This window comes from Canis lupus, chromosome 30 (assembly GCF_011100685.1).
Source record: "Canis lupus familiaris isolate Mischka breed German Shepherd chromosome 30, alternate assembly UU_Cfam_GSD_1.0, whole genome shotgun sequence".
Lineage (NCBI taxonomy): Eukaryota > Metazoa > Chordata > Mammalia > Carnivora > Canidae > Canis > Canis lupus.
Window position 1 is genome coordinate 38271680 of NC_049251.1, and position 60948 is coordinate 38332627.

A 60948-nucleotide genomic window follows, 5' to 3' on the forward strand; every position below is an offset into this window, starting at 1 on the left:
CATGATAGAAGAATCTTTGGGGAGGGTCCTCGAAAAATGGCTGTGCCCCTCCAGCTATCATGACCCCCTGCTTTCTAGGACAGAATCATCCAGCAACACAGGCAGTAGACTGAGTCTCTGCAAAATGTATCCTATTTTCCTATTGCCCTTATCAATGTATTAGAGACACATTCTGTAGAAAAATAGCTCTGAGGGCCCCAGTCCAGAGCGGGATGCAGCCCAGCCCTGGGAATCTCAGGAAACATGGCCTTGCTGGAGGAAAGACACATGGCCTTGTTTTGGGAGCTGTAGTCTGAGGGGGACATGGTCAAAACCTCCATCTGGTGAAGACTCACTGATGCACCCTCATGGCATGTGGAGACCTGGCCAGTCATACTTTGTCAGTCCAGGATTTGGCCAAATCCCAGTTGAGTTTTGGGTCCAGTGGCCACTCAATGGTCATCACTCCGTCCAGCTCCCTGCGGTCAGGAGTTGGCTCGAGCTTCTCACGCACACCTGGCCAATCTTTAACTCACCCAGGCTGGCCCAGGGCTGCCCTCTGGCCAGAGTCAAAGTAGGAGGAATTAGACATAGAGATTTTGCAACCTCCCACCACTGCCACCCATTCCTGCCTCCCCCGCCTCCCCCCCCCCCCCCACCGCAGGCTGGAGGCTGGCTGGAACAATCCTGTCCTGCTGCTTCCTGGACGCACGTCATCCCAGGCTGTTCCCACAGCCCCAGGAGGCAGGTGCCATTACACCCTCTTTGGAGGTAAGGAGCCCAGATCTCAGAAAGCATGCCCTCCGATTGGTGGAGAACTCGGCTGTGTCACTTGTACCACGTGCAGAGCCTCCCGCCCCCCCCCCCCCCCCGCCCCACCCTTTGTTTTCCCCGGTAGCCAGGACTGTCTGGATAGAACAGGGCAGCTTGGAAAGGCAGCTGGAGCAGGAGCTGGAGCCGGGAGGCACGTGGAGAGTTGGAAAGGGTGCTCAGTGGGAGGGCTGGAGCCCTGAGCTCAGGCTCTGGGTGTGGGTGACCTTGGGCAAGGCCACCCCATCTCTGGGCCTCAGACCCCTGTCTTCAGCCCCCTCTGAGGTCTTCTCCGGCACCGTGAACTGGAAGCCCAGGCTAAGAACAATGACCCCCACTCTGCCAGCCTCACTTTAGGCTCTGGCACACTTGGAAGTGCCGTGCACCGGCAGGTGGTCATTCTGGTGGAGATGAAACAGTGGGAACCCCGCCTTGGCCTCAGGGGGAAAATTCAATGACTCCTCTGTCCCCCAGCTGTTCAGTCAGGTTCTCAAGTCCTCTTATCTTAAGTATCATACACCTACTAGGACTTAGTTCACATTCTTGGAGAGGAATGAGATGCGTGCAAGCCATCTTTTGGACAGGCCTTATAGGTGAGCGGTCACAGGTTAGTCAGTGATTGGGTCCCCCTGGGGCAGCGGTCACCTCTGATCCACGTGGCATCCTGGCTGTATTTGCAGGAGTGCCCGGCACACCAGGGACAGGAGAGACGACCAGAGGCTGAAAGCAGCGGAGCCACACAGCAGCTCCTTTGTTTTCTTCCTGCCCTGCCCAGCCCTCCTCACACCCTCGTGCAGAGAAACCTTGTCCTTGTCCTCAACCTTCCTCTGACACTGCAAGACTGAGTCTCCCAACTAATTAGAGGAAGGCACCCGTTCTTACTCCAAGACAGCTCAACCTTCTCTGCATGGCGCTGTGCCACTGAGCCAGGTGGTCCTGCCCTGGTCCCTTTGAGTTCAGGGTGACCCCTCTCCCAGGATCCCCTCAGCCACTATGCAAATGAATCCACATCTGCCCACATAAGCCTCTGTCCTAAGGCAACTTGCTCGTGGGAAAGATTATCCAGGTGACAAACAAATCTGAAGAGGGGACAGATTGAAAGAAGGGTGGCAGATGCACATCTGGGAAGCCAAGCAGAGGCTGGATTTTCCTAGCATGAAGTTTATTGGGTTCGGGTCGGCCCTCCACCTCATCCTTGCCATTGGCTCTTGCCCCTGAATCACCCTTAGCTGAGCTCCCCATCTCTTGATGATCCCCTCCCTCAAAAATAGCCCCCAAACCCTGTGTCCTGCTTGGGTCTCTACCATGACATAACCACACCACGGGTTCATAGGATCCCCACGGACTTCGGGCTGTAACTCAAAGATGTGCAACTATAGCAGTGGGCTCTCAGCTGTGCAAAGGACGGGGAGCTTTGGGGTAAGGAACCTGCCAAGCACAAAGCCCTCAGCTTGCACTAGTGAGGGGGGCCACCTCTGGTTCTCTGGTCACTGTGCTCTCCCCAGAGGCCCCGGGGGCCAGCAGATTTCTCTGGTTTTAGAAGGATAACATGGTGATACTCGATAGCTTTCCCCAGACCGCCCCTTCACCTCTGCACCTCCCATTTCCTCCTGGCAGGTAATCAATGATTGGAGTCCAATCCCCAGCAGGGCCTAGGAAAGGAAAGGAGATAGGGCAGGAGGCTGGCTCCAGAGAGGCCCAAATCCCAGCTCACCCCTGACCCTGGGCCGGTTGCATAACCCTTCCGAGTGTAGCTTTTCTCACGGTGTAACCAGGGATGACAATCTTATCCCACAGGGCTGCTGGGAGGCTTGATGATATATGGTGTGCAAAGTGCCAGGTATTAGGTCAGTGCTTGATACACACACACACCAGGAATGCTGGGAAAAATGGTCTCCGGGCAAGACCAGACTCATGACACGTGTGCTGCATTTGCAGCTGTGCATACACCAGGCGCACATGTGTGAGCCAGCATTCCCGGGACCCGACACCCTCTCACTGGGGTCTTGCCAGGGCCTGGGCTCAGCCCACTTCCTTCCACCGTTCCCCCCACCCAGAAGCTGGGGAGGGCTGGGGGTGCTGGCGTGCCAGGGAACAATAGGCCCCCAACCCCTTCCGGCTAATTGCGTGAGAAGGAGCTGTCGGAAGGAAAGTCACCTCCCGGTGGGACAGGCCTCCCCCCCTCCACGCCTGCCCCAGGGAAGCCCCTGGAGAACCCCACACTGCTCAAGGGGAGGGCTTCCGTGGGCTCCCGGCCTCTCGCTCTGGGTGCATTCTGTCCCCAGACCTGGACTGGCTTCCCGGACTGGCTGGGGGAGCAGCAGGGCCACGAGGCTTCCCGCACCCCTCTGGCAAAGGCACCCTCGCCCGCTCCTCAGGAGCCCAGGAGCCCGGTCTCGTTCTTCTCTGTGTCTCCAGCACTGGCCTGCCTCCAGCGTCTCCAACCAAGGGAGGGACGGACAGCAGGACTCCAGTCCGGGGATGGTCGGTCGGGGCCCAGGGCTGAGCCAGCAAGGCTGAGAGGGAGAAGGGGCCAGCTTGGGCCAAGCTTCCACTGCAGACGGCCAGGAGCTCGGGGCCCCAGAAGTCCCTCCAGAGAGTGCGGGGCCTCTGCTGTGGCTAAAGACATTCTCATTCTCCCTCAACAGTCCTTCCAATGGGGCACCTGGGGGGCTCGGCGGTGGAGCCTTGAGCGTCTGCCTTGGCCCAGGGCATGATCCTGGGGTCCCGGGATCGAGTCCCACATCGGGCTCCCTGCGTGGAGCCTGCTTCTCCCTCTGCCTGTGTCTCTGCCTCTCTCTCTCTCTCTGTCTCATGAATAAATAAATAAAATCTTTAAAAAAATCCTTGCAACACACAGGGTTTCATTTGTAGAGCACCGCCTTCACCTACACCCCACCCCAACTTGCGCACCCACGCATGCACATTACCTCCAAGTGGGTGCAGCACCCCCCCTCCAGGCTAGGGGTTCGCTAAGGACGATGGAGGCTGAGGCTGGGGGTGGGGGCTCTTCTTCCACTATGCCTGTCGGCACCCAGTAGCATGTGTCAGTGGCTTCACGCCAAGTGGGCTAGTGACAGAGGTTCTGGATAGACCACCCCTGTCTCAGCATCAATTTCCCCACCTAGAAGCCGTGCAGCGTGTGTGTGGGGAGGTGGGTGTGTGCGTGCGTGTGTGTGTGTGGGGGGGTACGTGTGTGGGGGGACTGCAGGGGACCATCCCTGGGGCCGGGCACTCCTGGCCTGGTGGGTGGGCGCTGCAGCCCAGAGCACAGCCTTGTCCCGTGTGTGGTGGAAGCTGAGGTCCGGCTGGATCTTGTCCCCGCCACTTGTTTTCCCACCCCTCCCCCAGCTCGGCTCCCCCTGCCCAGGTAGGTGCGCCACCAGGTGCAGGTCTCCAGGTTCTGGGGTGTGACCATGCTGTGGGCAGGAGAAGCAATAACACGGCTCCTTGACCTGCCTAATTACGCAGGCCACCTCCCCGCAGCCACCCCCACTGCAGAGGAAGCACTGATCTGGGGACTGAGAGAGTCCTCCATTCTCACGACTCTCAGCTCCGGGACAAGGACTCTCAGGCACGCAAGCAGGTGGCTCCGGCGGCCCAGAGGGCAGGGAGATAGCAGGCACACCTGCAGACACATGCCGGCTGCAAGCACGCACATACTTGGCCGCTGTGCTGCCGCACCTGAACGCACACCTGGCAAACTCACGCACACGTGTAACACCGGACCGCTCCAGGCCCACACCTGCCCGTGGGCATGTGCCCCCCGAGACTGAGTACCCTCTCACCCTGTCCACAGCCTTCGACCCACACTCCCAGGACTGGCGTTTGAAATGCATGCCCACGCCTACCACTACCCCCCACTGGCCCACTCGTGTACTTGGGCACCCCAGGACCTACATCTGTGCACTCCACACCAGCTCCACCTTGGAGGTTCAGAGGACACTAGGGTTAGAGCAGGCCTTTGGAGGTGAACCCCAGTGATAACAGTGAGGTCTGGTGCCGTGTAGCAAATGATAGAGCAATGAGTTTTTGTTCTTGGCAATGCTACCAAGTCACTCGTTCATTCATTCATTCATTCATGTTCTTACTACAAAGTATCATTTCCAATCAGTGCGGGAAAGGTATATTCTTGAATAAATAATGTTGAAAAAATGCAGATACTTACCTCCCTCCTAAGGCCAAAATAAATTCGAATGCATCAAAAATTTAAATGTTGGTAATAAAACCATAGAAGGAGGAACCTGGGTGGCTCACGGGTTGAGCGTCTGCCTTCGGCTCAGGTCATGATCCAGGGTCCTGGGATAGAGCCCCACATCGGGCTCCCTGCTCAGCGGGGAGTCTGCTTCGCCCTCTCCCTCTGCCTGCTTGTGCTCTCTCTGTCAAATAAATAAATAAATAAATAAATAAATAAATAAATAAATAAATAAAGTACACTGACATTTGCAGAGAACATCCTGCAAAGTTGTATAAGAAAAAATGTCAAAAAAAAAAAGAAAGAAAAAATGTCTCTTGTCTAAAGAAGGTAATGCACATCTAGAGGACATGGGCTTGAGAGAGATTTCATCCTTTTGTGACTTTTGGACTTTGTACCTTGTATAGAGATTTCCTATTTCAAACAAAAGAATTTATGTTACAGATTGAACGCCTATTATGTACTAGGTGCTGTGCTAGCTGGTGGAGAGATGGCAACAAACCAGATTAGGATGGTTATCTTCTGCTTTCGTGGAATTTGCAGTCTACTGGGCAGCCCCAGGTGGCTCAGCGCTTTGGCGCTGCCTTCAGCCCAGGGCGTGATCCTGGAGACCCGGGATCGAGTCCTGCATCAGGCTCCCTGCATGGAGCCTGCTTCTCCCTCTGCCTGTGTCTCTGCCTCTCTCTGTATGTGTGTCTCTCTGTGTCTCTAATAAATAAATTAAAAATCTTAAAAAATAAAATAAGTAAATCTTAAAAAAAGAGTAATAATAAGAAGAAGTAAGGGTGCTATGAAGAGACAGATAGGGATGATGACCTAAGATGGGTTGATGAAGGCAGGCTTGTCAGCAGAGGTCCGTAGAATTGGACAGGAAGAGCTAAGGAGAGCAGTTCCGGGCAGAGGGACCAGTATGTGGTCCTGAGGCAGGAAAGGGTTTATGTGTTCTCATGGACAAGTTATGGTACCCCTCGTCTCTGGGAAGGTAGAGCCCCACCCACTAAATAACCCCTAACCCTGCTTTAGAGATGGAGAGACAGAGGCTCAGGGAAGGGGAAACAGCTTCCCTAGCAAAGCTGGCGAGCAGAACTGGCACCTAGATGTTCTGAGGCCATAACTCAGTGGTATTCAGGCTGCGTATTTCGGGACTGTTTGCAGGATCACGGGGACCAAGGGCAGAGATTTTTTTTTTTAAGAAATTTTTTTTAATGATTTTATTTATTTACTCATGAGAAACACACACACACACAGAGGCAGAGACACAGGCAGAGGGAGAAGCAGGCTCCATGCACCGGGAGCCCGACGTGGGACTCGATCCTAGGTCTCCAGGATCATGCCCTGGGCCAAAGGCAGGTGCCAAACCACTAAGCCACCCAGGGATCCCCCCCCAAGGGCAGAGATGAAGGGGAGAAAAAAGTCTGCCATTCCCTTGCCTCTGCCCTGCCTCCCCCCACCACCCCAGACCACCTCAGGGACTGAGGGAGGGAAAAACAGAGGCGCGTACACACAGGCGTGTACACACGTGCCAGGAGCACCGAGCACAGCTTACAGGCAGCCAAGCTGCTGACCTGCCGTGGTCATCTTGGGCCTGAGTTGGACCCTCTTCCACCTGGTACCGGCCTCCAAAATGTGCCTCTATCAAGATGCTGCCGAGGGGCGCCTGGGGGGCTGTCAGTTGAGCATCTGACTTTTGCTTTCGGCTCAAGTCAGGATCTTACAGGTGGTGGGATCAAGCCCCACATCAGGCTCCGTGCTCAGCAGATGAGTCTGCTTGAGATTGTCTCTCTCCCTCTGCTCCCCCTGTCTCGCACCCACTCTCTCTCTCTCTCTCTCTCTCTCAAAATAAATAAAATTGTCCATAAGAGACGCTTTTAGAAACTATAGGAAACAAACTGAGGGGTACTTGGGGGGGGGGGTGGGCACTAGGAGGGCACGTGATGGAATGAGCACTGGGTGTTCCATGCAACTGATAAATCACTAAATTCTACCCCTGAAACTAATAATACACTCCAAGTTACCTAAATTGACTTTAAATAAAAATTTTTCGAAAAAAATAAATAAAATCTTAAAAGGCTGCCTATTCTGTGTACAAATCTCACTTCCCAGGGCGTATATATGCACATTCCCGGGGTGGAGAGGCCCGTTTATTCTGATCTCTCCCCAAGGACAGCAACGAGGCCCCACTGACCTCATTGCCCGACGGTGCTTTAATCCTCACAGCAATGCCACGAGGCACACACTGTTATTTACCCTTTATCACGATGAGGAAACTGAGGCCCGGGGGACACCACAGAGCTTGCCCAGCAAGTGAAGTGGCGCAGGACAGACTCCAGGCCAGGGATGCAGGAGAGCAGCACCTGGTAAATGTGCAATGGATAAGTTAGTGAGCGGTACTTGGAGCACAGATGAGGAAACTGGGGTGTACACGGGCACCCAGGAAATGGGTGCAGGGGCAGTTTTATTCTCCCCGGGCAGGCCCCTGCCGCGATGCCACCACATGCGGGGCTGCGGCTTGTCCAGCTCCAGCCAGGCCCCCACTGCTCGGCCATCCTGGGCTCTGGCTGGACTCGGCAGCGGCCCTACCCTCCTGCGGCCGCCAAGAAGGTCCTGGGCCTCTGTGCCCTGCACCCAGGGAACCTGGCAAGGTGAACCTGCTGCCTTCTCCCCAAGCTACTCCCCCCGCTAGCCACCCCCCCACACACACTTGCCACCTCCTGCCTCAGGTGCATCAGTGCCCCCTCGCAGGCCCTGCAAGGCCTGCTTCCTCGGGGTGGTGTGCAAACCCAGGATTCTAGAAAGCCAGCAACAGGGCCTGCCCACCCAGAGGATGATGAGAGGCCCTCCAGGGAGGCCCACACCTGGCGCCTGGGTGTGGGCACTGCCCGCGGAGGGGAGTGGGAGGCAGTGTTCAGCTGCCGTGCACCAGGAGCCACACGTTCCCCTCTCCCCCCCACAGGAGGGGTAACGCATTCTGCCTTGAAGCTTGCACAACTGCAGTCTTTTTCATAAACTTTCCAGTAATTTTATAAATTTCACCCAGTGGCAGGGCTCATTGTTCAAAGGAACTATTCCCACCCGCCCACGCAAGGCCCTGCCAAAAAAGTCAGGCTTGTGATCCGTGGGCAGGAGAGCGGCCCTTCCCCGAAGCCACCCCCCCGCCCCCGCCCTGCAGGCCTGGATCCGCCCGCCCCGCCCCGCCCCTGCCCGGCTCCTCCCGGGAGCGGGAGCGGCGACAATGCGGCCTGCGCCGCCCCCTCGTGGCCACCCGGAGAAGCGCAGGCCTCGCAGCCGCCCCGCCCCAAGCCCACGACCTCAGGCAACACACTTACTTCTTTTGTAAATGCAGCTTCAGGACAAGTCTCCCGTCTTTCTCACTCAGAAATTCTGTAGCCGCCACTAGGAGTGGCCAGAGGACATGGATGCGGAGAGCAAGTGGACGCCTGGGGGCTCAGCGGTTGGGCACCTGCCTTTGGGTTGGGTCCCCGGATCGAGTTCCCCATCGAGATGGTTGCATGGAGCCTGCTTCTCCCCTGCCTGTGTCTTGGCCTCTCTCTCTCGCTCTCTCTCTGTGTCTCTCATGAATAAATAAATAAAACCTTAAAAAAAAAAAAAGAATGGCCAGAGAATGCTCTTCCTCCACCCCCACCCCCACCCCCATCATTCCCTGACCTGGTCTCCATAGACCCTCTCAAAGTAGAAACTCTTTGTCCAACTCCCTGCCAGGACTTCAACCCTGTTCTCTTACTTCCACCTTCAAGGAATCATCACCCACCAGGCTGACCCATTACCTTCTCTGTGCCGGGGCCACCAGGAACACCGATGGCGGCCACCCTTCCTGACCTCCGGGGACTCACTCCACTCCTCACCGGAGCAACAGGTGAGCAAATGAGGGTCACAGGTGCACTGACAGGCCCAGAAGGAGAGAGTGGCCCATCCTACAAGGATCTACACCCCTACCTAGCTCTTCTCAGAGATCTTCTTCTCTTTTTTTTTTTTTTTAAGATTTTATTTATTTATTCATGAGACACACACACACACACAGAGGCAGAGACACAGGCAGAGGGAGCAGCAGGCTCCATGCAGGGAGCCCGACATGGGGACTCGATCCCGGGTCTCCAGGATCACACCCTGGGCAGAAGGCAGGTGCTAAACCACTGAGCCACCCAGGCATCTTCTCAGGGGTCTTCTATTTGAAGAAATTAAATGTTGGAATCTGGAAGATGTCTGGAATCCAGATGCTCCCCTGATTCTGCTTGAGAATCTGCCTGAGTTCTCGGAGCCTCTGCTTTCTGCGGGTCCCTCCTGCCACTTTGCCTACGTGGCCCTCAGGACACTCTGTGGGTGAGGATAGCAGACTCATGCCCACTGGGCAGACGGGGACAGGGTGCAGAAGGGGAGGTCCCTCACCAAGGATGACATCACTGGTGCTCTGCAGAGGCAGCTCTTGCAGCTCATGCGGAATTCCCTGCGCCAAAGCGTGACCCCCCGGGCGCTCGCCAGGAAAGCCACAAGTTTGACCCTTGGCGGCCCCGTCACACCCTCCTCCCAGCCCTGCCGCCCACCCTGGGCTCTGAGACCCTGCCCCCGACCCTCCTACCTGGACTGTCTGCCACCCAGGACCACTGCTCTGCAGCTCGCCTTTTCCTCAAGGGAGGACAGGCAGGCGGGCGGCAGACACCCCAGCTCGCGGCCCGTCACCCCACGCACACCTAGGCCCCGGGCCCGCCTGCGGACCCCTGCCTGAGAGCCTCCTGTGGGGCAGGACGGGAAGGCCAGGCTTCGGGATGCTTCCGCAGGCCACCTCTGAGCCTCCGTCCAGCCGTACAGATAAGGCTTAGACACTGCTACGTTTCCCGGAGGACAAGGAGCAAATGAGACCAAGTGACAAACACCCAGCACGCGGGGTGTCCGCAGAGGGTGCCTTCCCGCCCGCCTTCTCTTGTTCCTGTCACTCAGGAGAAGGCCAGCGATGTCAGCGAGGCCGGGCCAGGTGCCCTGCGAGCCGGGGGGCGGGGGGGGGGTGTGTGTGGCTGGAATGAGAGAGAAGCCCGAGGACCCGGAGAATGCGGGCGCCGGGGGCTGACCTGGCTGTCCCCCACTAGCACCCCGCCTGGAAAAAGCCCTCCCAGAGGTGGTCCCAGAGGGGCTGGTTTCTGCCTGCGTGAAGGGATGACCGAGCGGCCCCCGCTCTCCGGAAGCGGCCTTATCTCTGGTTCCCTGCCCTCATCTGCAAGAACGGCCTTGCCCAGAGCACGCTTTGCAGCCCTCCCCACTGGACAGGGTCAGCCCTGGCCCTGCTTGAGGTCGGGCCGGGGTCCCCTCCAGGCTCCCGGCAGCTTCCAGAGAGACACACCTGCTGTCAGGACACGGCTCTGGGGCTGCCGGCCAGGGCCCTGGGGCTTTGCCCTGCCTGCAGCCCGGCTGCCTCCCCTCTGCTCTGGCCACCAAGGGGCGCTGGTCCCCCCCAGGCCTGGCCAGACGCACCCTGCCCGCAGCTCGGTGGAGACCAAGCTCACTCTGAAAGAGAGAGCAGAAGTGAAGTCATCGCGAGGAGTGCAAGGGGAAGAAGATGACCTTTGTCTAATCGCCGTTATGAATCTGACACTTCCCACGCAGGACCTTACCTCATGCTCTTGCCACACGGTGGGTGTGGGGCCAGCGCCACCGGGGAAGCTTCTAAACGACAAGTGGAAACCGACCTTGGACTCACAGAAGCAAAAAATAAACGTACTGTTACCAAAAGCAGAAGACAGAGCCCCGGGCTGGGGAAAGGGCAGCCCCCCAAGGAGGAGGGCCACAGAAGCCAGCTAAGATGAGGCTCCGCTGCGGTTTGCACAGGATGCTGGCCCTGGCCCTCAGCCGCCGCTGCCACTGAACATGATCTCCGAGGGTCGCTGGGCTTGGGGCACTGCATCCCCCTGTCACACACCGTCACCCTAGCTGCACAAAGCCTTGTTCTCCGTACTACAAGCTCAGGGACATGGCTAGCTCCTTCCAAGCTTTGGTCCTGTCACCCCAACCTTAATCCTTCGCTCACCCAACCAAGCAGGAGGCCCTGGGCTCCCAGCCCCTGGCAGGCCTGGCCGGTCTCTGCAGCCGCCCTTCGCCCTGCTGCTTGGCCGGTGGAGTTGCGGGCGAGGTCCAGCTACGGCCCTAGCTGCTGAGGAATCGGAGTTGCAAGGTCCCTGCGGGCGGGGGGGTCCTTAGGGGACAGGGGGCCATCTCTTTGACTAGACCAGCCCTGCCACAGACTCTGTGCCACCCCTCGGACAGACAGAGGAAAAGGAGCCAGGCCCTGTCCTCAGGCCCGTCCAGACACTCATAGCTCGGAACTACACTTTGGGGGGCCTAACAACCAGAGGGAGGGAACACTTCTCCCCAGTACCCCCTCCCCCCCCCCCCCCCCCCCCGCAGCCCACAGAGGAAGCCCTCCAGCCCTCATTCCTGACTCAGGTGGCTTCTGGAACCTCCTTCAGCTCAGGGAGGGTCCCCTCCCTGCCCAGCTCCACTCCACTCCCAACCAAGGGAGGAGTCTTTCCAAAGCTGCCCTAATCTCCCATGGGGACAGGTGTTGGCCACCAGGCTATTCACGGGTACAACACCTGGGCGGGAGGATTTGCATGTGATTTGCAAAGGCTTGACCCGAGACCCACCAAAGCCCAGCTACTCCAGCTTGCACAGCCCAAGCCCCGCAAACCTCCTGCTCCTTTTCCTTGCCAGCCCCCGCCCTGGGGCACACTTCCAACCTTTGCACCTGGGGGCCCCCCAGGACCTCTTTTCTTGCTTTCCCCAAATCAGTTCCCCTGAAGAAGACAAAAGAGCCCTAACGGGGTTTCCAATTTGCAAGGCGGGGCCTGGGCACTTCTGGGTGGAGGTTGGTTCAGCTCGAAGATGACACCTGACAGGTGAGAGTCTCCGGGCAGCACTGAGAGAGGGGTGTCAACCGTAAGAGGGTTTGTGAGCCCAGCACTCCCGGGGAGAACCGAGCACGCTCCGCCCTGCCCAATCCCAGGGGCTCCGGAGCCCGGAGAGTAGTGAACGTGCCCTGGGTATCTGGTGCGTGGCTGGAGGAGGGTTTGAACTGGGCAGCCACGGAACCCACTCAGGGCCGGGCACAGACAGGCCTCAGGCAGCTGTGTCCAGTGCTGAGAGGGCAATGGGGCGGTGCCAGAACCACAGAGGCTGTGGGCACTCAGCGCAAAATCCTCTTCTGCCTGCCAGCGAGCGAGAGCGTGCTTTGTGCCGAAGCGCCGCGCTAAGTGGTTAACTTCACGCGGCCTCCGGTCAGCATCACAAGCACCCCGTGAGGTGGGCCCCTCGTGTCCATTTTAGGGAGGAGGAAACTGAGCCTCGGAAAGGTTCAGTGACTTTTGCTTAAGGTCACACAGCTGGGCAGGAGTGAGGCCGGGACTCTAACCCAGAGCTCTCCCAATAAACTGGGTGATAGGGATGCAGCAGGGTCCTGGGCCCTTCCTCCCCCACCCAGGATCTGGCAACCAAGCTCCCCAACGGGATCCCTCTGAAGGTTCTGTATCTGCAAAATGGAGATAACAATGGTCCTTACCTTGCGAGTATATGGCGAGGCTAAAGTGACCATTAAGACAGGTGAAGTGCTTAGGACAGCGTCCGGCACATTGTCAGCCCCTCAGGAGTGTTACCTAGTTATTATTATTATTGTCAGCGGAAATTCACATTACTCGGTCCTTCAGCCAACCTCTGGGTGCTGCATTTTGCCTCCTAAGGGCATATCAGGAACCCCCCACAAAGGGGTAGTCGGTGCCCCGATGCTGAGGGATCCAGCACAGAGGAGGAATCTAGCCTTGGGATTTGGGACGATCATTGCAGCAGCTTCCTGGAGGACAGAGAGGCAGTCAGTTCTCCACCTGTAGGGAGGAGTAGCTTTAAAACTGCAAATGCACAGCCAGCACTGTGGTAAAAACTTCAAAGAGCAGGGTCCCTCTGCCTGGGGAGGAGGTGCACAGACTCTGCACAGCAAGGGAGGCTCTGCTCCGGGCCTCTGCCCCCCTGCCCTGCCCCTCTCTCCATCCTGGCCTCCCTCCCCATTCCAGCTCCACGGCCTCTGCTCCCCTCTGCCTGCCTCCTAGGCCGGGTCTGAGCACCGAGGTGAGGAGGGCTCCTCTGCTCTGAACCCACAGCACGCCTGCACACCCTCCGGGTGACTCTCATCACCTCATTTAACATCCATGTCCCAGTAGCCAGAACATTCCAAGAAGACAGGGGTGGAGGAGGAGATAAATATATGCCATGAGGGGAGGCACTGAGACACTTTGCAGGAATCACAGGTACCTTGGCCAGTTCATGCCATGGACTTACCTCTGCAGCCTCCCACCTCTGGAAGATTCTAAATCAGCCCGCCCAGGACCCATGACCTTTGAGGTCAGGGGACCGGCCAGTTAACCCCTGTGTGGTAGGGGAGGGCCTGTGTATGGACAGCCTCAGGCCACAAGAGTGGGAGCCACCAGCTCCCCAGTGACCTTGCAGTTGGGTCGCCATCACTAACACCACTAAAGCCACCAAGCCACCACCATCAAGACACCTTTGACCACTGTTGCATCAAAATGAAAGACCAAGTTCCTAGGAAATGTCCCTGGAGCAAACTGGTGCAGTGCAGAGAACGGACCTTAACTTGACACAAAAACATGCTGTGCACAGGGGCGCCTGGGCGGCCCAGCCGTTGAGCATCTGCCTTCCGCTCAGGGTGTGATCCCGGGGTCCTGGGATGGAGGTCTACATCAAGCCCCCGCGGGGAGCCTGCTTCTCCCTCTGCCTGTGTCTCTGCCTCTCTCTCTGTGTCTCTCATTAATAAATAAAATCTAAAAAAAAAAAAATGCGCTCATGCATAGGAAGCGCTCAGTAGATATTAGCCGTCATCATCCATAATAATAATGAGGCGTCTTCAGGAAAAAAAAAAATAATAATGAGGCGTCTGGCACACAGTGGGTGCTCAGCAAATGGCAGCTGCCTGGTCCCGGGAAGTCAGAAGACGGGAGGCAGTCGGCAGCCACCTATGCTTGTGCACAAGGAGCCAGAGCTGCAGGAGATCCTTCACCACACAGGTGTGGAGGCTGAGGCCTAGACGGGGAGGCCTTGCCCAAAGTCAGGAGCAAGGTCTGTTCCCAGAGCCTCAGTTTCCCAGGCCAGCACCTCATCCTCATGATAAACCCCACCAGCCCAAGGAGGGAACTTTTCAATGTGTGACAGCCCTGGATTCCAGGCAGGCACCGCTCCCTCCCGAGGACAGCTTTGTAGGGGTGGGCGTTCAGGCCGAAGCACAAGGGCTTATGTGGAAGGCCAAGGCCGTGCCCCTTCATGGGCCAGTGCGGCCTCTTGACTTGACAGAGCCTGCGGAAGCCTGCTGGCCCGCAGGTCAGGAAGGGACAGAGGTCCCAGGGGAGGCTCATACAGGCCCCTGCTTCCCTGAGATTTTAGCAGCACTGGATTTTATCAGCTTGGCCCTCTAGCTGAGCTGCCCCTGGCTTTGAGATGACAGAGGCCACTGTGGCCTCTTGCTGTTTCCTGGTTCCTGTTTTCCTTAGAGACTCTTGGCCCTTGACATTGGCCTGGTTGCTCTGGTCACCTTCCCCCAAGCCCCTCTTTCCTCTGCTTCCACTCCCCAACACCCCCCACCCCCCAACCCCACCATCCTTGGGTCATTGAGAGCCTGCAGCAGGGCAGTGGCATTCACAGCAGGCTGAGTGACCCAGGAGCCCATGCCCTTTCCACTTGGTCTCACGTCACCCAGTGTCCCCAGGTGCTATTTCCTCTCAGTGCCACTAGCCTCTTTCCCAGTGAGCCCCCCTTCCATCTGCCATAGCCTCTTCCTGGAGGAGGTACCTTCCCCCAGAGCCTAGCAGGAGCTCCCCACTGGGGATGGTGATGGCAAGACCACAGAACAGCTCCCAAGGCAGGCGGCTGAGGTGCTGTCAAGCAAGGGCAGAGACTCACAGCTCAGCCCGAGCACCTGCTCTGCAGGAAGTTAGAAGGGGACTTTGCTGGAAATCTGCCTTTAATCTTGGCTTCCTGTTTTCTGCCCTGGGGGACCGCCCAGAAGGTCTGAGTTTCAAACTATTTCACACCAGCTTCTCTAAACTGTCATCTCAGATGCAAAGAGACTGGGGGAGGGGAGGAGGCAGGATGGAGAGAGGAGAGGTCCTTCCCTTTCCAAGGGGCTGACAACACACCATCCACAAAGGTGCTTGGCCTTGGCCCTGGGCTTCTGGCCACCAGCAACCAATCCAAGCCTAGCTCATGTTGTTAAATGTAGCCAGAATGTCTTTTTTTTTTTTTTTTAAAGATATTTATTTATTAATGAGAGACACAGGCAGAGGGAGAAGCAGGCTCTATGCAGGGAGCCCGACGTGGGACTCGATTCCGGGTCTCCAGGATCACGCCCTGGGCCAAAGGCAGGCACCAAACCACTGAGCCACCCAGGCTGCCCTGTAGCCAGAATGTTAAATGAGCATCATCCTCCACATCCAGGAGTTTCCAGCCTCTCTTTTTTTGACTCCCCCCGGGGTGGAGACAAGTAGCCCAGGCCTGGGAGAGTGAGTGCTGAGCCTACTTGGCCTGGGGGAGGTAGGGTGTGCTCCTCTTAAATTTACTCCCCAGTCCTAAAACCCAAGGACTTTCCTTCTCTGATGATTTTTTTTTTCCCTAAAGTCTTCTGAGTTTTGAGGCTGTTTGGTGCTCTAGGCTTTGGCAGTTCTCAGACTCGAATCCCAGTCCTGGGGGTGGGTCTCTGGGAAAGGTCTTTATATCCAAGCCTCGGTGGCCTGGTCTGTAGAGCTTGGCTGCAAATGCCAACGTGACATCTCCAGGTCTCACAGGTGTCTTAAGCCCAGTTTGTCCAGAATCCAGCTTTTGAGCATTATCCTCCCTCCCAAATCCTCCCCACCTCAGCAAAGAGCACCACCATTTCCCCAGATGCTCCAGCCATACCCAGGGATTAGGCCCACTTCCTCATGTGCCCTTATTCCGCACAAATAGTGCCTAAGCAAGAGCCATCAGGTAACTCACCTTTGTCCCCAGGGGCCCATGGCCATCACCACTGGCTCCCCACTGGCCATATAATAAGCTCCAAACTCGTGTAATAAAATGTCTGGCCCACAAGGACCCCCAGGACCTGGCCCCTTCCTCCAATATCTCTCTCCCTTACTTATGGGCCTTATCACCTTGGCCTTCTGACTGTCCCTCAAGCTGCTGAGCCTCTGTGCCTGGCTCCCCTCGCCTGTTCTACTCCATCTAGCATTCACTGCCTTCCTGCCACAGTGTCTAATCACCCTGTTTGTTTATCCTGCTGGGCAAGGACCATGTGACCTTGCTTTATGCCTTCATCTCTAGCATCCAGGACGGTGGCTGGCACTGAGTAGGTGCTCAGTGTTTGTTGAGTGAGTGCCTAAAAGAGAAGTGACTGGAGAAGTTGGAAATTAGTTAGCTCTCCCACCAGAGGATACCTAGCAGGCCAGGGCACTTTATTGATATGTCCCCTAGGCCTAGGGTTTGGGGAAGTTAAAAAATATATTTCACTCTGCCGTGGAGAGGTGGAGCCAGGCTTCAAACGCAACTTTATTTGACTCCAAAGTTCACTCCTGGCCACAGCAAACCAGGGGAGAAAATAAAGTGTGTTGGGGGAAAAGGAAGATGGGTTGGTGACAAAACTGGAACACAAATTAGAGCATTTCCCCCAAATCCCCACAGTCCTTTCCCATTTCGCCAGCTGAGCCCATCTGGGGAGAAGAGAGGTCAACTTCTCCCTTTCAAAAGCCTTTTGCAAAGCTGCTGCAGTGCTTTCCTGCAGGCTGACATCTGCCCCACATGGCACTACTTTATCATTCCATCTTGACCTCAGAGGAAAGAAAGGGAAACCAACCGAGCTGAGCACCCTCCTCACCCCCACACCCAGGGCTGTTATCTTGCTGAATCTGCAGCATCTCTCATGAGCAGAAGGATATTTTGAGCCTGATCTTACAAAAGAGGAAACTGAGCTCAGAGACCTTAAGTAGCTAGCCCAAGGTCACACAGCTAGTAAGTGGCCCAGCTGAGATTCAACTTTGAGATTTGAGGCCCCAATCCGTGCTCTTTTCCCATTACACCATAGCAATCTCTGAGACTTGATGTCTCCTCAAAGGGCAGAGGTGTGACTACTAATTCCCTCCCTTTCTTGTTTTTAAGTCACTTATTTACTTATTTAGAGAGAGTGAGTGGGTGTGCACATGTGTGGAGGGTGGGGGCAAAGGGAGGGAGAGAATCTTTATTTTTAAGACTTTATTTATTTATTTATTTATTTATTTATTTATTTATGAGAGACAGAGACAGAGAGAGAGAGAGAGAGAGAGGCAGAGACACAGGCAGAGGGAGAAGCGGGCTCCATGCAGGGAGCCCGATGCGGGACTCGATCCCGGGACTCCAGGACCATGCCCCCAGCCAAAGTCAGCGCTAAACCGCTGAGCCCCCCCAGGGATCCCTGGAGAGAGAGGATCTTAGGCAGGCTCCACTGCCCAGTGCAGAGCCCAACTCGGGGCTCGATTTCATGATGCCGAGGTCATAACCTGAACCAAAATCAAGTCGAACACTTAAGGGACTGTGCCACTGAGGGGCCCTTGCTTCCCTCCTCAGAGGGCTAGCCCCTCCCCGGGAAGCTGGCCCAGGGGTACATTGGGTCACAGGGCCGGCCTGTGGTTTGTCCAGGGAGGCACACCCAACTCAGGCTCCTGGCATTTGAGGTTCTTTGCACACTGCAGCCGCACTGTCTCTCCAGCTCACTCTCCCACAGGCCCATTACTGTCCCTCTCAGGCCTTCAGTCTGGGTATACTAGACCTTGCCAGGATACGTCATGTCCCCCACCAGCCTGTGCCCCTCCTCTCTGCCCACCCAACCCTGGCTCTTCCTTCAGGGCCCAGTCCCTAAGAAGTGCCTCGATGCCTCCTACCTACGCCAGAGTCTGGTCTCCCCTCCGTCACTGACCACCTCCCCAACACACACACACACAACCACACACACTGTCTGCTCCTGTCGCTCAGAGCAGACCACGTTCCTGCTCCTCATTGACTAGGACATGTCACGGCGGTGCTTGACCCAGCGCCGATCACGTGCCAACTACTGCACACTAAGCACTTTACATGACTTAACTCATTTCCTCACCACAAAAACCTTAAGAAATGGGTGCTCTTATTTCCCCCATTTTACCAAATGGGAAAAACCGTAGCACAGAGGGTTTAGGTAACTTTCCCAAGGTCCCACAGCTGCCGACCACAACCTCATTGCCTCCAGGCTGAAAATAAAGTCCAAGGAAGTCCCACAAGGTTCCTTGCTTGGATCTCTTGTCCCCGCAGCTTGCAGAGACCTGTCCTGAAGCCCCACTGCCAGCTGCAGCCCTACTGAGCTCTTTAGGCTTCCCGGAGCCCTCGAGGGTTCCCCCCATGCCCTACCCTTGTCCACGCGGTTCCCCCACCTGGGGTCCCAGTTCTATTAAGTCCTCCCATCCGCCGGCCCCTCTTTTCTGCCTTCCCGGACCTCGTCCCCCGGCTCTCGGTGTCTCTGCCCCGGGCTGCCGGCCCGTCCGTTATCCCGCCGAGGCCCGCGACGGGGAGGAGGGCCGGCCGCTCCCGGAGGCTGCACGGCAGGGCCAGGAGCCGGCGAATGAATGAGTGAGCGAACGGATGCCTGCTCGCGGCTGCCAGCGAGGCCCCGTGTCTGCGGCCGGGTCGGGGGAGGGCGGCCGAGGCCCGGCCTCAGTGGCTCCGGCGCGGGGCCCGAGCCGGGAGCCGGCGGGGTTGCCCCGGGAGGGCGCGGGGCGCGGCGGGGGCAGGGCAGGGCAGGGCAGGGCAGGGCAGGGCAGCGCAGCGCAGGGCGCGGACACACCCCCTGCAGTGCCCCCGGCGCCCGGCAGGGGGCGCCGCCCCGCCCCCGCCCCGCCGCCCCGGGCAGGCCCCTCGCGCAGGCGCGCTGCGGCGGGCGGAGGATCCGGGCCGCGCTTCCTCTCGCCAGGCCTGCGAGCTTCCTCCCGGCGGAGCCCCGGGCGAGCCCAGCGTGTCCGCCGCCGCCCCCCGCCCGCGCCCGCCCGCCCGGGGGCCCGCGGGGAGGGGTCCGAGCGGGGCGCCCCCGCCGTCGGGGCCGCGTCCCGGCCAGCCCGCGGCCGCCAGACCCCGCCCGGCCCTGCAGCGCGGGAGCCCGCCGCCCCGACCCCGGCCCCGGCCCCGGCCCCGGCCCCGGCTCCCCGCCCCGGCCCCGGCTCCCCGCCCCGGCCCGGCCGCCACGTCCCCGCCCCGGCCCGGCCCCGGCCCCGGCCCGGCCCGGCCGCGCTCGGAAGCGGAACTCTGCGGGGCCGCGCGGCTACATTGTTTCCTCCCGCCGCCCCCGCCCCCGCCCCCGCCCCCCCGGCCGCCGCCGCCGCCGCCGCCGCTTTGTACCGCGCCCCCGGGGACCCCGCGCCCTCCGCGCCCCGGCCGCGTGCGCCGCCCCGCAGCCCGCTGATGCTGCCCGCCGCGGGGTGGCCGGACCGCAGCGCCCCGAGAGGTGAGTGCGGGCGGGGTCTGGGGGAGGGGGCGGCCGGGGGCCGGGGCAGGTCGCGCCTCCCGCCCGCCCGGCCCGGGGCGCCGCGCTCGCGTCCCCCCGCCCTGACCCCCGCCTTCCCGGTTTGAATTCTCCCGGGAGCCGCTGTCAGCCCGACGGGGGGGGGGGGGGGCCGGAGGTGCTGCCCGGGAGCCCCACGGACCCCTGCCCTCCTGGCCCCGCCTGGCAGGGCCGGCTGGAGCCCCAGGGAGCCCCAGGGAGCCCCGAGGGGGTCGGCGGGAGCCCCCAGGCCCTGGACCTGCCCGGCCCTCCGCGCGGGCCCGGCCTGCCCCCTTCCGAACCCCCTCCCCGCCGGGGCCGAGGCTCAGGAGGCCCAGGGCCCGAGCACCTCCTTGATCTTGCAGGAGGTTCAGCCTGTCCCCCTCCCAGACGGCCAGGCCTCAGCCGAGAGACCTGTGACCCTTGGGTGGAGACACTGGGCAGATCCTCTGTGTGTGGGGATGTGACACCGGGCCCTGGGACGGTGCCCCCCCTCCCTGCAGCCCGGTCATCTCATTCTCCCAGACGCCTCGAGGCCCAGGCCCCGTGTCAGGAAGAGGCGTGTCCGGCCACCAGATCCTTGGTGGTTAACTTAGGGGTTCACCTCCCCTCGGCGTTTTGTGGACCAGGAAACTGAGGCTCAAAGTGGGAAGTTGCCACCCCAGGTCTCCGCCAGGGTCCGGCCGTCCTTCCAGGCTCCGCTCCGCGGAGCAGGACTGCTGTAGATGGAGGGAAGGCAGGCAGGTGCCTTCTCCCACCAAGGACCCAGGCCCCCAGCCTGACCCGGGGGACCTTGTGGGTGAGCACGTGCTTCCCTCCAGAGGGCTTCCGGCCCCAGCGCTGCCCGGCTCTGGGCTCAGGCCGTGTCGCACTGCCCACGGGATTTCCCCTTGGTGCCTGAGGTGGGTGCTGCTGACAGGGGATGTGGCGGGAGGGGGGCACCTTGTCTGGTGTGGCCACGGCACAGAGTGGAAACAGCCTGGCAGTCAGTCCCGACCCAGGCCTCCCACACACTGGGCCCAGCTGCCCCAGGAGCAGCCAAGTCCAGAACACGAATGGGGTCCAGACAGGGAAGGGGAGAGCCCCGCTTCCACAGCCGTGGTGGAGCAGCGTGGCCAGTGGGCACACACAGCGGGCCCGTTCCAAGCTCCCCACGCTTTGGTGGTTCCAGCATCTTTCTTGATGGGGCCCCAGCAGTAACGGGGCAGAGGCAGCACAAGGAAGGCTGGGAGGGTGGCAGGGTCCTCTTGCTCCCTGGAGGGTAGGAGGTTCCCTGGAGGCTGTTGAGCTCTGTCTGGGCCCCCGTGGGGCCGTTGGTAGTTTTGTCCTGCTCCAGACTCTGCCCGTGATGTAGTGTTTTTCCAGTTGCCCCGCCATGCACAGCGAAGGGGACCCAGAAGTGGTGGGCCTGTGAGGCGCCCCACACCCGGCCCTAACTTCCTTTCCGGCCTGAGGGCCTGGGACTGAGGCCTGAAGATCGGGCACTTTTATGCCAACTGTGAGCTATGTGGATGCGGCCCCAGGGTCCCCAGGCCTTGGCAGAAAAGGGTCTGGCGTCCGGCCAGCGCACGTGTGGAGATGTGTTTCTTATCTGGTGAGCTTGTTGCCTTCCCCCCTTGCAGAAGTGGCTGCTCTTCTTTCTGCGTCGGGTCAGGGGCAAGGAAGGACCACATGATAGTCTCCGGGGCTGCTACAGGGGGCACCAGGGCCCAAGAGGTTGAGCCACCGTGAGCAGACCGGGGTACAGGTGGGGCTAAGGCCCAGGGGTCACAGTGCATGATGCAGCCGCCCGAACAAGCTGCCAGCTGGCCTCATGGGGGAGAACGGCCTGGGTCCAGTTCTGGGCTCTATTTTTTGAGGCCTCTTGAAGCCCCGACACAGAGTTCCCAAAGAAAGAGTTTGGTCCAGGAAAGAGAAGGTAGGGAGGGACGGCTGGGTGGCTTAGTGGCTGGACGTCTACCTTCGGCTCAGGTGTGATCCCAGAGTCCCGGGATCGAGTCCCTCCCTGCAGGGAGCCTGCTTCTCTCTCTGCCTGTGTCTCTGCCTCTCTCTCTGTGTCTCTCATGAATAAATAAATATCTTTAAAAAAATAGAGAATGTAAGGAGGGCCCTGCAGGTGCCCAAGGGGCTGTTCCAAATCAGAAAGGCCGTCCCTCCGTGGAAGACGTCCCGGACGTCAGGGCCAGATCTGGGGGGGGCAGTCAGGTCCCAGGGGAAGCAAGTCTGAGCTCAGGAGAAAACTATGTGATGCTTTCTTTTTTTCCTTTTTTTTTTTTTTAAAGATTTTATTTATTAATGAGAGACACAGAGAGAGAGGCAGAGGGTGAAGCAGGCTCCATGCAGGGAGCCTGATGCGGGACTCGATCCCGGGTCTCCAGGATGGCACCCTGGGCCTAAGGCAGCACTAAACCGGTAGGGCCACCCGGGCTGCCCTATATGCTTGTTTGTTTGTTTCTTTCTTTCTTTCTTTTTTTTAAATTTTTTTTTAAATTTATTTATGATAGTCACAGAGAGAGAGAGAGAGGCAGAGACACAGGCAGAGGGAGAAGCAGGCTCCATGCACCGGGAGCCCGATGTGGGATTCGATCCCGGGTCTCCAGGATCGCGCCCTGGGCCAAAGGCAGGCGCCAAACCGCTGCGCCACCCAGGGATCCCCCTATCTGCTACTTTCTTAATGCAGAGAGTAACAACACAGCATTACAGAAAACTTAGAAAACAAAACAAGAATTGCAGTTTCACTAGCGGAGGAAGTGTTTGCCTTTTGGAGTTCCCTGCCTGTCTTATTCCTGATTTTTTTTTTCCGCCTTCCTCACTGTGTCATTGGAGGGTGCGCACCATGGTACCTTTTTTCGTTTCGTTCTGTGTCTCTGAGCATTTCCTCACGTTGCTGCCCAGCCCCGGGAACCTCACCCCTGAGAAGTTGCCCGGTGTTCCAAAGCTCTAGGCTGCAGTGACCTCACCCGGGCCCCCTGACTAAACTCGTTTCACCGCTGTTGCCCGTACAGCTGGTGTGACCACAGGCCCCCTGAGCAGCCTGGGGAATGGCAAGGAGTGGGCAGCTGCTGCAGGTCCAGGCCCAGCCACGCCATCTAGGCCGTCACCCTCTGAGATGGGCTTCCTTTATGGGCACCACAGGATGGCCATACCTGGGGCAGTGGGGACTGTGAGCAGGGTCCAGGCTAACTAACCAAGGTACTAGAAAGCACCTGGCACCGCCCCTCGCCTCCAGGATGCACTTTGTAAGGAGAGGTTGGCGTTGCTCAGAGCCTGCAGGCCGCCTCTGTGTGTGGGGGTGACACCTGGGCCCCTGGACTGCCCTGGCCAGTGCCCTGTCCCACCCCACCCGCCCATCACCACCTGATTGGCTGGTCCAGGACACGGACCTGGCCTTGGGAAGATGGGTTACTGGCTGGGTTCTGGAGAGTTTGACTGGGGCGGTAACACCTGTCAAACGGTAACGCAGGTCCTAAGGCGAACTCAGGGAGGACAGAAACCTCCCGTGGAGCAGAAGGGCAAAAGCTCGCGTGATCATGATCCCCCTTTGGTCTCCTGGCAGCAGAGCTGACTGGACCAGGCCTCTCCTGAGAGCCTGGCCTCCTCCTACCCCCGCTAGCTTCAGCTACTTCCGGGGCCACCCCAAATTTCCCTACTGGAGACAGAGGCCTACTTTCCCTGGGAAAACCACAACTTGGGCAAGGAGCCCAGGCAGGCATCCTGAGCCCCAACCCAGGGATGGCATGCCAGCCTCTTCTCCCTACCCTTTCCCGGTGGCAGAGGGTGGGGGGTGAAAGGAAAGAAAATTGGCTGAGGGAGGGGGGTGCAGGGTTTCTAGCCCCCCGGATGGGAGTTGGAAGGGAACATAGACAAATCACTGGGGAAGTCTTGTGTGTTAGCGGCCTCCTCTTCGGCAGGTGTTCCCTGGGTCTGACCCGAGTGCAGACTGCTGTGCCACTCCTTGCTTCCTTTTGTTCTGCCTCCGTGGAGACCACAGTAACTGGGAGTGCCCTCCTGGGGCCATGCCATGGGCAGTGGGAGGGAATCCTTCTCCACTTGGCACTCCTGGGGCCTAAGAGACCGTAGCCCCAGATGACCTAACGGTAGCCTGGGACTAACCTGGGCAGGAGGTCCTCCCCTAGGTGGCCCATCCGATGCAGAGGTCTCCCAGGCACGTGACCTCAGATTCTAGCTGCTAGATGTTTGCCCGTGGAGCGTCTCCCTCCTCCCTGGTCTTGGCGCAGGGGAAGTGGGCATTACAACTGCCCTCCTGTCCCACAGCTTGGGCTGGGATGAGGTCACAGGGTGGGGTCCCCTCCAAGATGCTGGCCTGGCTGGGGTAAGCCCTTCGGCTGTTTCTCAGTCCCCTGGCCTTAGTTGGGGACAGGATGGGTGGAGGAGCAGGCTGCCCCCCATGCCAGGCAGGGAGCACTGCCTCCCTTCCTCCTCTCCTGTGGGTCCCTTCATTCGAGGGCTGGAAATAGAATCCGCTAAGTAATGATTAAAGTCAAATTCAGACCTAAAAATAAAGAGCTGGTGAAGGAAGAGCTAGTGTGCTCCCTGCGTGGCTGAGGGAGAAGCGAGCAGGGCGAGGCTAGCTTTGGGGGCCAAGCCCCCGCTTCCCGGGAGAGGCCGGAGCTGCAGGGGGATGGCAGGGGGATGGCGAGTGCTCCGCCAGCTGGGGGGAGCTCGTTTATCCAGCAAGATGCAGCCGCCTGGCAGGAGGGAGGGAATCCCATTCTTCCTCTGGAGAGGAGAGGCCGAGGCCCGGAAGGCCCAGGCGCTCCCCTTGGCAGGTGCCCGGGGATCCGAGGGCCCCTCACAGCCCAGTGTGTTCTTTCTCCCTGCTCAGTTTCTCTTCCTGGTTTTGAGGTACTGCGAGGAGAGGAGCTTCTCATCACACCCTGGCTTTGTACGCCTCGGCGGCCTCCGACCGCAGCTTCCCTCCGTCCCCCTGCTCCCCCCACCCCCGCCCCTTCCTGGTCGGGGCCCAGAGCTGCAGGAACAAGCAGGAGGGAGACACCCCGCGCCCCGGCTGCTCTCCTCACAGCCCAAAGCCCTGTAGGTGGGTGAAAACCTGGGTGTCCTCTGACGCCTGCCTTCCCGGGCTGCTGCTTCTCAGCCCTGCCCAGCCCCACACCAGGTCTCCACCCTGGTCCCCGGGACCTGCGCTGGCATCCTGTGCTGTCCCGGCCACAGGCCGCAGGCCTCCTGGAAGGGAGAGCTCCCCTGCTGGCCAGCAGAGACCAGACTCCGCGAGGGGTCAGGGGAGGCCTGTGGTTCCACTTCCTGGCAGGGCTGGTGGGAGCTCAGAAGCTGGGGATCTGCTGTAGGCTGGAGCAGCCAGGAGGACTTCCTGGAGGGGAAATGCCAGGAAAACCAAGGGTTGGAGCTTCTCCCTTCCTAGGGTTGCTGGCTCCTCTAGCTGCTGTGTGGCCATGGACAGACTCTTGGCCTCTCCGTGCAAAGCAGGATATGGAGCGAGGAGTGGGCCCACGTGTGACCTCTGCTCCCCAGAGCAGGAGGGCCGAGCTCTAGGCAGGCCTCCCTTCAGCCCCCGCTCTCAGCTGGCCGCCAGTTTTCAGGGTGTCCTCCATCCTGCCCAAGGAAAGGCTGGGGCTTTTTCTCCTGACCAAGTTCAGACAGATCTGAGTTCACATATCTGCTCTAGCCCCTTTGAAGCTGGTGGCCTGTCAGCCTGGTCCCTCCTCTGTCAAACAGACATAACAGTAAAACCTCATGGGGGTTTTTGAGACTTAAGTACCTGCCAGGGGGCCGGGCTGGGGGGCTGTCATTCCCATGCTTTCATTTTTATAGCCCATCCTGCTAGGGGAGAGTGTTGACAGCGTCCTCCTCCGTCGGGTGGGTAGCAAGGCCGTGAGTCCTCTGTGTTGGGCTCTGTGTTTGAGGGTCCCAGTTCTGCAATGGGGAGACCCGAGAATCTGGGGGCCAAAGTTCAAGGCAATTCGTGGGCCTCTGGGCCTCGGTTCCCCCACCTGTTATGTACATAGGGGACTTGAGGTACAGGACAAGGACACTCGGGATTTTTAACTGTCCGTTGGAGGTCAGTGCTGAGAGGCTATATGTAAATGTAGGCAAATGGCCATGCAAAGACCACAGCCTGTGCAGTGTGGGGTGGGGGCAGGGGACAGAGGCCTGTGTTAGGACCCTTGGGGAGGCCCCAAGTCCCCCCTGCCCAGTGCATGTAGGTAATTAGGTTCCTGAGCGGTAATTAGAAACCTTTCTGGGCCAGGAGTGTCAGCCTCAAGCCCCAGCGGTGCCTTCCCATTAGCCTTCTATAACTCCAGCCCCCGTGCCTCCCAAACCACTAGATGGGATTTCCGGTCCCACGAGCCATTGGGGGCAGGGAAGAGGCCATGAGTTGCTGTAATTTAGTTTTAAACATTTTTTAGCCATTGACTCACCCCTACCCTTAGGGCAGGGGTGCCGAAGACTGAGGAGACCCAGGGTGGGGGCTCTGCAGCCAAGGTGAGGCCATCCTCCCAGCCTTCCTCGACCCCCAGGGAGGCGTGGGCATCTCCAAGGGTCTCGGGCGCAGTTCCGCAGCCTGACCCTGAGATGTGTGTGCAGGGGCTGCTGAGGGTCCGGCCCTCCAGCCCCCTGCCTGCTGCGCGGCCGGGGCATCACCCTGTCCTCAGCCTGAGTGTCATCTCCAGAGCCGAGGTGGGGCTGATGGCCCGGCTGCCAAACCAGCCCAGCTGCTGGCGCGCCCCGCCCCCTCAGGTGCCCTGCCTCCAGGGGCGCGGGCCTCAATCAGCAGCTCAGTTTTGCCTGTTATCTCCCTGTGGCCTGTCGGAACTTCCGGGCCGGTTCAGAGCCGCTCTGGACCCCGGCCCGAGCCTTCTGCCCTCCGTGACTTCCATGCCACGGTCTTGGACACGAAATCCTGGCCCGGTCTGGCACAGCCCCCTCCCAGTTGCTTCCACTGAAATCCCCCGGGCTCCAGCTCCCCTCCCCTTGGAAGCTTTCCCGGTTGCCGTGTCTGTCCTGTCTGTCGGGGCACCGAGCACACCTGGCCACGACGCACTGGCAGCCAGGAGGACAGAGGCAGGGCTGCGTTTTGGTGGCGGCCTTAGGCTGGGCGCAGAGGGGAAGACGGACGGATGAGCGAGGTTCTTAGGCCCTCGGGGTCTCCTGGGCCCTTTTCTCCTGTCCGTCCTGGCCGGCCAGGCAGGGTGCTGGTGGCACAGGGAGGCTCCAGGAACACTGGCTCGAAGAGTGAGAAGGCGTGGAGAACCTGCCTGTCGCTCGGCAGCTGCCCCTGCCCCCAACACGCTCCAGCTGGGTCCTGTGGCAGAACCAAAGTCTCTGGGGGCCGTGGCCCCGAGTTCCCCCAGGTCTCTTGTGCACTTCCCTTTTCAGTGGGTATTTTTAGCTGGGTGTAAACAGTTATTGAAGGCTCCCACGCCCCAGTAAGCAGTGGAGTTTTGGTGAGGGGGGCAGGGCAGGAGCCTCTTGACCTGCCCTGGCCTTCAGCACGTGATAGCTGTGGGGGTCTGCTGCTGCCCCGTGGGCAGGGAGAGGGTGGCCTGGGAGTTTGGGGGCTCCCAGTTCTCCTTGCTTCCCCGACTCCCTGCCAGCCTGGGCTACCAAGAAAGGCCTGCCTGAGGCTGCAGCCACTGACCTCAGTGCTTGGGCACAATGCCCAGCCTGTTCCTGGGACCCCAGCACAAGGACTGCTGGGAGTCGGGTTTGGGGCAGGAAATCAGAGTGAAGCGCTGACTTCACAGAGTTCCAAAGCCCCCTGCCCCCTGGTCCTTGGCGGGTGTGCTGACAGCTGCTGTCCCTTTGGGGTTAAATATAGTCCTGTCAGTTAGGGGACCTTGGTGTGGCGCAGCCGGCCTGGCTTCCTCCTCTCCTTTGTTGGTTCATTCATTCATTCAGCACTCACTCACCGAGCAGCCACTCTGGGCTCAGCCCATGCTGGGCACATGAGTCAGCTCCCAGCCCCCCCCCCCCCCCCCCCCCCCCAGCTCCCAGGCCACGAGCAGGGAGCTTGTCTCTGGAGCCTGGGGATGTGTGAGAGGCTGGGGAGGCCTTGGAGCACGGCCGGGGAACCAAGGGAGGCTCCTGGCAGAGGCGGTTTTCAAAAGTGATTTATTTTCAACCTTATTTTTAGGGGGAAGTTAGTAATAGATACATGTGGTTTAAAAAAAAGAAGTCAGAAAGGACAAAATAGCAAACTCACAGTGGAAAGTAATCTTCCCTTAAACTTGACACCCCCCCCCCCAGTCCCAGAGACAACTCGTGTTGCCAGTTTCTTCTGTCTTTCAGGGATGATCTGCGTGGATTGGAGTTAGGGATGCCTTGTGTGTCACGTACCATGGATCAGGTCCCTCACCTTGTCTTTTCTCACGGCCTTTCACTTGGAGTATTTCAAACCTACTAAAAAGCTGAAATAGGGCACCTGGCCCACTCAGTGCATGGAATATGTGACTTTTTTTTTTTTTTTTAAAGATGTTATTTATTTATTCATGAGAGACACAGAGAGAGAGAGGCAGAGACACAGGCTCTAGAGAAGCAGGCTCCATGCAGGGAGCCCGACATGGGACTCGATCCCGGGACTCCAGGATCACGCCCTGGGCTGAAGGTAGGCGCTCAACTGCTGAGCCACCCAGGCGTCCCGCGTATGTGACTCTTGATCTCAGGATCATGAGTTTGAGCTCCACGCTTGATGTAGAGATTACTTTTAAAAAATAATAATAATGGGGTGCCTGAGTGACGCAGTTGGTCGAGCGTCTGACTCCTGATTTCCACTTAGGTTGTGGTCTTGGGGTTGTGAGATCAAGCCCGGCTTCTGGCCCTGCACTCTGTCCCTCCCCGTACCCCCACTGTACTCATGTGCATGCACGCTCTCTCTCTCTCTGAAATAAATAAAATCTTTAAAGGTAATAAAAATAATAAGAAACTGAAATAATAATGTAACAAATACCCAACCATCCCTTACCCAGATTCACCAGGTCTTAACATTTTGCCATATTTGGTTTCCCTCTTTCATATACCGAGATGCGTATTTGTGGAGTTTTTTGCTGGTGTGTTTGTTAGTTGCAGGCATCCTACATCTTCATTTCTAAGTACTTGAGCGTGCACCTCTTACGTAATCACAGCACCAGGATCGTCCTTAGGAAAATTGACATTAAAATTCCATAATATTACCTTACATTTCCATTTTTCCAACTGTCATCCAATGATTTTTATAGCTACTGTCTTTTTCCCTCTGAGCCAGAATCCAGTTCAGGATCTCTCACTGAATCTTGTTGTCCTGTTCCTTTCACCTTTTTTCCCCCAGCTTTATGGAGATGTAATTGCCATATAAGGTTGTGTAAGTTTAAGGTGTACAGCGTGGTGATTTGATGTACGTGTGTTGCTAAATAGTTACCACGGTAAGGTTAGTTGACACCTCCTTCACCTCACAGAAATACCATTTTGTTGTTGTGTCACATGCCTCTAGCGTCCTGTTTATTCGAGAACATTCCCCAGCCTCTGCATGTTCCTTGGTTTTGTCTCTTACGACATTAACTTCGAGAGTCCGGGCCAGTTGTCGAGGCTGTGCCTGATTGCATCTTCCTGATTTGAGTCAGGTTAACGGGCTCCGTGGGAATCCTACCCCCGGGATGCTGTGCCCTCCTCCGGGCGTCCCGGTGGGAGACGCTCTGTCGTTGCTCTCATCGTGGGTGATGCTTGATTCGGTCGCGTGGTTAACGAGATAGATCGATAGGTCTATCTGCCAGGTCCACCTGTTGTGTAGATGCTTTTCTGCTTTCTGATTCACCTGTGGGGTAGTCTTTGGAAGCCATGTCACTGTCTCGTTCCCCCCAGCAGCTTTTCCTTGAGCGACTTGAGCTGGCTTTTTGCCCTTCCGGCTTGCTGCATCATACGGGTGCTGTGTGTCAGCACCTGAAGGTCGGGGCCCCGTCACCGCAGGGACTGTTGTTCCCTCTTAGGGATACCCGGCTGTTTATTTGCCTGGTCCCTCACTGATGGACATAAAGATCGCTTCCCAGTCGCTTGCCACCATAGACAATACCACAGGGACTTTGTAGGCACACGTGAAACAGAAGCAATGCCTCAGTTGTGACCCGGAGGTTGAGAGGAAGTTCCTTGGGTAGAGAAGAGGGAGGGAGTGGAGAGGGAATGCCAGGCGAGGTGGGAACAGCAGGTGGGACACAGGTCCGTCTGAGGTGCCAGAGAGCCAGCAGGTCCCAGAAAAGTCAAATGACTTTCCCAAGGTCACACGCAGCAAGTTGGTGGCAGAGCCAGGAATAGGACTCAGAGCCCCTGACTCCCAGGACAGCGTCCCAGCAGCCTCCACAGAGTGGCCTAAAAGTAGGTTCATGTGACTCCAAAGGGACCCCTGTGTGCCAGGGGTCCAGACCAGAGCCCTAGGTTCACAGGGGCCCCTCCCAGCCATCCTGGCTCTTTGTGTCCAACCTGGAGGGAGCTGGCCCCTGGCCCCTCAGGACCCTCGGGAGGGAGACCTCTGAGCCCGCCTGGGCTTGACGCCAGCAGGGAGGAGCTGTGCAAGAGCCCACGGCCTGCCCTGCAGCATTCCTGGGCAGGGGCGGGTCGAGGCGCCTGGCAGCTGCGTGCAGAGCAGCCCTGGCTGCTGTGGAGGTACCGCCAACCCATTGTACAGGTGGAGAAACCAGGTCCTGAAGTTTTAGGCAATAGACCAAGGGAGGGCTCAGCTCCTTCCCCTGCCTTCCAGATGTCTGGTTGTCGGAGCCTGGCCCCTTGAGCTAGCCCACCCTGGCCTCTCCAGTGGCGCTTGCCCGTCCTCTGGGCGCCCCATGGTGCCGGGGCTGGGCAGTCGAGGCCCGAGCGTGGCAGGGTGCTCCCGGGAGGTGTAAGCCCCCTTGCCTCTTGGCAAGACCACTTTGCCTCTTGACCTCGCTCAGGGTCCTCGTCTACAATATGGGGGGAGTAACAGGCTCAGTTGTTAGAGGATGAGATGAGCCATTACGTGCCAAGGACGGGGCCTGGCACAGAACAAGTGCTCAGAAAACGGCCTATTATTATTTTTATTATTATTGTCATGTCAGTGGGGAGGCGGCGGCAGCAGCTGCAGGCCAGGAAGGGAGTGTTTGGGGAGGGTGACTAACGGGGCCACAGCCACCATGCCCTCTGTGGTGGCCCAGTGGTGGCAAGCTGGGGAGGGAGGGGAGGCCGGCCGAGGGTGTGGAAAGCTGGCAGGGCCTCTGTTCAGAAGGGCCTGAGGGTCAGGGCCCCCGCCAGCCCCAGTGGAACCCTCATTTGGGTTCTGGGCCGTCACCCCTAACGAGCTGTGTGACTTCACACAAGTTGTTCGGCCTCGTGAGCCTCAGTTTCCGCTCCTGTGGAACGGGGGCAAGAGCAGCTCGCGGCTCACCACGGTTTGTGGGCCACGAGAGCCCGGCGGGCGGTTCCTGTCCCCGGCTCAGCAGCTCAGCCGTGCGACCGTGTGTTCGGTGGGGGCGATGTCTCTGCTCGGCCTCGTGGGCCCCGGGCTCCTGTGCCGACAGCAGACGGCGGCAGGTTGGCCTCGGGACGCGAAGCCCCGCGTGCCGGAGGAGGGAGGCCTTTCTGTCCGGAGGAAGGGGGCGGCTATGCCCAGCCCCGCGCCAGACCTTCTCAGGCCCGAGGTCTCCTACTCCCTCGCAGCCTGCATGCAGGGCACGCCTGTCCCCGCCTGGCAGGGTGAGGAGCCGAGGCTCAGAACGGTTGAGTCATTCTTCCGAGTTGCACACTCGACGGAGCCAGGTCCGCCTGACTGGAAGCCGGAGTGAGGCCGGGAGTGGTGGTTGTCCCGGCCGTTGCTGCCCTCAGCCGCGCACTTCACTGCTGAGGCCCCGGTTCCTTGTCTGAAGCCCCCGCTGAGCTGCAGGGTTGGTGCTGGGCGGGCACCTCCGGACTGTCCCGACAGCAGCCGGGTAGGGTGCTCAGATGGCCGGGCTGTGTCCCACCGCCCTCCCGGGGCTCGCGGCCGGGCCCCTTCCTCTCGGCTGTCCCTGTCGACCTGCCCTTCTGGCTCGGCCTGCACCCCACCCGGTGGAACCTTTTCCAGCTTGCCTTCTGTCCCCAAGCTCTCTGTTCTTCAGAGTGTGGCCCTGGGGCTCCCCGCTCCGAGAAACGGGCCTCGGCCCTGCGGTCCTTGTTCAGCTCACAGGCCAGGCACATGCACTCAAGCGTCTCCTCCCACTGCCCAGCCTGGCCCTAGACCTTGTCCTTCCTGTCAAATGCATCTGGGAACAGGACTCCTGGGGTTTCTCTCCTAACACGCAGGGACGAGTCACTGGCCTGTCTGAGCCTCTATCCCCTGGAAACAGAGAACAGTGGCTCCAGCCCCACTGCTTCCTGAGATGGGGGCTCGGGGGGCTCTGGGCTTCAGGAAGGCAGCGGCGGTCAAGGGGGTGCCAGGCTGGGGCCACAGAGTCTGTGTGGCTTGCCGCCCTTGGAGCGTGGGTCAGCTGGAGGTTTTCTGGAGGGGTCACCTGCACCGAAGGAAACCACAGAGTGCCCCAGGCGTAAGGGTACAGCTCCGTGAGGTGCGGCCAGGAGAACTCCGCTCTTCCAGTGGCTCTACCCCTCCGAGGGCAGCTGCCGTCCCGCACCGTGGGCTCAGCCAGATTTTGAATTTTATACGGTCTACGTGGGATTACCCAGCCTGTGCTCTCTGTCGGGCTTTCGGGTTGATACTGTTTCAGAAATTCATCATCGTGGTTTCATTATTCGGTCTACTCGTGTTTGCTGCTGCGCAGCATGTACCGCTCTGGAAGACACCACAGCTTAGCCATCTTACCCTTGATGGGTATCGGGGCGGCTCCCAGCGTGAGGTACAGATCCTGCCGCACCGTTGCTCTTGTGCACATCTGGGCTGACACCTGCCCTGTGTTCTCTTGGGTGTGTACCTAGAAGTGGGGCGACCGGGCCACGAGGTTGGTGTACCTTTGTCTTTAGACATGTTGCCTGGGCACCTTTTTATAGGCTGTGGGACTAGGAGGCCCACGGAGGAACAGGTGACTTTCCCAAGTTACGTTGCACCTTTCCTAGGCTCACAGAGCCGCCCTGGGCTCCCTTCCTCCACAGACCACGTGACTGACCTCTGGGCCTGGGGCTTCTCACCCCCAGAGCTTCTTTTGCCTCTGTTGGCCATTTGGTGGGGCTGTGAGGCCCCCATGGGCTTAGGATTGGTGACCCCTCCGTCCCTGGGGGCCCTCAGCCTTCATGCCCCTGCCTCCCCCTATCCGGCGCTCTCAGGCTGCCAAGAGTCCCAGCTCTAGGGGCCTTCGGTACGTGTTCACATTGCTGTGGGGAAGGAATGGGGGGCTCAGTGACTGGGAGGAGCCAGCTTCTCACACCCCTCCTCGGTCTTCCCTTTCTCCCTGCAGCTCTCATGGTACCAAGTGACGGGGTGGCCTTCCTGTGACAGGAGGACGCCAGATCTTCTGAGAAGATGTCAGCAATCCAGGTACCGTGGGGGCGGGGGTTGGGGCAGTTGAGTACTCCCCCCACCCCTGGAAGGGTGCTCAGTGGAGGAGAGAGAACGAGGCCTCACGTCAGTCTGCTCCCCTTGGCCCCACCCTGGCCTTCGACAAAGGAAAATTCTAGGGTGTTGTACTGTTGGACCCAGGGCCCTCAAGGTGGGCGTACGGACCTGGGGGCAGTGGGGGGGATCTCAGCTGGAAGGCACCCAGAGTTCTCGGGGCAGGAGGTTTACAAAGAGCAACGAGAGTCTGTGTCCTGAAGGGCGGATGGGCAGTGGGTGGAGATGGGCCCCGGGCTCCCTCCACCTGCCCACCTGTCGCCTGCCCTACAGGCCGCCTGGCCATCCGGTACAGAATGTATTGCCAAGTACAATTTCCATGGCACTGCCGAGCAGGACCTTCCCTTCTGCAAAGGAGACGTGCTCACCATTGTGGCGGTCACCAAGGTAATCGGGGACCTCACAAGGCCACACCTATGCCCTCCCGCCTCTGGGCATTCTAGCTGGGTGGGGGCTCCCCTGCAGGGGGGCCAAAGGAGGGCTGAGCGTGTGTCTGGGCTGCCCTCTCCCCAGGACCCAAACTGGTACAAAGCCAAGAACAAGGTGGGCCGTGAGGGCATCATCCCAGCCAACTACGTCCAGAAACGGGAGGGCGTGAAGGCCGGCACCAAGCTCAGCCTCATGCCGTGAGTACTGCTAAGGAGCGCTCGGGGTCTGCAGCGTGGGGAGGAGGGAGGACAAGAAGCCCTGGTTCCCTAGAGGAGTCAGGAAAGCAGCGAGCGGGCGTAGGGGTTGCAGCGCGTGAAGGCTTCTCAGGCGGAGGGCGAGGCGCGGGTGCTAGGTCCCGGGGCCTGGGAGGCCCGAAGCAGGAGGAGCGTGTGGGGGCCATGGGGAGGTGGCGCAGAGGGAGGGCCTCAGACAGCGGGCCCGGGTGGCCGGGGTCCGTGCCTGGAGCCGCCACGAGCCCTGGCCCGGCCTCCCCGCAGCTGGTTCCATGGCAAGATCACGCGGGAGCAGGCCGAGCGGCTGCTGTGCCCGCCCGAGACCGGCCTGTTCCTGGTGCGGGAGAGCACCAACTACCCGGGGGACTACACGCTGTGCGTGAGCTGTGACGGCAAGGTGGAGCACTACCGCATCATGTACCACGCCAGCAAGCTCAGCATCGACGAGGAGGTGTACTTCGAGAACCTCATGCAGCTGGTGGAGGTGAGCGGGCCCGGCTTCCGGCCCAGTGTCCCCCCACTGCTGGCTGGCCTTGGCACGTGCCGCCTCCGGAGCCTGCGTTTCCTCACGCCCCTCGCCTTGGCGAAGCACCTGCTGCGTGCCAGGGTTGACTTCTGGCCCCACGCACCCACCACAGGTGGGGGACAGAGAGGCTCAGAGCGGTTTCGGGACCTGCCTCAGGTCACACAGCTGTCAGTTAGAGACGCCAGGGCCAGAGTCGGAGTCTCGCCCCAGAACTAGGCCTCCCTCCAGGCCTCAGAGCCACATGTCAAGCCGCGCACATAAGCCTGCCCTCATGAGCTGCACCTTGGTGGTCAGGTCACAACCCTGCGTGGCTGTGGCCACATGTCCCTGCAACTCCCAAGGCCAGTTCTGCTGGTCCTGTTGAGGCCACACCTGGCTTCCCGGAGCCCCAGCGGCCTCCCAGACGCCTCCTGCGCTCGTTCTCAGCTCCTTGCCCCTGCTAGCCCCTGGCTGGGGGGAGGCCTCCTCGCGTCTGGCCAGAGGCCAGGGCTCGCCTTCCGCCTCGGGATGCTGGTGAGGCCCGTGGCCCCAGTGGAAGTGAGGGTCACAGATCTGAGTCGGGACCTCCCTAATCCTTCCCTGGGGGGACCCGGGGAGCTCCGGCCGGTGGGCTCGCCTCGGCCGCCCTCTGGTGGTTGGAGCCGGGCAGTGCGCGTAGGCGGCGGGCGCGGCGCTGGCCCTGAGCCCCCGCCCTGCCCCCGCCCTGCCCCCCGCAGCACTACACCTCGGACGCGGACGGACTCTGTACTCGCCTCATCAAGCCAAAGGTCATGGAGGGCACGGTGGCCGCCCAGGATGAGTTCTTCCGCAGTGAGTGCCATCCCCGCCCCCGTGCTCACCTGCTTCCCCGCCTCCTCCCTCGGGCTCCGGGCACCGCCCCCAGCCCTGGAGGAGCCCTCCCCGGGTCGCCACACACTGTGACGCCTGCTCTGGCTCCACCCCTCACTGACACCCCCTCCCCCGCCAGGCGGCTGGGCACTGAACATGAAGGACCTGAAGCTGCTGCAGACCATTGGGAAGGGGGAGTTTGGAGGTGAGCGGGAGCGGGTGGCGGCCGCGGGAGGGCCGGGAGGGCCGAGGGCTGGTGGAGGGTCCAGGGAACAACCTCCAGCCCTCGCCCCGCAGACGTGATGCTAGGCGATTACCGAGGGAACAAGGTTGCTGTCAAGTGCATTAAAAATGACGCCACTGCCCAGGCCTTTCTGGCTGAAGCCTCTGTGATGACGTGAGTCGGGCTGCGAGTGGGTGTGGAGGTGTCCCCGGGCGGGGAAGGATGGGGGGGCCTGGCAGCGCTGACCACCCCCATCCTGCCCCAGGCAACTTCGGCATAGCAACCTGGTACAGCTTCTGGGTGTGATCGTGGAAGAGAAGGGCGGGCTGTACATTGTCACGGAGTACATGGCCAAGGTGCGCCCCTGCCCGGAGAGCCGCCCCCGCCCTGGGCTGAACACTCCAGCCTTCCCCGCCGGGCCCCTCACCGCGCCCCTCTCCCCGCTGAGCTTTGTAGTCACCAGGCAGGGCTCAGCTTTTGTCCTGACTCCTCCTTCATTCCCTGTGACCTCACCAGGCCTCAGTTTCCTCCCCTGTGGGATGGAGGTAGTGCCAGGGTTTGCCTTAGAGATTTGTGAGCTCCGAGCTCAGGGAACTGCCGGGGCGCGGGGGCCAGCTTGCAGCACCTACTGCTCGTTCCACGGTGATGCCCCGAGCCCTCCCCTGCGGGTTCCCCTCAAGTATTTACCCAGCCCATGGTTCGAGAGGATGGGGGGGGGCAAGTCTGACCCGTGGGGCCAGTCGGTCTGTCTGTCCTGCTTTAGGGAAGCCTGGTGGACTATCTGCGGTCGAGGGGTCGATCGGTGCTGGGCGGAGACTGTCTCCTCAAGTTCTCACTGTGAGTGAAGCAGCACCCATTCGGGGGGGCCCTGCCGTGCCGTGGGTGCCCTGTCTGAGGGGCTGTGTGGCTGGCTCTCTCCCAGAGATGTCTGTGAGGCCATGGAATACCTGGAGGGCAACAACTTCGTGCACCGGGATCTGGCTGCCCGCAACGTGCTGGTGTCTGAAGACAACGTGGCCAAGGTCAGCGACTTTGGCCTCACCAAGGAGGCCTCCAGCACCCAGGACACGGGCAAGCTGCCAGTCAAGTGGACGGCCCCGGAGGCCCTGAGAGAGAAGGTGGAGGGGGCCTAACCCTGAGCCCGGGGGCTGCTGGGTGGGGGGCCTGGGCTCCCCTCCCCCGCCTCCGCCAAATCCCGAATCCCCAGGGTCTGACCCTGCTTCTCCCATCCACGTGGCAGAAATTCTCCACCAAGTCTGACGTGTGGAGTTTCGGAATCCTTCTCTGGGAAATCTACTCCTTTGGGCGAGTGCCTTACCCAAGAATTGTAAGTTGGGCGCCGGGCCTGGGCAGGGCTGGGCGGGGCGGGGAGGGGGCTAGGGAGCCTCCTGGGCCCTGCTCGGTGTTCTGAGCTGCAGGCCTGCCCTCGGGACCTTCGGGGCCTGCTGGCTCTGAGGCCCAGGTCTGAGGGGGATCCCCGGAGCTGAGTCGGGGTCCCCCGGGGGGTCGGCCCTGCACACTCACACCACCCGCCTGCCACAGCCCCTGAAGGACGTCGTCCCTCGGGTGGAGAAGGGCTACAAGATGGACGCCCCCGACGGCTGCCCACCTGCGGTCTACGAGGTCATGAAGAACTGCTGGCACCTGGATGCTGCCACAAGGCCCTCCTTCCTGCAGCTCCGGGAGCAGCTCGAGCACATCAAAACCCACGAGTTGCACCTGTGACCGCTGCCTCCTACCCCAGGTCGTGGGGCTGCGGGACTGAACCTGGAGCGATTGTGGGCCTGGTGCCCCCACTGGCTGGGCCCCAGCCTGAACTGAGCCCAGCGGGCCAGTGGGCCTCCTTCCTCTGCCCCAGCCTGCGCCCCCTCTGGCCCCGCAGAGACCCCGCCTAGGCCTGGCACCTCTTCTCATGGACCCACCCGCGGGGTGTCGGGAGCCCCACCGAAGGGCCAAGGAGGGAGGAGGCTGAGGAGCGTGAGGCAGATGCCCCCCGCCGCAGTCAGGCTTCTCCTGGCCTCCCATCTCTCGCCTTCTTAGAGTTTTATTCCTTTCCTTTTTTTGAGATTTTTTTCCCGTGTGTTTATTTTTTATTATTTTTCAAGATAAGGAGAAAGAAAGTACCCAGCAAATGGGCATTTTACAAGAAGTACGAATCTTATTTTTCCTGTCCTGCCCGTAAGGGTTGGGGAGAGCAGGCCCCTCTCTAGGGACCCGTCAGCCCAGCCTCGTTCCCCGTTCCGTGTTCCGTGTCCCGTGTCGCCTCGGTCGCCCGTGTTTGCGCTTGCCCATGTTGCACTGTTTGCATGCGCCCGAGGCAGACGTCTGTCAGGGGCTTGGAGTTCATTCATGTGCCGCTGCCGCCCACCCACCTGCCTTGTGAGATGGAACCGTAATAAACCACTCCATGAGGACACCGCTGCCGGCCTCGGCGCTTCCTCCGCCGAGCCTGCCTGGCCCCCCGGCCCCCTGTCCCTGTGCCATCTTGTCCATCCCCCTGTCTCTGTGAGTGGGGCTGTGCTTGCCCTGGGAGTGGAGTCGGGCGGGGAGCACGGCCGGGAGATGTAGCCGCGCTTTGTGTCAGCTGCACGAGCGAGTGTCCTGTGTCTGCCGTGGGGGGAGCCCTCACCCCCCGCCCTCCCCCACCATCCTGCTGTGGCGGGGGCTTGGCCCTGGGGCCGTCCCGAGCTCGGGACCCTGTGCACAGGGTAACGTCTGGGGGTCCCAGCTGCCTCCCCCGCCGTGTGGTTCAAGGCGACAGCACGAGGATGCCTGGCACCAAGGATGGGGGAGGCGCCCAGGCCTGACCAGGTGGAAGCGGGGTCCCCCTGGTTGGAGGCAAGATAAATGTCACCTGCCTCAGAGAAAGTGCTGACCCCAGAGGGTGAGGGAGGGGGAGCCTCTGAGCCACTGGTGGTTCTCACTGTTGACCCAAGATGACACGGCGCTGGCCTGTCCCACGTGTGCCCAGCCGCGTGCCTGAGGATGAAGGTGGGGGGCCTTCCCCACTCTGCCTCGGGGGCCCCAGATAGAGGATGAGGACCCACCAGGGCATGGTCCCCCCTCCCTCAGGTTGCCTGGGTGTGGTGGTCAGTGCAGAAGCTGTAAAGATTGGGGGAGGCTCCTTTCATCATTGAGATGGGCACCTCGCTGGGTGGGGGGTGGTTTCCCTTGTCCGGGGGCGACGCTGACCCCGGCCCAGCTAGCAGGACCTGAAATCCAGGGGGTTCGGACTTGGCCGTGTGTCTCGTGCCTGTGTCTCAGCCCCCGGCAGCCCGGCCGCCAGCGTCTGCCTTCCAGCCCGGAGCAGCAGCTTCCTCACCTCCCCTGCCAATGACAGGCTCATTTCTCCAAGGCCAGACCCTTGGTTCATTCAACGACAGACATGTGAAAACCTGCTTTGTGCTAGGACTGGGGCTCGGCAACGAGCAAGACAGAGCCGTGGAGTTAGGGAGGCCATCACACCGACGACTACAAGCTGCTAAGTGCTACGGCAAAAACCATGTGTAACGGGATCGGATCTTGTCTGTGGGTCAGGGAGGACTTCCCGTAAGAGGCAGCACGGCAAGCTAGATGAGGATGACCAGGAGGTGTGAGGAGTGGGCCGCAGCATTCCAGGAAGAGAAGCCTGGACTGGAGAGAGGGCAGGCGAGCCTTGAGGCAGAGGGGGGAGGCCAGAGCAAAGGTTGGCCTTTGTCACACTGAAAGCCACGGGGAGCCAGTGACAGGCTCTGAACAGGAAGGTGTTGATACAAACACTGTGGCTGCTGGTGGAGGAGTCCCCCCAGGCAGCAGAGGGGGGCTGATGAGTGTAAGAGAAGGGGCCGGGAGGGGACGACCTCCAGAGGGATGTGAGATGAAGCCCAGGGGACTTGCCAGCGGAGTCCTCCTGCAGGTGCAGGGCGGGCAGAGTGGCCGGGGTAAGGGGGCGGCCACCAGGAGGCTCCTGTCCAGGAGAAGGCACCCGGAGTTCTAGTAAGGGCATGGTGAGTTTTAGGTGTGCCTTTGACTGCCAAGAGGCCTTGAGCAAGTTGTTGGAGCCCAGAGGCTGGAGCAGGGAATCGGAGAGGTCAGAGTGCGGCTTGGATCTGAAGCCACGTCCAGGGAGGAGGTCACTTTGGGAGGACGTGCAGAAGGAGCCCGGGACCATGCCTGGGGGAGTTCTTGACATTCAAAGGTCAAGGAGAGGAGGCTGGCCAGGCAGGGTATGGAGAGGGAGGTAGCAGACCGCCCTGTGGCAGAGGCAGGGGACAAGCCGGCAGGTCCCTTCTTCCCAGAAGAGCAGAGCCTGCCACTGGCGTCAGCTAGGAGGCCGCTGGGCCTCTAGCGAAACCGGAGTTCGTGGGGGTGCAGATTCTAGGCCTGGCTGGGGGGAGGGGGGTGAGCCCTGCGGGAAGGTCCCCGGCTTGGGAGATTCAGCTGTAAGAAGAGGAGAGGGTGACGGGATTTGAAGGCAGCAGAGGGGGAGCAAATCTGATGCCAAAGGGAGGGACGTTTGCCTTCAGGCTGCATCCACGCGCTGAGGGGGCGGAAAAGGTAGAGGCGGGAATGGTAGTGACCCAAGGGGGAGGCTTCCTTAGAGCAGGAGGGGTGGCTGGACACCCGCCAAGCGCGAGGTGTGCCGCGATGGAGCCCGCACTCGGAGGGAACCGCGGGCCGCGCCGTCGCTGGGAACAGACCCCGAGGCGTGGAGGGGGCTCAGATCTGGAGCTTGTGGCGTCCACGGTGTACGCGCCATGGCCAGTGTCAAGCCACCAACCTGACTTCGCTGAAGGCACAGGTGGCCGGGGAGTTTTGAGAACTGGCTCGGGTTCAGACACCTGCACTGGTGCGTGGCCACGGGATCCGGAGAGAAGGGCTGGGGCCAGGGCATGCAGGCCCAGAGAGCTGGATGCTCCCAGTCCTTCCACCTGCTGACATGTGAGTCCGCCCTGTTCTTCCTTCCAGTCTCTCACTTGACTTATGGCTGTTTTGTTCCTGTGCTGGCCGCTGGCCTAGCGGAGACGAGCATGTCACCCTCATAGAGAGCCCACTCAATCTCAACTTGGTGCCCAGAAATCTGGTGAAGTGGAGGGGGCAGGAGACGCTAGGTGGCCTCTCAGACACCTGGAGTTCGGACAGGGACAGAGAATGAGGCGTTTCTGGCAAAGGAAGGGCACTGCCTGGGCAAAGTGCTGAGATGCCACAGCCTGATGAGGTCCTGAAGTGTGGCTGGGCCCCAGGTGCCAGTGGGGGTCTTTTGGGAGCAAGCAAGGCTGGAGAGGAAGCAGGGCCCAGACCCCACCTGGCTCTGCAGATCCCACGGGTTTAACTTGCTACAAATGACCAGGAGCAATTGAAGGGTTTAGGACCAAGGAGCCATGTGGTCAGATCTGCATTTGAGAATAATTCTGGTTACAATCTGGCCCTGGGGGTGGGAGTGTCCAGAGTGGAGACAGAGAGACAGTGGGGAGGCTGCAGGCGGCCAGCCAGGAGGTGACTGCCGGTGGCCTGGGCTGCGGAGGCCATCGGAGGTGCAGAGGAAGGTGAGCACAGCTGACACTTTACTGAGCTGAGTGCTCACTACGTGCCACGCCCTATTGTCAACACACGAGATGTGTCATCTCACGTACCCCCCAGTCAGCTCTTGAAGATACGTGCTGTGAGTACCTCATCCTACAGATAAACAGGCTTGGAGGTTAGAGGATCAGGTAAGGTGGCCTATGAGTAGCGAGAGCAAATTGAAGAGCTTGCTCCGGTTTGACAGGGCAGGGGTGGGGGTTGCCATTCACGAGCCCCTAGCCTTGACAAGGGCAGGCCAGACGTTGGACAACAGCAGTTTGAGGTGGACGTGTTCTCTGGGGACCTCCAAGTAGAGATGTCACCACAGAGTTAGACATTCAGGCCCATAGCCCATTAACAGTAGAGTTTTGGGGATCATGAGCACCGCAATGGTGCTGGAAGCCGTGGGCTTGGGTGAACTTGGCCAGGGAACTCAGGGAAAGCGAGGACAGGCCCCAGCACAAGGAACCCCAGAGGTGCCGGGAGGGAGGGCAGTGGGTGGCAAAGGCGCACAGAGGAGGCCGGCAGGGGCGGGGATGAGGGGGGCCCTGCAGGGGAGCCAGAAGGCTTCTCAGAGTGTAGGGGAGGGGGCGAGGAAGTGGATGCTCATGGCAGTCCACCCTGCAGAGACCGGTTGACAAGTGTCCCCTGGAAGCAAAGGACAGGGGTCATTGTCAGGCCCTCCCAGAGTGGTTTCCTTTCCTTTTTTTTTTTTTTTTAAGATTTTATTTATTTATTTGAGAGAGAAAGCATGAGTGGGGGGAGGGGCAGAGGGAGAGGGAGAAGCAGACTCCCCGCAGAGCAGGGAGCCCCATCTGGGGTTGGATCCCAGGATTCTGGGATCGTGACCTGAGCCGAAGGCAGACGCTTAACCAACTGAGCCACCCAGGCGCCCCTGGAGCGGTTGTGATGGGGCAGTAGGGGCAGGAGTGAGAACTGAGTGGCAGGTGAGGGAGCAGGGCCACACTGGGGCCTGCTGTTGCACAGCGTGGCCGTGGAGGTGGGGACAGCGGGGTGCAGGTGGCTGAGCACTTACTGTTGAGAAATGAAGGTTTCCTTTTAGCGTGTCCTAAGCTTTTCCATTTACAGCCTTGATTTTAATTAATTTGTAGGGTTTCGGTAACTTAATCCCATTGGGAACTTAGAAAGTACAGTAAAACTTCAGCTAGCCAGATTCTTGGCAAGTGAGCCACTCTGGAAAATGAGCATTTGAGTGAAAATATTTGAAATATAGGATTTCTTTTTTTAAAACGTTTGTAGAATGGAAATAATCCTATAACCATATGCAGGAGAGAGAAGTCACAAACACCCACATCCTCACCATCCAGCGTGAACAGCAGTTCCAGACTAATCCTGTGCCCAGCACCCCCACCTCTGAGCTCTGAGCTCCCGGACACTTGGAAGCAGATCCTAAGCATTTGATCAATTTATTGGTAGAGCTTTCCTACATTTCTCTAAAAGACAAAACACATTTTTTAAAAAGATTTTATTTATTCATTCATGAAAGACAGAGAGAGAGAGAGAGAGAGGCAGAGGCACAGGCAGAGGGAGAAGCAGGCTCCATGCACGGAGCCCGACGCGGGACTCGATCCTGGGTCTCCAGGATCAGGCCCTGAGCCCAAGGCAGATGCTCAACGGCTGAGCCCCCCAGGCACCCCAAGACAACACTTTTTAAAAAAATAATGTGACCACAGTACCATTATTACTCTTAAAATCTTTAACAGCAATTCCTTATTTAAATCAAGTATTCATTGTTCAGATTTCCCCCAATAGTCTCGTTTCCCCCCAGTCGGTTAGTTAAAACGAGGCTCCAGACAAGGCCACACGTGGCGTTCATTTGCTGTTGAGACCCCCTTTCTCTGCAGGAAACTTCTGTGTTGAGGAAACAGGCGCTCGGAGGCCTGAGTGTCCGGGGACGCGGGAGGAGCGCCTGGGACAGAGAAGGCGGGACGGGGGTGGCCCGGGACATTGATCTGCGGGCAGGAGGCGGGGCGGGGCCCATCCTGAGCCAGGGGAGAGGCCGCCCGAGGGACGGCGGGTGATGGCCCGAGGTGCGCGAGAGGTCGGGGTCAGGCTGGCGAGGAGGTCGCCCCGGGGAACCGGCCTCTGTGGGGACAGGGAGAGGACGGCGACAGCAGCTCCTCCCCGCCCGGCAGCCCTGGCGCCCGCCCTGGCCTCCCCCTGCGGCTGCAATGCTGGTGGCCAGCGGGGAGCCCCTGCTCCGCCTCGCCCTCGCCCTCCTCCTGCTCCTGGGCGCCCCCGGCCCTGAGGGGGCCAGTTCTCTTCAGAGGAGGTTTGAGTATAAGCTCAGCTTCAAAGGACCAAGGCTGGCGGCGCCCGGGGCTGCAATACCCTTCTGGAGTCATCACGGAGGTGAGCGGGCCGGAGGGGGGGACGGGCGGGTACCGGCCGAGGGGAGCAATGAGGGGGGGTGGATCAGCCGCGTGGGGGGGGGGGCTGGCCAGCTCCAGGCAGCTGTGACTCGGTGCTGGCGGGCCCAGGGCCCAGGGCCCCTGTCACCCACCTCCTCCTCCGCCCACCACGGCCCACCCCGCCCCCCGGCCTCAGTTTCTCTCCCTGCCTTCCTCTGTCTCCGCCTAGGGCTTCTCTCTCTCCCTCTGCCTCTCCTGGACCCTCTCCTTCCTCTGCTTCTCCCGCCTGTAAGTACACACGCTCGCCCGCCTGCTGAGGCCCAGACCCACCGCCCAAGGCAGCTTGGGCCGCGCCAGCCTCCCCGCTCCCTGCTCCCCGACGGGCCGGGCTGTCCGGGAGAACTGGGGGCTGCCTGGCAGCTGGAGCAGCAGCTCTGCCCTGTGTGTGCTGGGGGCGGGGGGCACGAGCACAGTAGCTTCGGGAACTGCCCAACCAGGCCTCCGGAGTCTCCTTTCTACTTGCTCTTGTTGAAGACGGAACTTTCTCCCCACTGTGGGGCTCAGTCCCACAACCCTGAGGTCATGACCCGAGCTGAAATCAGGGGTCAGATGCTCAACCCAGACAGGCACCCGAGGAAAGGCTCCCCGAGGACTGACGAAAACCCACGCAGTACAGACGAGCTTAGGTTAGAAATGAACGAGAGGATCAAGACGAGGGGGTAAGGCTGAGGCAGGAGGTGAGTCTAGGAACACGGCTTGTCACCAGCGCGTGCTGCGTGGCCTGCCCCCCTACTTGGCCATGGAGCTGGCTCAGAGCCCCCTAACAGGCAGGGCAAAGAGAGAAAGCAGATCCATCACGTATTTCTGTGTGTGTGAGGTGGAAGCTCTGAGCGGCGCGTGATTCCTGACTGAGGCCAGAACAGGTGTCCCTTTACCATGACAGGCCCCGTCAATCTTCCCTCACGGAGGCACCGGAGGTAAACAAAGGAAGGGGCCGGTTCTCGCGGCACCAAGCCAGGCCCTGCCTCAGGCCCGAGCGCGGCGCCCCCTGCCCCTGGGCCCCATCAGGCCCGGAGTGGCTCAGACCCGTAGAGGGGCAGAGGCTTTGCCGAGGTCACACAGCCAGATGCGGCCTGTCCCTTCATTCATTCACTCACCTGCCACCACCACTGCCCCTCTGTGCCGAGCCCAGAGACGCAGGGCCGAGTCGGACTCGGGGAGCCGGCAGTTTGGGGTGAGGTCTCACGCACAACCCACCTAAGGCTGACTGCACACGTGTAGTATTCAGTGGACAATCCTTGCCTCCTACAAGCCACTTCAGAGGCAGTGGTGGCTTCTAAGGGCCCCCAGGATCTGGCCTTGCAGCCTCTGAGCCTCCCCACCCCCAGCCCTGGCCTTGCTGAGCAAACAGCCGGGATTAGTAGCCTCCGGAAAGTCCTGGCAAGGCCTGGGCCTTGGGCCAGGTTCCAGGCTGGCAGGCCAGAGGGGTGGGGAGCCAGCTGGGTGAGGCCTCTGATCACCCTCCCCCTCGATTCCTGCCGAGCCTGCCTCAGTTTCTCTCCCCTTTCCCTCCTCCTCCCAGATAGGTCTCCCCCTAGCCACAGCCACTGAGAATTCACACACACACACACACACACACACACACACACACACTCACTCCATCCCCCACCCTTTCCTCACCACCTGCCTTGCCAGCCAGGTCCCACTTTGGCTTTCAAATGCTTTCCTCACCTTGGAATGCCCCCAGGTGCCCCCACCAGGAAGCCCCCGGGCCTCGTTTGGCCACACGGGGCGTCTCTCCGTCTCTCCGTGCTTCCGCAGTCTGGATCCTGAACCCCAACGTGGTTGTTCTCACAAAGCACTCTGCTGTGTCCCGGGGCCCCCCGCGCATCCTTTTCCTCCGTGGGTCCTGTTTCCTCACCTGACACTCAGAGAGGCACAAATCTGTCTTGTGGGGCAAAAGGCTGATGCTTGAACGGTTGACACTTGAACAGCTCAGGGGTTAGGGACGCCGGCCCCACACGTGTGGAAAATCAGGATGTCACTTGTGATGCCCCCAAGACTTAACTGTTAATAGCTTGACCCCAAGCCTTACCAATATGCACAGAGGCAAGTAACACGTTTTGTACGTTGTACGTATTATATATCGTATTCTTACAATAAGGTAAGCCAGAGAGAAGGAAGTGTTAAGAAAATCGTAAGGAAGAGGGCGCCTGGGAGGCTCAGTCCGTTAAGCCTCCGACTCTTGGTTTTGGCTCAGGTCGTGGTCTCAGGGTCGTGAGCCTAGGCTCCAGGCTCAGTGCGGAGTCTGCTGGAGAGTCTTTCTCCAACCCCTCCTTCCTCGCTGCTCCTCCCCCTGCTCACACTCATTCTCGTTCCTTAAAATAAATAAATTATTTAAAAATATTTTATTTAGGGCAGCCCAGGTGGCTCAGCGGTTTAGCGCCGCCTGCAGCCCGGGGCCTGATCCTGGAGACCCGGGATCGAGTCCTGCATCAGGCTCCCTGCATGGAGCCTGCTTCTCCCTCTGCCTGTGTCTCTCATGAATAAGTAAATAAAATCTAAGAAAAAAAAAGAAAAAATGTTTTATTTATTTATTCATGAGAGACACACAGAGGCAGAGACACAGGCAGAGGGAGAAGCAGGCTCCATGCAGGGAACCCGATGCAGGACTCGATCCCAGGACCCCGGGGTCACGCCCTGAGCCAAAGGCAGACGCTCAACCGCTGAGCCACCCAGGTCCCCCTAAAATAAATAACTTTTAAGAAAAAAGAGAATCATCAGGAAACCGCATTTACAGTATCATATGGCATTTATGAAAACAATCACGCGCATATAAATGGACCCACGCAGCCCAAAGCCGTGTTGTTGGAGGGTCAGCCATACTTTGGAATCGGATGAGCTGAGTTCCAATCCACTTAGTTCCTTAGCTTGTCTGAGCCTCGTGTGTAAAATGGGGTCTCTTATTTATTTTTATTTTTATTTATTTATTTTTTTATTTTTATTTTTATTTTTATTTTCATTTTTATTTTTTTTAATGGGGTCTTTTAAAAGCAGGCTGCACAAACTTGTGGTGAGGCTTCCTTGAGAAATCAGGTGAAGCGCCCCCCATGGGTCTGACATCTGTTGCCCCCACCCGGTGAGGCGCCCCAGCTGTGGGGGGCTCCAGCTCTGTGCTGGGCTCCAGCACCCACGTCTCCGGTGGGTTCCCGCATGCGACAGCTGGCCTGTTATTTACTGGCAGGCCCTGATGTCACCTCCTTGCTCCCCCAGAGCGCGGCCCAGGCCAGACAGAGAATGACGGAGGGCAGGGGACGGGGGGGGGGGCCCCCGGCTCTGAGCTGTCCCGATCCGCAGGTGCTGTACTGGGTCCGGAAGAAGTGCGCCTGGCCCCGTCCACGCAGAGCCTCAGTGGTGCCGTGTGGAGCAGGGCTCCCGTCCTCTTCTCGGCCTGGGAGGTGGAGGTGCAGATGAGGGTGACGGGGCCGGGGCGCCTAGGAGCCCAGGGCATGGTGAGTGGCCCCAGTCGAGGCCCGGCGGGAGCACGGGGGGTGAGCCGGGGAGGCGGGTGGCGATCCCGAGGCTCTGGTGTCCCGAGGTCCCCGGGCTGAGCAGCTGGGGCCCCGCAGGCCGTGTGGTACACCCGGGACAAGGGCCAGGTGGGCTTGGCCCCGGGGGGGCCGACCTCGTGGGACGGCATCGGGATCCTCTTCGACTCCTCGGCCGAGGACACCCAGGTGAGTGGTGATCTCCGGGCCGTCCTCCCGTCCACACCGTCGCACTCCAGCCCGCACCCATGGCTCAGGCCGCTTGTCCCCCCCCGCAGCAGAGCCCTGTCATCCGCGTGCTGGCCAGTGATGGGCACACTCGCCTCGAGTCGCACGGGTAAGCCCCTGTCGGGACTGACCCCAGCCCGCTCCCGGGGCCTCCGCGGTACCCTCACTGCCTACCCGAGCCCCGGCCTGGGTCCTGAGGCGCCCCCCCAACACTGCCCGGCTGTGCCCTCCTCTCTGGCCTCTTATCTGAGCTGCTGCCCTGGAACTCCTGTCTCCTTGGTCCCCGCGGGGCCTCCTCCAGGGCAGGGACCCGAGTTTGTCGGGCTTCCCAGGAACGGCCCCACTGAGTCCTCAATGCCTAGCGCCCCCACCCTGGTGGGGGGTGTCAAAGGACACAAGGGGGAGCATGTGCCGAGTGTGGTCACTCACAACACCGCCTCTGAGCAGCAGCACCCTGGCGGCGAGGGAGTCTTAGTCCCCAATCACAGGCTGGCCGGGGAGGCCCAGAGAGGTGGAGCGACTTGCCCAAGGTCACACGGCTGTGCGCAGGGCCGAGATTGGAGGCCATGTGGCCTGTGCCCTGCCCTGCGCCACCCCTCCTTCCAGCTGACGTGGCTTCCCGTCCCACCGGGAGCAGGGCCAGCCCGTCAGTGTCGCTCAGCAAATACCCCTCAGCTCATAACAATTAGAGTAATTGCTCATGTTTATGGAGCAGAGACTACCTGTGCGCCTGGCGCCGGGCCGAGCGCTTTACATTCATGGTCTTGGTTAAACCCTCATAACAATGTTATGAGGTAGTTCCAATTATTATCCTCATTTGGAAGGTGAGGAAATTCAGGTTTGGGAGGGCTGGTCACACGGCCAAGGTGACGCAGGCTGCCCCCGGAGCTGGCCTCCCTCCCCGCCCTGCGCCCGGCTGGGGAGCACCTGCTGTGCGCCTCCGCCCCACGGAGCCTCGGCCCCCTCGGGCCCCCAGAACTTGTCTGTGCCACTGTCCCGACTCAGTCCTGCTGAGTCAGGCCGGGAGAAAGGAGAGGGAGGAGAAGCCTTACCCGCAGGCGCAGGCGGATGTGGAGGTCAAGGGAGGGCCCGGGGACCTGAGGGCAGGACCCACGCCCGTCAGGCTCTGTCCCCCAGGGACGGGGCACAGGGAGGCCTTGGCCTTTTCTGTAAACTCCAACTCCCAGCTCCGCCAGGCGAGGCCTGCTTTCCTGCGCCTCTCCTCCTGCTAGAGAAGCAGACTCGGCTAGGCCACGGGGACCTGTCCCGTCCCGGGTCCCCAGGACGCCTGCGCAGAGCAGCCCCCGGGACCACCCCCGCGACCAGACCTTGGGTCCTGCGCCCACAGGGACGGAGCCGGCGGCGAGCTGGGCTCCTGCCGCTGGGACTTCCGCAACCTGCCACGACCCTTCACGGCACGGATCACGTACTGGGGGCACAGGCTGCGTGTGAGTGGCCCCTCCTGCTTCTGCAGCTTCTCTGGGTGGGGGCTGGAGGGCTGGAGGGCCCAGAGCTACAGAGCTGCTGTGCGAGCCCCGTGACCCCAACAGAGTCGTGCCCGTGCCGCTGCACGGGGTTCCTGGCACATGCGGGCTCCTCCTCCCTGCACACACTGCTAACTCCCAGAGCACATACTTACGTGGGCTGGAGTGAGACCAGGTGAGCGTGTGTCCCCCCACCCCCGTGCCATTCTGATGCCAAGCCCTGCAGCCACCTGCAAGCTCTACTTTAGAACCAGGGGAGCTGGTGAATCAGAGATGGGGACAGTGCCCCACAGCTGGGGTCAGGGGAGAGGAGAGGGTTCTATCTGCAAGGGGCTCACTCCTCTGTACCCCTCAGGTGTCCCTGAGCAGTGGCCTCACACCCAGTGACCTAGATGAGGTTTGTGTTGACACCGGGCCCCTGCTTTTGGCTCCTGGAGGTTTCTTTGGGGTCTCGGCAGCCACCAGCACCCTGGCAGGTGAGGCCTTCTGGGCAAGTGAGGGCAGAGTGGTACCTAATGACTCATCCTGCGCACACCTTCTAAACGGCTCTGGGCGTGGGGCTAGCCACTTCCTCTCTATGTGGCCTGGGAAGTCATGCACAAGCCGTCTCTGGGCCTCTGCTGCCACCGGGGGAGGTCACGTCTGCCTTGCAGGGCTGCTGAGTCTCGAATAGGATAAGCACCAGAAGCCTTTATTCCGGTGATGGTCTCATACGTGCCCCCAGCTGGGGACTGTGGGGCAAGCAGAAGAGGGCAGCCACGAGGGACATTTAGGGAACCGGAGCAAAAGGATGTAATGTCATGGAGAGTCCACAGAGAGACCCACAGCTGGAAAGCAGAATAGAACCCGAGAGTGGGAGTTCTTGAAGGCCAGGACTTTGGTCTTTAGGCTCTAGGCCCTAGGGAGCCATGGAAGGTTTCTGAGGAGGAGAGTGAAATGATCAGAGCCCTGCTGAGGGGGTGGCCGCTGCGTGCTTGCTTCTGCCAGTAGAGGCCACGCTCTGGGGCCTGAGGGTGTCAGTCTGCTGCCCTGGCTCTCACCCAGGACTGTCCAGTTTACCCACTCACTGTGGGGCACCCACCTTTGGCTCTGTGTGTGGGTCCACCCTCACTGTCCACCCCCCTGCTTGTCTGCCCCCCACACGTTTCCTATGAAGTGAGCAAGACGAAGGATAGAGCTGCCCAGATCTCCTGCCTGCCCAGAATGTAATGGGGCCTGGGGGTGAGGGCTGAGCACACAGGCCACTGGGCCGAGGGGGGCGTCTTACCTTCCCTTCTCTCCCCCCTTCCAGATGACCATGACATCCTGTCCTTCCTGACCTTCAGTCTGAGTGAGCCGGGTCCTAAGGTGATGCCAGCCCTGGGCCGGCACTTCAGGGGAGAGCTAGGGGAGAGACAGCCCGGGGACCCCTCCCCATCGCAGAAGCTTCTGCTCACGTCACGGTGTTCCGTACCATCATTCCAGCCTTTATCTCTACTGAGAGCTGTCTGTGTCTCTGAGCTCTGCAGCTCTGCCCAGGCCAGGCTTTATTCCGGGCCGTGCTGGGGGCCAGAGGTGACCTGGCGCCAGGCCCTGTCCTGGAGCATCTCCCAAGCTGGCTGGGGACTGTGGGAACATGAAAGAGGGGTCCTGACCAGCTAAGGGGAGCAGGGAAGGCCACCTGGAAGACAGGAGCTTGAAGAGCAGAGAGAGGTGGCTGAGTGGGGAGCCGCCCGGACAAAAGTCCGAGTCCCGAGAGAGCTGCTGGGGTGTCAGGCGGCAGCAGGAGGGAAGGGGTGGGGATGGGGCAGCCACAGAGCCGGGCTGCAATTGTAGGGCCTCGTGGCCCAGTGAGGGAGACCCAGCTGGGGCGCTTCTTCCCTGGCTGGGATGGATGTTTGGTCCACCAGGATGGGGGCTGGGGCCCTGGGGGAAAGCTCCCCTCACCGCAGGCCTCCCACGGGTTTCAGGCCTGACTTCTCTCTTCTTTGTCCAGCCTCCCCGCCAGCCCCTTCTGGAGATGGAGGAGCGCCGGCTGGCAAGGCAGCTGGAAGGGCTTCGGGCGAGGCTGGCCCTTGGCACCAGGGAGGACGCGATGCCAAAGCTGAGCTCCAAAGTCCAGGAAGAGGGTAGGGACCCAGGGAGCAGGCAGGTGGGGCAGGGGCCCATTGGAGCATCACAGGACCCTCTTCCCTTCAAACCAGGAGTCCTTTAAGTAGTGGGGAGAGGAGGGCCTGAGGAGGCCCCATCTAGCAGACCCCGGGTCCTGGGACTCGGTCCTATCCCCACCCCACGGGTGGGGTTCCTCCACGGGTTCACATCTTTTCAGGGGAGAGTCTTGGAGGCAGAAGCCTGACTTTCTGCCCACCCTCTCCAAGAAGCCCCCCAAAGATAGGACCTCCTACCGCGGTGCCGCCGGCTGCCTGTCCCAGCTCTGCCCCATTCTCCAGGGGAGCGACGCTTTGGCCTGGAGGAGACGCTGGGCAGATATCGCCAGATCCTGCAGGCCCTCCAGGGTCTATCCAAACGGTTGGCCCAGGCTGAGAGGCAATGGAAGATGCAGCTGGGGTCCCTGGGCCATGCCAGGCCTGTCGGAGCCTGGGTGAGTGGCCCCCTTGGGCACCCAAGGCCCTGCCTGCAGGCCTGGAAGAGTGAGCTCCCTCAGGCACTGGGCCCCTGGCACCGGGGGGCTCCCTCTGTCCAGGAGGAGGAGCAACCACTGTACTTGGGAACTAGTCTCCCCCAAGGCCTGGGGGGAAAGGAGAGGGGGGTGCAGTGCCGCAGGTGGCAGGATGGGCTGGATCTGCGAGGCCGGGGAGCATGCAGGGGGCTAGCCCTGTGTGAGCAGGTGCCCCCGGATCCACGTGGCTGGGGCTGGGAGAGGCACTGCCGGGTACCCGGGGCCCTGGACAAGTGCCAGAAAGAGACCGGGTGCTAATTTGCATGTAGCTCCACATGTGACTTGGGTCACGTACGGATGGCTGGCTTAGTGCTCAGATGCACCCGAAGCCTCGCTTCATCGCCACTGCCCTCCTGGCTTCTCCTCGGAACAGTCATGCCCCGTGGCATGCCCAGCCTGGGCCGGAGAGCTGGATGCTCGATGCCAGGCAGGGAGGCCAGGGGCTCCTGCGAGCTTTGCTGGGCTCTGACAGCTCGGGGCTCTCATCTGTGTCCTCGGGCCAGAGCGGCTGAGGCTGGGCTGCTGGAGCGGCGGGGTGGCGACGGGGCCACACTCCAAGGCCAGGCCGCTCTCTGACCCTACTTCCAGGCCCAGAACTCCTCCTGCCAGGTTCTACCCACCCCGGAGAGGGGCGGTCACTTCTCCAGGCCTCTCAGCGAGACAGAGGCGCAGGCACTGAGGGCTGTTGGGCACTGGCCCCATCTTGGACTGGGCCCCGAGTGGGAGTAGGTAGGAGAGGACTCGACTGGGCCTTTGCTGCCTCCAGGGGCAGAACCACTTCTGCAGAGGGCAGAGAGCCTATGACCCTCAGGGATAAGCGGTTTGAGAGGAGGGAAGTCCAGAAGCCCAGCCGGACGGGGGATAAACTCAGTATGTCAGATAATGTCCAAAGTGAGCAGGGGCCAGGAAAGCTGGTAAGGCCTTCCAGAAGGAAGAGGGCTTCAGTGTCCCTGGGGAAGAGGGATTCTGAGGAGAGAGGGGCTGAGCCCTGGGCCCCAGAGAACAGGGTGGCACTCCTGCAGGACTCTGCCAAGGTCTGCGCCCTGCTCCACAGACAGAGGACTCTGCTCCAGGACCTGCAAGAGATAAGGTAAGGGCATCTGCGAGGAGGGGCAGAGAAGTCCCGCTCCACCCACGTGCTCAGCCTCAAGTTCCTCCGGGTTCCCTAGTCCTCTCCTCACTTCCTGAGCACCCAGCACAAAGTCTGGTGCACAGGGAGGGGCTGGGGCACCGTTAGGTTTGTTGAGTTGACTTGAACTTAATTGACTCAAGTTTAAAGTCTTGAAATTCCTAGTTTAAAAGTAATTCTCCCTGGGAGGGGCCCTCATGAGAGCCCCTATCAGACACCCCACCTCCCCAGGGAGGGTTGAATCTGAGCCCTCCTTCAGTGACAGCGCCTGGAAGGAGGCCGTGCTTTGATGACATGCTTGGAGCAACCACAACCAAGATCAGGCCCAGCAGGAGGGGGCAGTCCCTGTGTTCTTTGTGCCTCCACCAGCCCCCCAACATCCCACTTTGGGCCAAGCCTCAAGGGCTCCCCAGAGAGCTCTGTGGACAGGGAGGTCACCTTGATGCCACGGAGGAGGAAAGCTTCAGGCTGGATGCTGGATTCTGGGTCCCTTACTCACATCTAGACGCTTGAGGGTGGGAGGATGGGAAAGGGGAGAGGAACTAAGTCCCCTGGGGGCTGGGGATGGAAAGCAGAGCCCAGGGAGCCTAGAGTCGAGAGAGGCAACTTTACGGAGAACTTTCTCGGAGCTAGAACTGTCTGAGGACACAGGAATGTTTGGGGGAAGAACACCAGCCCCTGAGAAGGGGCCCTATAGATGGTGCCTGTTCCCCACCAGGTGCTGCAATCAGGGATTAGGGAGGAATCAGGGAGGAAGGGTTAGGAGGTTTGGGTACAACCAGAAGGGATAATGAGTCACCTCCCCTGGTCCCGCCTCCCCAGGGATGCAGCTGCCCGCGTGGCCTCAAGAGCCCAGCTCTTCTATCTGCCCGTGGGCACCAAGCATCATTTCTTAGAGCTGGCCCAGATCCTGAGCCTCCTGCAGAAGGACGTTCAAGGCCCACTGGTGAGGGGGAATGTAGGGATACCATGAGGCCCCCGCCCTTGTGGCCCAGCCCCTGTGCATCCCCAGGTCCTCCTGCCTTTGTGCTCCCGTCCTAGGACTGCTGGCAAGCACATCTGTGTTGGGGTCTGTCTGTGTCTGTGATGGAGATCTTACCTTCTCTCTGCCCTCTCTGCTCTCTGGAGGGTTCCAGAGACTCTCGATGCCAGCAGAACCCTGGAGACCATTTGGTCCAACCCCCTCAGTGACCAGAAGCGAAATGGGAGTGCTCAGAGCTTGGTGGTGAAGCCCTCTCTTCCTGGTGCCCCTGCCCTGTCTTGCTTTTACATTTGCCCTCACCGTCTGTCTTTCGCTCTCTACTTCTTTCTCATCTCTAGAGCCTTTCAGAGCCCCGATGATCCCAGGCCCTAGGCCTTCCCAGCTGTTCCCACAGATGGGCCATGGGAACTTGGGTGGGGGAAGCTGCTTTGTACCCTGACCCTCTCCAAATTCTCTGGAGATGACAGCCAGGGTGTCCCATGCCTGGGAAAGGAAGTAGAGCCCACACAGATGGCCCAGATTTCAGGTCCCCTCTTTCCTTTTGGGTAAGAAGCTGATACAGGACTTTAAAATGTCCCCTTTCAGAAAGCAGCAGCCAAGCCCCCCTGCTCACCTCGCCAAGCCCCAGGGGCCTCCTCGTGCCTGCAGCCTGGCATCTTTCTGCTCTTCCTCCTCATTCAGACTCTAGGCTTCTTCTGTTACGAGTACTTCAGGTGGGTCTTCCTACGGGTAAGACATCCTACACCTACCTGGCACCTCTTAATTCTGGGTCAGAGCCACCTGATTTGAGAGGTGGGGCACTGGGGCCCAGGGGGAATGTGCCTGGCCTGACAACTGCCAAGGAGCAGCACCTGGGCCAAGACCCATTTTTCTGATAGGCTCTACTGGTCACCTGCCCAACTGCTGGCCCCATCTAAGTCCTGCCCTCACAGAAGTCACTTGCTGGTGTGAAAAACTGATGAGTAACTGGTAGTTATGTGGTCGGTGCCATGATGGCAGGAAGCTCGGGGCTATGACAGTACAGGAATAAAGCCCTTGACCCAGCTTGGGCAGATAGAGGAATTGACCTGGAAGGGATGTTGGATATGGGTCGTCAAGGTGACTAGAAGGTTTCCAGCCTGTCAAGATAAGTAAAGGCATCAGTGCAGAGGAACAGCATGAGAAGAGCATGGAAGCATGAAAAAGAAAGCACAATATCCTGGAGGAAAAGTGACTTGCTCAGTACTGTCAAAGCAGGGTGGGACCAGTTTGTGAAGCCAAGTGAACAGGATTTAAAAGGTGGGGGGAAGTCACTAATTCTGCTTGGTGGGTGTTTGTTGAAGGAATGAAACATTTAGAGATGGAGAAGGTGCTAAGGTGCTCAGAAGTGGGACTGACAGTCCTTATTGATGGAATGTCAAGACAAGAAGAATCAGGGTGGTCTGGGGGTGGTCCTGGAGGAAAAGTGAAGTGTGCTGAGCTTTAAAAAGCAGAGAAGAGACAGCCTCCAGGTGAGAACAGCAAAGGTACAAAGTGGAAATGATGACAACCTTATGCATTAGGTAGGCTTATAATGGTGGCCATAAGGCTGGAGCCACCTGGACAGAACTTGAATGCCAGGGGAAGAATGTGGTCCTGATGGGGCAGGCCAAGGGAGCCACGGAAGGTCCTAGAACAGGGGTGGAGAGATGCTAGAGAGGTGAGTTTGGAGCCTGGTCTCAAGAACCCCAAAGGCAGAAATCCAAGTAATCTTCTTTTTTCCTTGACAATAGGTGGGAGCTGGACAAGAGCCTTCAGGACTGTTTGTCCACAGGCAGCCATCAGTGTCCTGCACCACACGTCCCTGGGGCCCTGGGGGTTCTGAGGAGGGAGCCTCTCTCCCCCAGTATGCGTGCACGACTCACCTGAAAGCCCGGAAGGAGGTGGATGGTGTCTAGGGGGGAGACAACTTGGCCAGTACCCTCTCCTTCTGGGTGCCCAGCTCCTGCTCACACCTTAGCTTTGGGGGAGCTCTAATCTTATTAAAAGTGATTTACATCTCTCCATGCTTTGACATGCTCATTGACCTTCTGGCTTCACCTTACTTTCTGAAGGCTTCCACTTTCTCCAGACAGGTACCTGGACAGTGAGCTCCAAGCAGGTAAGGAGGTCAAGGAATGGCTTCATTGCCAAAAGACCAAGATACCCCAGGAGCCTTGAACCCTGGACAATGGGGGGAGAGGAAATCACAACCGGGTATAATTCTATCCCCAAATTCACCCAGCACAAAGAGTGGTACCTCCAGGTGTCCTTCCTGGCTTAGCCAAGCCAGCATCATCATGAACAACCTTCTGCCTGCCACCTCCTGCAGCTCTAGGGGTCAGCGGGGCTGGCATGGGAAGGAGGCAACCCATGGTACTCGCTTTGGCAGCACACACTAAAATGAGGCAACCCATGGAGATATAATTGGGATTCCCCCCTCTCTGGTCTCCCTCCCTTTCCCGGCGTCCACCTCTCTGGGCAGCTGCTGGGGCAGCGGGTTGGGGACAATGGGGCAGAGCCCAGGGCTGGATCTTTGCCCCTTGCTGCCACTTGGATCAGCCAGCTGAGATCCTGGCTATCAGGGACTCAGAGGGGGAAGTGAGGGGAGAGAGGGGAGCAGAGCTCCGTGCGCCTCGGTGCGCCCCCGTCCCCGGGAGACCCCACCCCCGCGGCCCTAATCCGCTGTCAGCGATGCCCAGGCGGAGCTTGGCGTGGAAGGAGGCACGTGGGGGAGGCGGGAGTGCGGAGCGGGCACGTGGTGCAGCCTCCTCAGCCCCGTGCATGCCCCCCGCCCCCCGTGAGGAGGGGTTTGGGGAGGCGGGGGCTGGAGGCTGGAGCGCGGGGCCCCGCCGGGCCGGCGGCAGGAGCTGTCCGCGAGCCCTAGTGCTGAAGTCGGTGCGGACGTGCCCGGCTCCCGGCGCCCGTGCCAGGGCCAGCGGGGACCATGGCGTTCATGGTGAAGACTATGGTGGGCGGCCAGCTGAAGAACCTCACCGGGAGCCTGGGGGGCGGCGAGGACAAGGGGGACGGGGACAAATCGGCCGCCGAAGCGCAGGGCATGAGCCGAGAAGAGTATGAGGAGTATCAGAAGCAACTGGTGGAAGAGAAGTGAGTGGGATCCCTTCCTGGCACCGACGACCTTCCCCCGAACCCCCTCCAGCCACTTGACCCACCTCTAGGGCGGTTTCAGACACCGAATCCCCTTACCCTACTTTTCTAGATGCGGTAAGAGGCTGGGATGCGCTTTCTAGGCTGTCCCCACAGCTGCCCTATCTTAAACCCGGGACCCCGTCCCAGCCTCGCACTCTGGGCAGAGGGAGTGGGGGCAGGGGCAGTAGGGACCTGGGATGGGGTGGGGGCACGTGCATTTCTGACGAAACGAGTAATCCCTTAATCCGATCTGGTCCTAGCCGTCTGCGTCTTCCAACTGGAGCTCCTCTGAGTCTGAGATTCTGAGAAAAGCGATGCAGCTGAGGCGGCTCAGAGTTAAGGAGACAGGTCTTGAGATGGGGCGCTCATAGATATTGAGACTCAACGTCGACTGTGTGCAGGCAGTGCTGGGGCCGAGAGGCATTTGAGGCTGCTTAGTTCAGATCCAGTTTTGCTTTGTTTTGTTCTGTTTAGCTGGGTGACTTTTGACCAGTTACTTAAACTAAACCTTTCTGTGCCTCAGTTTCCTCCTCTGTAACACGGGGATGGCAACCATAAAACATGCCCTATATATTTTTTAAGATTAAATTATTTAACGCATATAAACCACATAGCACAGTGCCTGGCACATGGTAAACCATTAAATATTAGCTATTATTTTGCTTAATCCTGATAATAGTTTTTTTTTAAAGATTTTATTTATTTATTCATGAGAGACACACACAGAGGCAGAGACACAAGCAGAGGGAGAAGCAGGCTCCATGCAGGAAGCCTGATGTGGGACTTGATCCTGGGACTCCAGGATCACGACCTGGGCCAAAGGCAGGCGCTAAACCGTTGAGCCACCCAGAGATCCCCCTGATAATAGTTTTGTGAGTGGCAAAGGAGGAAAATAAGTGATATATCAAAAGTGGTAGTGCAGCCAGGACGCAAACCCAAGCGTGTCCCGAGTACTTGCCCTCACACAACACAATCTGTCAGGAAGGGAAAAGACAGACGGGGTTGGAGGCCTCGAGGGACACATATTAGGGTCTGCAGAGCGAGCCACACTGGCTGACACTCCCGCCCCCATAGCCCAGTGTGGCAGGTGCAGAGATAACAAAGGGCCGCGATGATGGGGGGAGAGGCAGCAAAGCCTAACCGAGGTCCACCTCAGGGTGTGCAGAGACCCCTGCGTCCCTTCCCTCACAGACCCCACCCATTCTCCAGGCCCTTGAGATGACTGCGCCCCGGTGCCCCCCCTCTCCCCCGCAGGATGGAGCGGGACGCGCAGTTCACGCAGAGGAAGGCTGAGCGGGCCACGCTGCGGAGCCACTTCCGAGATAAATATCGGCTGCCCAAGGTAAGCTTAGGAGCTGGGCTGGTAGGCACATGGGGACCGTGAGCATGGGGCTCCCCACTCTTTCTCCCCACTCTGGGCACCACAACTCTCAGCTCCTGAAACTCACGGAGTTCTTGGTTGGACCTTTCCTTCCCTGATTCAGAGGCTGGGGCTTGGTGCTGAGGGGGGAAGCCCAGGCTTCCCAAGACTGGTCAGTTTGTGTTTCTGGAGCTGGTTCACGCTCCTTCTCTCCCCCATGTGTCCCTCCCCCAACCCCTAGTCAGGCCCAGGCAGAAGTGGAAGGCAGTAGATTTTACCACAAGGGTGAGTACAGTCGAAGCTCCTGAATACCCAGGGAGGGGGTGGCGTAGAGACTGCGGCACCCTCTGTGTGCCAGGCACTCGGCCTTCGTGCCTTTGTGTAACCCCTCAGTAGCGCTTCCAGGTAGCCGTTGCTCACACTACAAATCAGGAGACTGAGGCTCAGAGAGATTAAGGGACTTGAAAGACCACACAGCCAGCTAGGGTTGGAGCTGGGGTCAGAGCTCAAGCTTGTGAGTGCTGAACCTCAGTTAACTGCAGGACCCGTGGCTGCCTTCCAGGGCATGGAGTCTGTCTGCGGAGAGGAGGATGCCCCTTGGTTGGCCAGGCAGCCAGGAGGCTATCTTCCATAGGCAGTGCAGCACTAGATGGGCATGTAAGTGTTGCCTAAGGAGGAAACTGAGGCACAGGCTATTCCCAGTGCCCAGAAGCTTCCACCTGAATTGCAAGACCAGACATTTGAACATCACATTCACTCATTCAGCAGGTGTTTCCTGATCCCCTGGCTGCCTCTGACTCGCCACAGGGCACCAGTCTTCTGAAAATCTCTCAGAGAGGGAAAAAAACAAAAAACAGTCCAGAGAGCCTGGAAAGCTACTGAGTTAAAACTCAGCTAGGAATGGAGGCATTGCTCAAATGCCTGCACCGAGCATATTAAAAGACACAACTCCTGCCATCAGGAAACTGAGTCTAATAGAAGAGGGAAGACATGGCTGTAACTGAGTAGGATATAAAGTGGAAAGTGCCAGGGTCCCCAAAGGGATAGAGAAGTGCAGTGGCAACCAGTAGGTGTTGGGCAGAGAGCTCAGATATTGGAATCCATGATGTAGGGGGTTTTTTTTGTTTTGTTTTTTTAAGATTTTATTTATTTGAGAGAGAAAGTGCATGAGTGGAAAAGGCCTCAGTTTCCTTGTTTGTAAAATCGATAACAATACCTACCTCACAGGGTTATTTTGAATGTCAGCCATACGATAGGCACTTGATAAACGGTACCCATCACTATGACCAGTACACCCTCCAGTGTAGGTAATGATACCCTATGACTTAGCTGACTGGGACAGTTTGACTCCTAAGCATTTTCATTTTGCTTTATTCACTATGCTAGTGTCTTCAGTATCTTAGAGTGAAGTTAAGCGGTATAAAAGTGCAAGGTGTCCATGTCCCAGTGTCAAAAGCTTGACCCTGGGATGTGGGGGTGGGGACTGAACTCACTGGAACATGTGGCTCAAGAATCCTGGGGTCTGGAGCCCAGTCCAGGCCTCCTCCCTGTCCCTTCAACTCTGGGTCTTCCTGGACCTCCAGCCCCACTCCACCTCTTCCCCTGTTCCCTTCAGAATGAGACAGATGAGAGCCAGATTCAGATGGCAGGTGGAGACGTGGAGCTGCCGCGGGAGCTGGCCAAGATGATTGAGGAGGACACAGAGGAGGAGGAGGAGAGGGCCTCCGTCCTTGGGCAGTTGGCCAGTCTCCCTGGCTTGGACATCAGCTCACTCAAGGACAAGGCCCAGACCACATTGGGAGACCTCAAGCAATCAGCTGAGAAGTGCCACGTCATGTGACTACTTCCCTGGAGGTTGCCCATTGGGGTGACCACAGGGCTGGGCCCACATGAGGGCTGAGAACATGTTTCAATGTCCAGGGACCCATACCCCATCTCAGTTTTATTTCCCCCTGTCCCCTGCTAGCTTGGGACCCTTCTCTTCCATGGCCCAAGCCTGCCTTCTGGTCTATCCCTTCCACTGGGGCCAAAGTCCCCATTCCTCACCCTTTCCCTCAGGAACCAATCTCTCTACTCAGCCTGGAGAGGCCTCCTAAGATTGTAGGAATAGGCCCCTTTCCCTCTGCCCATGGCCCCAAGTTGGTGCACACAGGAACACCCATCGAGAGACACAGACATGGAAACCATAGCATGTGCAGAAGCATGCGCCACAGATGAATCCTGGCACACACAGACACACGCACACAGGCCAGCCCCTCTAGACACCAACACTCAGATATGCTTAGAGAGGTCCTTAGGCAGACACCCGCAGTAGACAAGAGGCCCAGATCTGAGGCTCCACATTCACTCTCCTTGAAAGCCTCTGCTCTTTCTGGGTTTCACTGCATCATCTCTAAAAAATGGGAATGGACTAGCTAATTTCTAAGACTCTGGCTTGGCCTCTGGGCCCTTGGAGCCAACCCCCCACTCCTCCTTGGGCACGACAACAGCTGCAGCCGTAGCCGCCAGCGGCTGCCATTGTGCCGTGGGCTCTGGCTCGCGGGAGCTGAGCAGTGCTGTGTGAGGGGCCGAGTGCCAAGGATGAAGCTGGCACTGAAGTGGCTCCAGGCCTTCTCTGGACCCAGGCCCAGGCAATTTCTGTTCTGTTCCCGTAGAACTCTCTCTGGATTCCATAGCTGGATCTCCTCTGTGAGCTTCGTGAAAAATAAAAATTTGAAATGATGTACCGTCCTCCCACTTCTTATAAACCTCCAGGAACCGTGGGGTTCACCACCCTCCTCACCTATAGCTTCATAGCAACGCCAGCCTCTATAAAATGCTCAAGCTCAACCCTCTCGGGGCCCTGGGCAAGGGCGGGTCCCGGCACTGACCAAGTACCAGGTGCAGCCTGGGGCGGGATGGAACAGGTCTGGGCTTTGAGGAGGGTGTGGCAGCCAGCTGGGTGGGGGTGCACGTGGAGAAGGCTGGGCCTCCCGGCCATTCCTTGGAACCCCAGGAGGGTCTCTGGCCAATCACAGCTGCCTCTGGCACCTGCACCTGTCCCCTTCTCACCTTGGAGATGGGAGGTATAACAAACAGAAGGCAAGGCAAGCGCCTTCGGGTCCTGGCACTGCTGTGTGACTTTGAGCAGCTCCTTTTCCCTCTCAGAGCCTCTTTTTCCTGCTGT

At 59.5% G+C, this 60948-nt stretch overlaps 3 protein-coding genes across 11 annotated transcripts; all 3 read left to right on the forward strand.

Moving 5' to 3' along the window:
* Nucleotides 1–19439: 19439 nt before the first annotated feature.
* CSK (C-terminal Src kinase) lies at nucleotides 19440–37750 on the forward strand. 4 transcript variants are annotated; one of them, XM_038580998.1, is made up of 13 exons: nucleotides 19440–19517; nucleotides 32936–33015; nucleotides 33364–33477; nucleotides 33604–33716; nucleotides 34017–34236; nucleotides 34995–35088; nucleotides 35246–35311; nucleotides 35404–35503; nucleotides 35595–35685; nucleotides 36093–36166; nucleotides 36252–36447; nucleotides 36570–36656; nucleotides 36872–37750. In XM_038580998.1, exons 2-13 carry the CDS (start codon nucleotides 33001–33003, stop codon nucleotides 37052–37054), a joined length of 1353 nt encoding a protein of 450 aa, XP_038436926.1. In that variant the 5' UTR covers nucleotides 19440–19517; nucleotides 32936–33000; the 3' UTR covers nucleotides 37055–37750. The 4 variants fall into 4 exon arrangements, with proteins under 4 accessions (XP_038436926.1, XP_038436927.1, XP_038436928.1 ...); XM_038580999.1 differs by lacking the exon at nucleotides 19440–19517 and adding an exon at nucleotides 20163–20455; XM_038581000.1 differs by lacking the exon at nucleotides 19440–19517 and adding an exon at nucleotides 24547–24612.
* Nucleotides 37751–42863: 5113 nt separating this feature from the next.
* LMAN1L (lectin, mannose binding 1 like) lies at nucleotides 42864–55296 on the forward strand. 6 transcript variants are annotated; one of them, XM_038580994.1, is made up of 13 exons: nucleotides 42865–43243; nucleotides 46600–46754; nucleotides 46872–46979; nucleotides 47069–47127; nucleotides 48367–48466; nucleotides 48858–48978; nucleotides 49794–49849; nucleotides 50478–50610; nucleotides 50932–51083; nucleotides 52196–52251; nucleotides 53113–53236; nucleotides 53858–53985; nucleotides 55024–55296. In XM_038580994.1, exons 1-13 carry the CDS (start codon nucleotides 43063–43065, stop codon nucleotides 55157–55159), a joined length of 1509 nt encoding a protein of 502 aa, XP_038436922.1. In that variant the 5' UTR covers nucleotides 42865–43062; the 3' UTR covers nucleotides 55160–55296. The 6 variants fall into 6 exon arrangements, with proteins under 6 accessions (XP_038436925.1, XP_038436923.1, XP_038436922.1 ...); XM_038580993.1 differs by having other exon boundaries at nucleotides 47072–47127; nucleotides 52184–52251; XM_038580992.1 differs by having other exon boundaries at nucleotides 42866–43243; nucleotides 52184–52251.
* A 138-nt stretch (nucleotides 55297–55434) lies between these two features.
* Nucleotides 55435–60505, forward strand: CPLX3 (complexin 3). The gene is made up of 3 exons (XM_038581002.1): nucleotides 55435–56380; nucleotides 57677–57764; nucleotides 59398–60505. Exons 1-3 carry the CDS (start codon nucleotides 56217–56219, stop codon nucleotides 59620–59622), a joined length of 477 nt encoding a protein of 158 aa, XP_038436930.1. The 5' UTR covers nucleotides 55435–56216; the 3' UTR covers nucleotides 59623–60505.
* The last annotated feature ends 443 nt before the right edge of the window (nucleotides 60506–60948 follow it).

What these genes read in the sequence shown, in the direction of transcription:
- CSK (XM_038580998.1), top strand. An exon ending in TGGGAAGGGGGAGTTTGGAG is followed by an intron (nt 35,312 to 35,403) that starts GTGAGCGGGAGC and finishes CTCGCCCCGCAG; the next exon opens with ACGTGATGCTAGGCGATTAC. An exon ending in GAGTGCCTTACCCAAGAATT is followed by an intron (nt 36,657 to 36,871) that starts GTAAGTTGGGCG and finishes CGCCTGCCACAG; the next exon opens with CCCCTGAAGGACGTCGTCCC.
- CPLX3 (XM_038581002.1), top strand. Translation starts at nt 56,217, where the DNA reads ATGGCGTTCATGGTGAAGACTATGGTGGGCGGCCAGCTGAAGAACCTC. An exon ending in AAGCAACTGGTGGAAGAGAA is followed by an intron (nt 56,381 to 57,676) that starts GTGAGTGGGATC and finishes TCTCCCCCGCAG; the next exon opens with GATGGAGCGGGACGCGCAGT. An exon ending in ATAAATATCGGCTGCCCAAG is followed by an intron (nt 57,765 to 59,397) that starts GTAAGCTTAGGA and finishes TGTTCCCTTCAG; the next exon opens with AATGAGACAGATGAGAGCCA.
- LMAN1L (XM_038580992.1), top strand. Translation starts at nt 43,063, where the DNA reads ATGCTGGTGGCCAGCGGGGAGCCCCTGCTCCGCCTCGCCCTCGCCCTC. An exon ending in AGCCACCAGCACCCTGGCAG is followed by an intron (nt 48,979 to 49,793) that starts GTGAGGCCTTCT and finishes CCCCCCTTCCAG; the next exon opens with ATGACCATGACATCCTGTCC. An exon ending in CTCCAAAGTCCAGGAAGAGG is followed by an intron (nt 50,611 to 50,931) that starts GTAGGGACCCAG and finishes CCCATTCTCCAG; the next exon opens with GGGAGCGACGCTTTGGCCTG.